Source organism: Mus caroli, unplaced genomic scaffold, assembly GCF_978045245.1.
Source record: "Mus caroli unplaced genomic scaffold, Mus_caroli_1 scaffold_8, whole genome shotgun sequence".
In the NCBI taxonomy this organism is placed as follows: domain Eukaryota; kingdom Metazoa; phylum Chordata; class Mammalia; order Rodentia; family Muridae; genus Mus; species Mus caroli.
Window position 1 is genome coordinate 1,849,255 of NW_028227263.1, and position 69,490 is coordinate 1,918,744.

General features: G+C 51.5%; 2 protein-coding genes and 1 long non-coding RNA gene across 10 annotated transcripts; 2 read left to right on the forward strand and 1 right to left on the reverse strand.

The window, feature by feature from the left end:
- Positions 1-1,060: 1,060 nt before the first annotated feature.
- Slc67a1 (solute carrier family 67 member 1) lies at positions 1,061-26,835 on the reverse strand. 5 transcript variants are annotated; one of them, XM_085841138.1, is made up of 12 exons: positions 25,307-25,393; positions 24,834-25,117; positions 24,219-24,454; positions 21,182-21,279; positions 20,684-20,844; positions 20,050-20,182; positions 9,502-9,614; positions 8,581-8,688; positions 7,493-7,593; positions 3,326-3,427; positions 2,959-3,079; positions 1,061-1,308 (listed from the first exon to the last, which is right to left on the reverse strand). In XM_085841138.1, exons 3-12 carry the CDS (start codon positions 24,324-24,326, stop codon positions 1,121-1,123), a joined length of 1,233 nt encoding a protein of 410 aa, XP_085697264.1. In that variant the 5' UTR covers positions 24,327-24,454; positions 24,834-25,117; positions 25,307-25,393; the 3' UTR covers positions 1,061-1,120. The 5 variants fall into 5 exon arrangements, with proteins under 5 accessions (XP_085697264.1, XP_029335262.2, XP_029335258.2 ...); XM_029479402.2 differs by lacking the exons at positions 24,834-25,117; positions 25,307-25,393 and adding an exon at positions 26,725-26,835; XM_029479398.2 differs by lacking the exon at positions 24,834-25,117 and having other exon boundaries at positions 25,307-25,403.
- LOC115031514 (uncharacterized) lies at positions 25,606-37,566 on the forward strand. Its single transcript, XR_003837155.2, has 3 exons — positions 25,606-26,255; positions 34,264-34,347; positions 35,915-37,566. It is a non-coding gene; the product is annotated as an uncharacterized LOC115031514 (long non-coding RNA).
- A 1,924-nt stretch (positions 37,567-39,490) lies between these two features.
- On the forward strand, positions 39,491-42,216 carry Cdkn1c (cyclin dependent kinase inhibitor 1C). Of its 4 annotated transcripts, none has more exons than XM_029479125.2 (4): positions 39,491-39,702; positions 39,839-40,796; positions 41,305-41,443; positions 41,534-42,216. In XM_029479125.2, the coding sequence occupies exons 2-3, from the start codon at positions 39,848-39,850 to the stop codon at positions 41,436-41,438; spliced, it is 1,083 nt and encodes a 360-aa protein (XP_029334985.1). In that variant the 5' UTR covers positions 39,491-39,702; positions 39,839-39,847; the 3' UTR covers positions 41,439-41,443; positions 41,534-42,216. The 4 variants fall into 4 exon arrangements, with proteins under 4 accessions (XP_029334985.1, XP_029334987.1, XP_021023835.1 ...); XM_029479127.2 differs by having other exon boundaries at positions 39,493-39,702; positions 39,880-40,796; XM_021168176.2 differs by having other exon boundaries at positions 39,496-39,702; positions 39,839-40,760.
- The last annotated feature ends 27,274 nt before the right edge of the window (positions 42,217-69,490 follow it).

The following is a 69,490-nucleotide window of genomic DNA, read 5'->3' on the forward strand; positions in this document are numbered from 1 at the left end:
ACCAGTACCTTAGAAAGGAAGGCTTCATCCTAGCGTTGTTCTTTCTTACAAGGAATTGTCTATTAGAGCAAATGAGGGAGAGGCTTTCTAAGAGCAGAAGTGATAGCAGGTCCCAGGACCCTTCCATTCCATCTAAGGACATCTAAGGACGCCCTCTCCCCCACATCTTTATGTGATCAAATGCCCCCCCCCCCGCTGGTGTGGTTTAAATGAACAGACGCTGTGTCCTGAGGTGATAGGTGGATAGTGGATGGCTCTCACGGTTTAGGGACTGTGGAGTTCTGAGGTTTGAGGATTCTAAGGTCATTGGGGTTTTTGTTGTTGTTTGTTTTTGTTTTTTAGAGACAGCATTTCTCTGTGTAGCCCTGGCTGTCTTGGAACTTACTTTGTAGACCAGGCTGGCCTCAAACTCAGAGACCTATCCACCTACCTTTGCCTCTGGAGTGCTGGGATTAAAGGTGTGCACCACTAAACCCAGCTTGTTTGTTTGTTTATTTTTAATACACTTTATTAATTGTGTGTGCATGTTTTGTTTGTTTGTTTTTGTTTTTGTTTTGTTTTTTTTTTTGTTTTCAAGACAGAAATTCTCTGTGTAGCCCTGGCTATCCAAGGCTCTCTCTTTAGCAGGCTTGATGGGCCAGGCCAGTGTCCCTGGTGCAGCTTTAAAGCTGGGGAAGGTGGTGGTGGGGTTATATGCTTGGTTTTTGACAGCTCCCTCTCAAGCCTCATTTCCCCACCCCCTTCCTCCTCTTCCTTTTAAAGGCAAGGTCTCACTATGTAGCCCTCGCTGACTTGGAACTAGCAAATTAGTATACAGACCAGGCTGACCTTGAACTCGGAGATCTGCCTGCCTCTGCCTCCTGAGTTCTGAGGTTAATGGCTTGCACTAACACAACTGCCCCCAGGCTTTTAAACTGACCTGGATTAATGACCTGGAACTGTGCTCCCTACACAGAGCCTTGGGCCCAGCTGTAGTTCCTCCTCCACAAAGCCCTCTCACTTGGCTCCATCCTTGACTGCCAGGCTTGCTACCCACAGATCTAGGCACAGCCCAAAAAACTTAAGAGGAAGAGGTTCTTAAGTTTATTGCCTGACTGGGCCAAGTCACTGGGCTTTGTGGTCACCGGGCTTTGTCTCCCTTCTGGGACAATGGCTTCTTCCAAAGGACCAATAGGACAAGCAAGTTCACCATGAGCTGCACATGGCCAAAGATGGGGACACCATAGCTACGGTACAGCAGGCCACCTAGGGTGGGTCCTAGAGTTCGGGTCAATGGTTGCACAGATGCAGAGAGGCCCAGCATGGTCCCTGGGAGAAAGGGGAAATAGCAATCAGACCCTGGGCAGGTCTCTGGACAGGCTGCCTACCTTCTGGCTATAGGCCAGCCTTCTGCCCATCCCAACCTGCCCTGCACATTGTTCACAGATGGCTTGAGATACTTTTCAGAGGGCCCGTCCATCCTCCTCACAGCTGCCCCTCGCCTGCAGCACCCTTCCATCCCAACCCCAGATCCTCCTCCTCCCACAAGGTCAGTCAGTTTCTCTGTGTGGATGGGGCTGAGCCTCTTTCCAGCTCTAGCTATTTCCTAAGCAGGGGAGGAGTCTGGGGGAGGGGTCAAAGGTTAGGAATAGGCCACACCCTTCCAGACCTGTTCGTGTAGACCTGATCTGCATAGTCTACACTCTACCCAGGACATCCAGTGTGCTGGCTCTCACATTTTCTCCAAACGGTACTGAGATAGCCAGTGAATCTGGCTAGGGAGGATCCCCTGAGCCATTGTAGGGTTCTAGGGCTGGCATTCTAGTTGGGCATGGTGTCCCTACTGCCTCTCATATGGCCTTTCCTCTTCTTGTCCCTCCACCATCCTCCTATGGATTCAATGGCTCTCAGAGGGCAGGGGCAGGGTTTCGGGCAGGCTAAAGAGATTTGTACATGTCCCAAGCTAAGAGCACCGGTGTTCTCGCCTGAGCGTGTGAGCCCACATCTCCATGCCTCTGGTCAGCTTCTTACTGTGGACATGCCTGCACAGGACCTTGTTAAAGTGACTGTAAGTGGAGGACTTCAGTCACTGACACGGAGGACCCATCTCACCTCGCATCCCCAGATGGGAGTCACAGTCTGCCTCACCCTGCTCCAGAAGGTGACCAAGCTTTGCTGCTCACTGGCCAGGGACTTCCAAGACCAGGCTTTTAAACTTGGCAACAAGACAAGGGCCTGTAAGGCTCCACCCACACCTGAGAGCCTGCTGTGGGGAAACTCAGGCGCAGTCTCTCTCACTGCCCACTCGCCTGCAGACATTAACTGACAGGGCAATTACAGCCTCCTCTGCACCTCCTGTTCCCAGGTAAACCAGGCTGGCTCTTCCCAAGCTAAGGGGTGGTGCCACGGGCATGACGTGGCCTTGGTGGCTTGGCCTGTTCCTTCTGGTCAGGCCCGCCCTCCACTCCCCTGGTCTTAACACCCCCTTCCTCCTTCCGGAGAGATGTCTCTTCCAGCCCTTTGGAGCTGCTGCCCTGGTGGAGTAACTACCATTACCCTAGACGGCCTTGGAGGTCAGGCCCAGAAACATCCCTGGTTGTGTGGATTCGAACCCTCTCTTCAGGAAGCTCTGACCACTGTGTTGTCAAGGACTGGGAAGTCTTCCTGCTGTTCTCCCTGTCTGGCCTCTTCACCACCCCAGCTCCAGCTGTCTTCCTAAGTGGCCCCTGTAGGTCCATTTCTTTGCTCATCTGACCCCTTCCTGGACAAAACCTCTGGACTCTGTTCTTTTTAGTGAAATTCTGGAATGGATCAGAGCCAAGTCAAATGCCTCCTCCAGGAAGCCCTCAACCTGTGCCCCTGCCTGACTCTGGACTTGTCAGAGGAAGGGGGCAGGATCTTTGCCAAGACTTTTTTTCTTGCCACCCCCATCTTATCTGGCCCAGTCTATTGGGAGGAATCTTGGATGTTGGGGCTCACCTGTGTCTGAAGCGGACACAGCCTTGGTCAGCATGCTGTCTGTGACTACGTTGAGAGTACAGAGACTGAATACCAGCCCGGGCATCAGAAAACAGAAATGGAGCACACTGGACATCAGCGCCTGGCAGAGCAAAGGGCAGGGGCCATGCTGAGCAGGTTACAAAGCTAGAAGGCAGCCCACCCTGAGGTCCCACCCACAATGCTCCACCATGGAAGATGTTTGGGCTGGGGAGGAGAGACAGCGCCTGAGGCAGGCCAGGGACATGGGCACACAAGACATGGATGGAGGATGGTCTGAGACCTGCTTCACAAGACAGCTCTGTGTGTGTGTGTGTGTGTGTGTGTGTGTGTGTGTGTGTGCTCTCACCATGCCCAGTCCCACAACAGCAAAGACCAGCACACTGGATCGCAGCAAGGCTTCCTCTGGAAAATGGGTGCTCAGCTTCCCAATGACCAGGCCTTGGATCATCTAGGAAGGGTGGTGTGGGGAGGGAAAGACAGTCTAAACCAGCAGTTCTCAACCTGTGCATTTCAACCCCTTTGAGGGGGGATGTCAAATGACCCTTTTAAAGGCGTCTCCTAAGACCATTGAAAAACACAGATATTTACATTACAGTTTATAACAGTAGCAAAATTACAGCTATGAAGTATCAAGAAAAAATTTTGTTTGTTTGTTTGTTTGTTTGTTTGTTTGAGACAGGGTTTCTCTGTGTAGCCTTGGCTACCCTGGAACACACTCTGTAGACCAGGTTAACCTCGAACTCAGCAACCAGCCTGTCTCTGCTTCCCAAGTGCCATGATTAAAGGCATGTGCCACCACTGACTGGCTAACAATGAAAATAGTTTTATAGTTGGGGGTCACTACAACATAAGGAACTAAATTAAAGGGTCACAAACTTAGGAAGACGAAGAACCACTGGTATAGATAGACCTTGGCCTGTCTTCTGAAAGAGTTCTGGAAGGAGAGACAATATCCAAAAGAGACACATGTGAGCCTCTCTTTGGCAACCAGACCACTGAAGCAACAGACCCCAAGGCATTGGAATTGCCCCAAGAGTCTCACGCTGGGGAGGGAAAGGCTGAAGTCTGGAGCCAGACAGAGGGGAGTTTGTCTCTTAGAGACCCCCCCCCCAGAGCTCTGAGAATGTGTCAGACCACCTTGCAGGAGAGACTGGAGCTGAGATAGTGATGGGTCAGTGCTGGGCAGGACCACACCCTGACCAGGACTCTTAGCTCTGCACTCCTCCTGCCCTCTGTTTAAGCCTGATCCTCATCTCTGGACCCAAAGATAAACAAGAGGGTCATTGAACCTCTTTGTTCCTCTTCCCGCTGTGGTCGCACTGAATGACTCTCCTCTCTCTGCTTTTAACTCTTTAGCCAACCTACTGAGGATAAGCAGCTGAGCCAAAGTTGTTAGGGCTCCAGGACCTTCGTTAGCTCTGACACTGACAATTCTGATAATACCTTCCTTCAAGGGAAGGGGACTTCTGGACTGGTGGCTAGGTGACCCTCACCATATGCATCCCTTGAGAGTCCCTCCACCCCCAGCAGGCACTGAAATGCTGAGCCACGTGGTTCCTAGAAAGCCACAAGATCACAGAGCAAAGGTTCCTCTCAAAAAAGAAAAAAAAAAAAAAAAAAAAAAAAAAGGAAAGAAAAGAGAGCGAGACTCAGGGACACCAGAGACGTGACTCAGCAGGCCAGGTAGCCCTGGTGAGGTTCCCTATCTCCTTTCTCAGATAGGAAGTGTCTGTTTCTATGGGAGAAGGAAGTGTGTGGGCCCAAAGGACAGGATTGAATAAAGTCAGAACAAGGTGCTGTCAGGCTGCTAGGGCCAGTGTGGTTGTCAAGGTTCATGGGGGTTGGACCCAGGCTTCTAGAGCCCAAACCGGTCCAGCTACAACCACTACTTATGCTGGGCAGAACCTGGTTGCTTCTTACAGAACCATCAATGTCTTAGAAAAACAAATCCTCTCTAGACTGGTTTTATGGAAGCATTTAATACTGGCCTCAGCCACTTGGACCTACATCCTGACTAACCGCCCCAGTCTCAACTTCCCCATTAAGTTGAAAATAAGCTTCTAGACGCCGTGCGAACCTCACCGTTATCTCACAAAACAGTGAGTTAGTCAGCCAGTCAAGAAGGGCCACTTTCCCTCAGTCCTCCCAACTGTACCCTCTGGCTTGTCACATGCCCAGTCACCTAACCAAGGCAGTTGCTGCTGCTACCCCTCTACCAAGCAGCTAAAGCCTATAGTCCCTGCTCCTTTACTCAGACTCCCTACTATTCCCAGTAGACCAGCAGGCTACCCTTCCCTGTAAATGTCACCAAAACCTTGTGTGGTCCTCCCAGGGTCTTTGTCCCCATGGAGCTCACATCCCTGACCCTAACCCACCCATCACCCACTCCTCCATTCCTTGCTGTTTCTTCTACCTGTGTTCTTCCCCTTTTTCTCTTTCTTACTCAGGATCTTATTTGCTATCCTAGTAGCACCGCACTGTCCCCACCTCAGCGCCCTCTGAATGGCTAGCATCCTAGAATAGCAGCGGGTGACAATGGGGTATCAGGGGTACCATAGGAGTCTCTCTTGAGGGGTCCTTAAGAGATATGGTCTGCTAGCTGGGCAGTGATGGTGCATGTCTTTAATCCCAGCACTTGGGAGGCAGAGGCAGGTGGATATCTGAATTTGAGGTCAGCATGGTCTACAGAGTGAGTTTCAGGACAGTCAGGTCAGGGCTATACAAAGAGAAACCCAGGCTTAAAAAACAAACAAACAAAACAAAACAAAAAACAAAAAACAAACAAACAAAAAACCAAGGAGGGAGGGGTTTCTGCAAACCTGCTGGTGCCATGATCCTGATCCCATACCTTAGGACTCCCTGTATGCCACTCCCCAGAGTCCCCCATACTCTGGGAACCTGTAGGAGCATATGAAGTAGGCATGATATGGCTTGAATGGCATCTTTCTTCTTCTCAGATAATTTGGTGATATGGTTGGGACATCCCGATGTACTTGGGACATGCCTGGCTCTCAGTCTTACCCTCTTTTCAACGGCACAAGTCTACCCACTCCTTGCTGGTCTTAGGGCCCAGAGCTCTGATACCTGCTCTTCTGCTCCCCCTCCCTCCCCTGCCTTGTGCCAGGTTCCTAAGCCATACTCTTCTTTCGAAACCTCTGCGACAATCCTAGAGTACCACACTAATGTGCCACAGTCTCAGGTGACCATAACCATAGATCCTAGAAGAGTCTGTCCCCAAAGGTCTCCAAGGGCTTGGACTTCAAATGAGTACAGGCTCATGTGGTCTGGCTGCAAGCAAGTGACAAGCAGCTCATTCATTCATTCATTCATTCATTCATTCATTCATTTTTGAGTAAGGGTATTTTGTAGCTCAATCTAGACTAAAAATTGCTATGTAGTAAATAAAGGATGGCTTTGAGCTTCTGATGCTCTCCTGCCTCTGTCTCCTGAGGGTTGGGAATCACAGGCTTGCAGCACCATGCCTGGTTTATGAGGTGCTGGGGATGGAACGCAGGCTTTGCACATGGTAGACAGGCATTCTACCCACTAAGCTATATTCCCAGCAAGCAATCCATCTTGAACGAAGGTCTGCTTAGCCATGGGTCAGTATTGTGGGTTTTGTTTATTTCTTTTTATCTTCAACAGTGTGTCATTTCTTGCTGGTGCAGATTAGAGACTTTTCTTGTCCTTGGTTAGGGGGGTTGGCCAGGGAGTAGGCCAGCTCTGGGCATGGACAGATGCTCAGGGAACAGATGTCCCAGAGGTGTCAGGAATGCCACTAAGCTTCCAGAGTAATCTGGACCCCTTCCTCTGCTAGTCTCAGCATAGCTACTTCTGTGCACCCGCGGTTAGACAGTCAAGCCATACTGGGCCAGGGCCGCACATCACCACTTGTCTCTGCCACCCAGGGTCGGTCAAATGCCAATAGGAACCATAGCTGGCTTTGACTATGTTGGCCTTGGGTTTGGAGCTAGGAGGCCCTGAGGGGATACTCAACCCCCTACTTCAAACTAGCCCAAGGGTACCCCTGAGTCCCCAGCAACCAGAAGCTCCTAGCTCCTAAAAGGATAGCATATTAGATGATTATGCTTTGCTCCTGAGGAAATCCTCGAGGGCCCAGGATCTTCCTAGGACATCCCAACCACCTCATGGGACATGTATTGTAGTTAGTATCACTTGACTAAGAAAGGAAAGGGAGCCTGGAAACTTCCTATGTTACCCAGCTAGGGAGGACAGACGCTGACTCCAGGCAGAATCCCATTATAAGATGTCCATTCTCTATCTTCAGTCCCTCCAAGTCCTGTCCACCGCCCCACATGGAGGCATGCACTGGATCGACATGTTGTAGGATGGAGAGCCAGGAGCTGAGTGTTTTCTCTCTGTGTGTGTGTTTCTCCACAGGTACTTTGTCACTCAAGACAAGACACCCCAGGTGGTTAAGGAGGAAGCCAGGGTGGCCGCTCCCAGAGGCTGATGCTGAGAAACCGAGTCCTCTCTGCTCATGCCCACTTACCATCTGGAGGATCCCGAAGAAGGACATGAGGTAGCCAGACTGTGCAGCCTCCAGCTGGAAGAAGTCCATAGAGATGATGGAAAACATCACCAAGAAGAGTCCTGGGTAGAGGAGCAGACCAGCTGTGATGCCAGGCCCTGGTGCAGCACACACCTCCCTCCTGTGACCTGGCTAGGGAACTTGCCTGACTAGTGAGGACATGTAACATCACCTGGGACTCTATAGAAGGTGACTCCCTAGGGGGCTGCTGGTAAGTAGTCCAGGTGAGCTACAAGGTGCCAGGATGGAGACCCAGGGAGTCATGGGAGCCCTCAGAGGCCCCTGACATGTAAGTATGTATGTTGGGGGTGGGGGGAGGCATGTTTCTCAGGTTCCAGACACTGTAGCTGAAATACACAGCCTGAATGGGTGGACCCGTTCCCAGCTGTCAGGGGGAGCAGCTTCTTGGTGGCCCCTTCCAGCCCTGCCAGGGGTTTCAGTCTGGTGTTTCACAGCCACAGAGCTTCCGGGTCAGGAAGGAGCCGAATTTGTGGGATTTTAGTACCTCTGAGCCGATAAGGAGAATAGACTAGTGGTGGGGGCCCTTGCCTGGATTTTGTGAAGCTCTGGATTCTATTATCAGTACTACAAGCAAAACCTTCAGACTGTGGTGGTCTCTGAACAGTGGTGTCACTATGGCACATTCAAAGCTGGGCAGACTGTATATGGGGTCCTGTGTTCCTTCATCAGATAGTTAGAGCAAGAGTCTCCAGAATCTGGGTGCCTCTCAGACCTATGTGGTACCCCTGGAATCCAGGCCTGAGTGGTGAGGCTTAATGATGATGAGGAGTCTGTGGGCTGTGAGTGAGGCCCTGCGGTAGCAATTCAGAAGGGGACCCAGAGCACAGCAGGGAGGACCCAGACTCCCTTCTCCTCCCTTTGTGCTAGCATATAACTAAAACCTGTTCCCACAGGGTGTGCTGGAAGCCCCCACAGGTGTAACTGGACAATAAGGACTCAGGCAGAACAAAGCATCACCTAGACCTGGGTCCCCAGTCTTGGTCATCTCAGACCGTAGACACGAGTGGGGGTGGGGGAGTGTGACTCACCTGAAGGGAAGCCAGAGATTACCTTGACCAGGAATACAGGCAGCACTCTAGGCAGCAGTAGCAGGCGGGTGATGGCCTTCAGGTCAAATACACTGGCCTTGGTTCCACCTGGCCACCAGGGGATATCAGTCAGAACACTGGTTGTGGGGCTCTGGCTTCCAGCCTTGTCCCTCATGCTTAGAGCTGACTACCCTCTTGGCAGCCTTCTCCCGCAGCCTCTGGAGGGTGGGGCAGTAGGCCACACGCTGGCCAACCAGGTGTTCAGGAGAAGATGCACCTGGCATCAAGTAGTTCTGTGCATTCCTAGATCTTCAGCCTTCTTGATAAGGGCGGTGGCTCCCAGCCCAGTTGGAAGGCAGTAGTAGTCAGAGAGGCACACCTTCACACCCAGGACACTCTCAGCCACGGGCTCCCAGTTATGCCTAGGTGTCCCCTGGGGCCCTACTCTTTCTTCTTGAATTATAACCTCCTGTCCTAAGGAGTCTGCCCAGGTTAGTCTCCATGTTAGTCACTGGGCAGAGGCATAGAGGTGACTGACCCTTCTGAAGAGTTAGTCTGGCCTATATTTGCTTCCTCTGTGCCTTCTCACCCACTGAGCCAGTAACCTCACATGGCTCTGGACACTCAGCACCTCAGACACTAGCAGCCACCCCATCCCGCTGTGTCTCCTGTGTATTCCCTGGCTTTTCTAGACTTGTCTCCCTGCTTAGGACCTTGGCTTGCCTGATTCCCATAACTGTGCTCAGCTTGACTTACCAGGAATCAGCAGCAAGAAGTGCAGAGGAGATCACATTCCCTCTTTGAGTCCCTTGAACCCCATGTCTGTCAGGTCTTCCCTCCATCCCCAGTAGAGGTACCAGGATGCTAGCTTCTTGGGCAAGGTGGTGCCCATTGGCCCAGTTGTGGGCAGGTGGGGCTTACCCTGAGGAGCTGACTGGACACTGGCCTCCTTGGTGGTAGCAGGGACACAGGTAAAGCTGAGGACAGCTCCTAGGAGGGTGACCACAAAAGCCAGGATGGCAGGACACTGGATCCTAAGGACACAGCCAGGGTCATATGGTATGCGGTTGTATGGATACTCTCTGAAGCAACTCCCCACCCCCACCTTGCTCCTTTGGCTCAATTAAGACCTCACCTACTAAGGGTGTTCAGTCCCTGCTACTTGATCCCTTAAAGCACATTTAGCAAATGGCAGATGCCTCAGCATGCAAGCCCCGCAGGCTCTGGGAGGTGGGGGTGGGGTGGGGTGGGGGGTGGAGCAGTATGTGAGTCGGAGAGAATTGCACTGCACTGCTGAGGGAGGTAAAGTGGCCTTGCTCAGGGTGCAGTTGGTTCCTAGATTCCTCAGAGTCAGATAGGCTTGTGGGTATCCCTGAGGAAGGCTTTAGAGAACCAAGACCGGGTGCACTGTCCTCTCCAAGTGAGGACACGCTGGGCACTTGGTAGTCTCTAAGAAATCGCCTTTCTTCCTTCAAAAGACCCTTGTCCATACCTCTAGGAGGCAGGGCATGCCAGGACTGGGGTGGGGGGTGGGTTCTGTGTCTCAGGCCCCTAGTAAATGATTTTGTAGGAAACCCTCCTGCCTGCCAGAGTGCCGCTGTCCCCTTGGTGCCTTGCTAGGAGTCATGGAACAACCCAATACGCCCAGTAGAACCTGCCCCTCTGGGAAACACAGGCACCTGGGAACTGGTTCTTTAGACTTCATAGTCTCCTCTAGCACCCAGCTCAACCTGTCCTCTGAGTGGGGATTTCTCTAGGCTAGCCAAGGACCCTAGCCTGTAACACTCTTTCCTTCTTAGATGCGTGAGCTCCTAAGCACTGCATGGGCCCTTTCCCCCAGCCAGTTCCTAGTTTCAGCACGGTACTCTTTACCAAATGTTTAGACTCTGGACCTCATGAGCAGATAGACCTAGGCTGGACCTTGCACTGAAGGTCTAGCAGGTGAATTTGAGCAGTTGTTCACACAGACTGCCAAAGTACTGCCCCAGACCTCGGCAGCATCCCACACTGGCCCTGCTCAGGCTTCTGAACAGACGTGAGTACAAGTCAGGGCCTTGGAAAAGCTCTTAAGCTACCAAAGAAGACCAGTTCAAGCTGCCTGCACTCCTCCTCAATCAAAGCCAGTAGTGTGTGTACATGGGCACATGCACACACAGACATGTGCTTACCAATACAGAGCATGTCTCTCTCACCCAGAGGCACACCATATTCAAACACACAGGCATACACAGGTAGCTTTGCAATAATTCTGATGTACATCTGTAGGCAGGAGGTAACAAGGAAACTATCAGGGCCATTAACAGAGACCGGATCTCAATAGCTCTCTTTGGTGTGGGGCTGACACATCTCTCTTGGGTGTTTCCCTACCCACCCAGGGCAATTGGACATCTCGTGCTGGTTGTTTTTGTTCCTCAGTGGACCCCTTCCTAGACCTCAGAGTGAGACCTCTTTCTGCCCAAAGGTCTGGCAAGAAGTGATGGCTGATATTTGAAGGAACACCCTTCCCAGTGGCTCACTTCAGAGGCCTTTCTTTTGGCTGCTGGTCTCTAAGCCCCACCAACACTGCATGAGGCCTGGCTAGGTGGGGATAAAACTTTCCTCTCTGCCCCCCCCCCCCGTCCTCTTCCTCCTCCTCCTCCCCCTCTTCCTCCTCCTCCTCTTCTTCCTCTTCCTCTTCTTCTTCCTTCTCCTCCTCTTCCCCCTCCTCCTCCTCTTCCCCCTCCTCCTCCTCTTCCCCCTCCTCCTCCTCCTCCTTTTTTTGTTTTTTTGTTTTTTTGTTTTTGAGACAGGGTTTCTCTGTATAGCCCTGGCTATCCTGGAACTCACTTTGTAGATCAGGCTGGCCTCAAACTCAGAAATCTGCCTGCCTCTGCCTCCCGAGTGCGCCACCACGCCCAGCTTCCTCCTTCTTCTTTTAAAGATTTATTTATTATATTTATATGAGTATAGTGTAGCTGATTTTCAGACATACCGGAACAGAGCATCAGATTCTATTACAGACGGTTATGAGCCACCATGTGGTTGCTGGGAATTGAACTCAGGACTTCTGGAAGAGCAGTCAATGCTCTTAACCGCCGAGCCATCTCTCTGGCCCTAAAACTTGCCTTTTTAATTAGATGCTCTCGAAGCTCTCAGGGGCAGGTGGGCACCCACAATGCTATTTCAGGAAACAAGACCAGCGAGGGTCTGTAATAAGTGCCTTCTCAGATTCTGTCTTCTGAGTGGTGGCCAGCAAACCTAAAGGCCAGTACTTCCCTGGAAATGCAGGTCCTGGGTCTAAGGAGAACCTAAGCCTACAAGTCTCCCAGAGCCTGAATAGACTGCTGCCCATGAAAGCTGGTAGCCACTGTCTCAGGGTTCAGGGCTCCACAAACACAGAACACTGAAAGCACAGGCAAGAAGGAAAGCCAGCACTGGAGGTGGGGCTGTGTGGCTCACTGCTAATGTTCTTGCCTAGAGTATGCAAGGCCCTGAGTTCAATCCCCAGTACTGGGGCCTGGGAAGTGAACCCCAGAGCCAGTGAGGTGGTTCAGAGAGTAAAGGCACCTGGAGTTTAGGCTTCAGACCCCACATGTGAGAATGAGAGAACCTCCTGCGAGTTGTCCTCTGACCTTGACAAGCACACCTTAGTACATGCTCACTCCTGTTCTCTCTCTCTCTCTCTCCCTCTCTGTCACACACACACACACACACACACACACACACACACACACACACACAGAGAGAGAGAGAGAGAGAGAGAGAGAGAGAGAGCGCAAGACAGACAGACAGACAGACAGACAGACAGACAGATAAACAAACACAATGTAATACAAAAATGTCGGGGGCTGGAGAGCTGTCTCAGCAGTTAAGAGTCCAGTCCTTATTGCTTTCTCAGAGGATTTAAGTATAATTTTAAGCACCCAAATCAGGCAGATCACAATTGCCTAAAACTCTAGCTCCAGGGGACAGGACACCGTTCTCTAATTCCTTTGGCTTCACACTCACTCGTGGCATCAATACACAAATAAAAATAAATAATTGTACTCAGGAGATAGAGGCAGGCAGATTTCTGAATTCCAGGGCTACAGCCCTGGCTGGTGTAGTACTTGCTGTGTAGACCCAGCAGGCTTCAGACTTGTAGAGAGCCACCTATTTCTCTCACCTGCTTAAGACACGCACTACCTTGCCTGGATAAAATTACATCTTACATTTTTTTTCCTAAAAAAGAAGTAAAATTGTAGAGTAGTTGAACCCTAGGGTTTTCAAGATTGTGGGGTATTGTGACACTGCTCCGGGGCCTTGAGATCATTGCACCTCAGAATGTAACTCAGCAAGCTTCCCTCATGGTCCCTCCTTTTGACTTGCACAGGTGCAAGGCCACACTGCACAGGATGCTCTTTGTGCTTCATTTTCTACCTCTTCTCTCTCTCTCTCTCTCTCTCTCTCTCTCTCTCTCTCTCTCTCTCTCTCTCTCTCCTTCTTTTTCTTTCTTTTCCATTCCCCTCCCCTCCTCTCTCTTCTCCTCTCCTTTCTTTTCTCTTTTTTAAGACAGGGTTTCTGCGTAGCTCTGGCTGTCCTGGAACTCACACTATAGACTAGGCTGGCCCCTGCCTGCAGAGTGCTAAGATTAAAGACATGCGCTTCTATCCAGCCCCCCTTTTTATGATTAATTTATTTTTATTTCATGCTGTTTTGCCTGTATGCATGTCTGTGCGAGGGTGTTAGATCCCCTGGAACTGGAGTCACAGTTGTGAGCTGCCATGTGGTAGCTGGGAATTTAACCCAGGTCCTCTCTCTCTCTTTCTTTCTTTCTTTCTTTCTTTCTTTCTTTCTTTCTTTCTTTCTTTCTTTCTTTCTTTCTTTCTTTCTTTCTTTCTTTCTTTCTTCCTTCCTTCCTTCCTTCCTCTCTCTCTCTCTCTCTCTCTCTCTCTCTTTCTTTCTTTCTTTCTTTCTTTCTTTCTTTCTTTCTTTCTTTCTTTCTTTCTTTCTTTCTTTCTTTCTTTCTTCTTTCTTTTGAGGCATGGTCTTGCTATGTAGCCCTGGCTGGCCTAAAACTCACAGAGATCTGCCTGCTTTTGCCTCCCAAGTGCTGGAATTAAAGGCATGTACCAGCCGGGCATAGTGGTGAAGAGGCAGAGACAGGTGGATCTCTGTGAGTTTGAGGCTAGCCAAGGCTACATCGAAAACAAACAAACAAACAAAAATAAAAATATAAATATAAAAGCATTTGCCATCATACTTGGCTCATTTTATTTATTCTTCTTTCTAAGTTGAGCCAAGACTTCAAGGACATCAGCTCAGCCTCTCATTGCCCCTGGTTCCCTTCTTTCCATCCCCTGAACAGGTGGAAACTGAATGTGTAGACATATGGATATCTCTGTCAGAGAACTGGAGTCCTCCAATGGAAACTTCCCATCTTTGCCCTGGCCACCCAACTGCATTTCCTCCGTTGCAAATGAAGGTTGGACCAGAGCCCTGTCTATTCCTGGCTTCCTACAGTACCCCTGACTTCCTACGGTACCCCTGACTTTTCCTACGGTACCCCTGGCTACCCACACTGATATGTCAGGCTCTAGGGGCTTCTGGCACTGCGGCCATAGCTCAGCAAACAATAGTCACTGCTCTGTTCTCCAGGGCCTGTCTTAAACGCTGAGGGTGGCCACAGCCCTCTGCCTGGCCTAGACTCTGCCCAACCTGATCTGGGTTCCTGCTGTGTTCTAGAATGGTAATTCCTTCCTCACCACTCTGGACCCCTGCCCAATGTCTTCGAGGCTCTGAGAGGGGACTGTAGAGCCAAGGTCCTTGGTGCCAGGAGCTAGCATGCAGGTGTGACTCAAGGCCTTCAGCTACACATTTTCTCTTTCGTAACTCAGAGGAGAGTGTGCATATGGTGTCTTTCATAAGAAGTGGGGCAGGGGACTCCAGAGCACCATTGAACACCCAGCCTGGGGCTCAGTGAGAAACTCACCTGCATCACCTGCCCTGTATGTGCCAAGCACTCAAGCCCTGTGGCTAAGATATATCTGAAAACAAAAATCCTCCAGGTGGGACGCTCTTATAACCCCCCAAACAAGTTTCCAATCACCTTACCCTAGTGCTTTCTAGCCTGAGGCTCCCTCCCAGATCCTTTTCCCACCTCTCCATTGTGACATAGGACTCCAACCAAATGACCTTGCCTGGAGCCTTTGAAGACTTGAGGGGTGAGGGGCCTTTGAAGACTCCAGGGGTAGGAATAACTCCCCTCCTCCCTGGTTTTGAAAGGCCTATGCTCTAAGGCCTCAGGGACCAGATAAGGTTTTGCAACCAAAGTGTGGTATGTACTGGCTATGCGCAGGGGTCACAACACCATTTGGTATCCAGGAGGGTTTGCAGGTGGCCACTGTTATCTTGGGCAACCTGACCCTCAGGGTCTGTGGGCTTAGATATTTTGCAGCCCTACCAGACCTGGTGGCGTCTGCTCAAATTCCTGCTCTTTGTGGGTGACTTAGAGCCCAGACTCTTAGGCTACAGGCCCAGATGGGCCAATGATAGGCTAGATGGCCTTACTGGGACAGGTGAAGAAAGTCTCCTTTTGCTGTGGCCCTGGGTCACTTCCCCTTGGGTTTGCATGATTCGTCAGCAGCTGTCTTCTATGTGCCTTCTTGTCTGAACCCCTGGGGATCTGCAAGCTTGGGTCTGGAGAGGGTACAGTTGAGGTTAGTTACCACCTCAGTTTTGCTTCAAGCAGTGATTTTCAACCTGTGGGCTTCGACCCCTTTGGGGGGGGGCGTCAAACAACCTATTCAGATATTTGCATTATGAATCATAACAGTAATAGTTTCAAAAGCTTCAAAACTTACAGTTATGAAGTAGCAACAAAACAAAGTTATGGTTGGGGGGGGTCACCACAATGTAAGGAACTATATTTAAAGGGTCACGGCATTAGGAAAGTCGGTGCCACTGGCTTACAGGGACCGCTCACAGGTGGTCATTGTTTGCCAGTCATTGTTGTCCCAGATCTTGGTCATTGACTTCACCTCCATAGCCCTCAGGATTGAATTTAGATATCTCATATTGTCTCTTAGGGTCTTCTCCTGATACCCATCAGTAAACCTGATGGCTCCACCTTCAAAAGAATGAAATCTGACTCTCTTGGGCAGCCCTCACCCCCAACCCCCAGGCCTGATCCCCCTGAATCACCTAAGGCATATCTGCTTCCAAATGGCTAGTACCCCAAGTAGCAGGGATTTTACAAAAATGGCCATTGGGGACTACAGGACTCCATAGGTCTTGTGCTCCATACTGATGGTGGCTCCTGAGACAATATGAAGGGTATCTTCACCACACCCAAACACCTCTTCGGACCTTGCTCCCATCTTCCTGGATCTGGCTACTTTTAACCCTTGGATCTTTTCAAATAACCTGGACATTTTGTTTACAGGACTCTGCCTCCATTACCAGGCACCCAGCTCCTCTCTGGCCCTGTACCTGGTCATCCCTCTGGAATCCCCCCATCCCTCTATGAGGGTGCTCCCCCACACCCACCCTAGAGCACATTCTTAATACTTAAACTGGACCCTAAGGGCCAATGGCTCACGACCCTCTCTAAGTCCAACCACAGGCTGTGAGATGTTGGGGTTCAGGGTGATAAGTCACAGGGCCACCCCCAACATGCTGATGTGTGGGTAAGTGGCTCTGAGCTCAGGACCCTCTTTGGGCAGCTCAGCCTCCTGGTCCTCAGCAGTAGGCTGTCTCAAACCAGTTACACCAGTGCCGAGTCTACTTCCTCCTCCTCCTCCCTGCTGCCCCAGGCTTCAGAGATGGGCATGGTTGGGATCTTCCAAGGGGACAGGCTCCCAGAAGTGGGCAGAGAGACAGGGGACAGGGAGACCCCTACGTGGGCTTGATTACCATCAAGGAAGGGGAGAGTAAGGTCTAGGTGTCTTTTGCCTGAGGTAAAGTCAGGTGTCAGGTACAGAGCTTAGGGTGTGGAGTGTGGGGTGGAAGGTAGAAGGGTAGGATAAGGAAGTCCGGGTCTTAGGACTGCCTACCCGGCCTCTATGGGAATGAGAAATGACTGCAAATGGGTTAAATATCTAGGCCTCCATGCCTTCACAAACACAAGAGGGACCATCACACAGCTGTGTGAATCCCAGAGGGCTGCTTGGCTATGGGTGTGAGTCACCTCTGAATGGGAGAGACAGATTCCCCAGCCATAAGCCACAAGAGAGATCTTTCCATGGACCTCCCGCAGCTTTGAACAGCTTGAGGTCTGATCATGAGGGTTCAGTCTTACATGTGACAACTTGAAGTCCCCCATTGTCACTGTGTACTGCCCCCAGGTCTGGGCACTGGACTGCCTCCTTTCTTAGATCTCAGTTCCCCAACTCATCAAATTAGATGCTGAGGTCCATCGCTTTCTATAGAAACGTCTTGATTTATAGAGGGATCTTGGGATAAAAAGAGCCAGTGCGGCTGATAGACTATTCTGGGTGGGGCGGCAGAGAAGAGCATCTTGGGAGCAGCTGAGAGGGAGGAGGGAGCGAGTGGTGTCCTCTGAGTCAGTGCTGGGATGTAGGAAATGCACCTGAGGACAAAGGGTGTGTAAGGGGCTGGACAGACAGGCAGACTGCTGGACAGGCAGACTGCTAGTGGAAAGTGTGTGGCTGACAGTGCCTGTGTCCCATCAGGGCTGCTCGGTGCCTGAGGGTGAGGTCACCCCTGCAGTACCCACACCACAGGTAAGAAAACATGTGGAGGTAAGGGAATGCATCCCTGCCTCTGGCAGCAAGAGCATGGCCCCATGAACGTTGCCTACCCCTGGGTGCCTACATCTTCCCTGCACAACCATAGTCTGCTTTTTCTGACCCCTCTGTTCTTTCCTCCTTTCCTGTGGCCCACCTATGAACCCCAACACAGAGGCCATGGGGACAAATCCTTGTCCCCTTCGGGGTCTGAGCTGATTTGCTATTGCAGCTTAGGTCCCTGTTTTCTGCAAGGCACACAGCCCTCAGCTCCCCTGCCTCCTAAACTTGAAAGGCCAGGAGCATCCAGGGCACCCCTGGGGACACAGTGTTCACTGTCCACCACTGGAAGGGGTGCTCCACAGTCCTTTGGTGCTCCACAGTCCCCATGGGACTTCCAGCTGCTCAGACCCCACTGGGCAAGCCCAGTTTGGATTGCATAATTAGTGCTGAGACTTGAGTTTGCATTTCCCTCCCACCCATGGGCAGAAACAGGCCAGAATCTGTTCTTTGTCCCGGACCCCATGACCGTCTCTGGTTCAGTCACTGTTCTTACTCAGGCGTCCCCATTCCCACCCCACCCCCACCTCCCTGTGTGTGTTCTTCCCTGCCCCCTCCATGGCTTGACTCCTCCCCTTCCTCAGCCCCTGCGGCCACTGGGCCACCTCAGTTCCCTGCACGATGAGGTCTGTACACACTCACTGACTTGCTTCACTCCTTTCTCGAGTCTCCACTGAAAATTCACCCGGTTAGAAATCCAGGTGATTACCTATCCCCCTCTCCCACACCCCAATCCTGAGTCCTTTCTTTCTGTATTTCACGTAGTTCAACTTTATAACATCCATGGGAAATGTACTATCTTTTCTATCAACCCATTAAATAAAACAAAACTTCATTAAAAAAAAAAACTGTAAAAGAGCTGGATGCCTTTAATCCCAGCACTTGGGAGGCAGATAAATTTCTGTGAGGTTGAAGTCAGCCTGGTCTACATAGCAAGTTCCAGGCTAGCCAGGGCTCTCCATAGTAAGACCCTGTTTTTTTTTTTTTTTTAATAGAAAAGATAAAGAAAAGAGTAGAGAAGCTGCTTGGCCCAAACCCAAATCCCCCCAGGGCCATTGCTTCTTGAAATCAAAATATGTGCTCAAGTTCAGGAATTCTGCTCAAAATTGCATTGTGCTTATCAACTACACTGCTTTAAACCAGCCAATAATGTATGAACACTGAGTTCGATGTAAAAACACCAGATGGAGGAGCTCTGAGCACTCACAGTGAGGCACAGGACCCCTTTGCATTAGGAGGAAAACCCTAGGAAGGTCCGCAGTGGTGGGTAATTTACCTGCTCGGCTGGGTGTGACTATGACCCCTTCCACAGAAGTGAAACCTTTTTTTTTTTTTAATAGTATAGAATAGAGTTTATTCAGGGTATGGGGAGGGGAGCTGAGAGGGTAGTAGAGACAGAGAATGGCAGCAGAGAGAAAGAGAGAGAGAGAGTATAGAGAAGTAGAAGCCGGCGATGAGCACGTGGAGAGAGAGGGGGGAGGGGAATGGAGAGAGATGGGGAAGGGACCAGAGGACAGAGCGGGAGCAAGAAGAGCAAGAGCAGAAATGAAACAAATCTTTTGCCTCCTGGCCATTTTCTTAGGACCCTAGACCTATTTCTAAGTACCTATTCTAGAGACTTGGACTGTCTTATTTTCTATTGTGCCCCAGAATCTTAAACCCCAGGGGGCACTTATTAGATGTTCAATTGACACCACTGAGCAGAGAAGCTCAGGCCCCCACTCACATGCTAAGAGGACATTCAGAGCCATGTCAATGTGCCCTGCCACGTGTCCCTGGAGACCTTCTTGCCAAGCTGTGTCTGTCCCCACTGCAGGGACAGACAGACAGGAGAGTCCACCACAGATCATTCCTGGAACCATGCTGTAAGAGGGTCACGGAGTCAGCCCATGCCTGGATGTCTGAGCTCAGCCATGACCCAGATACCTCTACTGTAATTGGGGTAGGTCCAAGGAAATTTGGGGAGCCTAGGTTACAGGCCCTTAGGAGGCCTTGGCTTGGGGAGTAAGTCAAAACTCTGAGAACCTACGACTGGCATTGTTTATCCAAGGTAAGAAAGCCTTGTTGTGACAGAAGTGTCCCTCTAAAAGCACAAAAATTTAGGCTCTAGGAAAGCTCTCTCCAGGAGCACACACCCCTGCCAGATGAGGCACCTGTCCCAGAACCACAGCTGATGTGATTTTGGGGTGATTGACAGGCAGGTGAGGGCTGATTCTTAATGTCTGACTCAGAGTGGTGCAGGAGGTTTGGGGCAAGGAGCGAGGGAGCGTGCTAAGTTCGGGGAGGCTTTTCTAGAGCCTCTCAGCTACTTAAAGATATCTGGGCCTGTCCCCTGCAGTGGGACAACCCACACAGACCATCCTAGAATCATGTATTGGGGCATCTTCCCAGGGGGAAAAAGAGCTGAGTTCCCAGGACAGGGCCAGGTGAAGCACTCTACACATAGCTAGCTGGGGCTCTACTGGGGAGCTTTCCCCGACGCGGCATTTCTGGGCTCACGGCTGTCACTGTAGCGCCCCCTGGTGTCACTCCCTCTTGGCGACGCCACCCCAAAGCCCCCATCCACCCTGCATGCTGGCTGGTCCCCCAAATGTTTGTTGTTTAGGTGGGGAAACCAAGTCTCAAGACGGGTGGTTGCTGCTGGGCCGATTGTCCAAACTGGAGCCACCTGTCCAATGACTTCCCATCTTGCTAGGTCACTTACCCGTATGCGGTGTTAAGGGTCCCGCCAAGCAGGGAGCCGAAGATAATTCCAATGCCAAAACAGAGGCCCAGCCGGCCCAGTGCTGCAGGCCGCTCTGTGGGCGCTGTCAGATCAGTGATGACCATCTGGGCGGCTGTGGGTGGGAGTGGGGCTGAGCTGGACACGACTCCTCACCGTGGAGAGCCCACCCAGGGGTCCAGCCCACGCTCCCAAGCTCCTTCAACTTGGCCACGCCCCACAGCCCCTCCACCCAGACACCGTATACCTCCATTCAGGCCACATTTCTACAAACCTCTCTACTCTTTTTTTTTTTTTTTTTTTTTTTTGGTTTTTCGAGACAGGGTTTCTCTCTGTAGCCCTGGCTGTACTGGAATTCACTCTGTAGACCAGGCTGGCCTCGAACTCAGAAATCCGCCTGCCTCTGCATCCCAAGTGCTGGGATTAAAGGCATGTGCCACCACTGCCCAGCACACCTCTCCACTCTTAATCTGGCTTGCTCCAGACCATACACCACCTCTCCATCCAGAGACCACCACTCGTATCCTATTCACCAGCTACCTGCCCCCTACCAGAAGCCACATCCTGGTGTCTTCCCTCTACCGGCTTAGAGCTAGGCCTGCCCAGCAGTCCCTACCTGGAAGTGTGTGCATGAAGGCAGAGGGTATGCGTGAGGCGAAGAGCAGGAAGACACCAGGCAGGGCTGGGCTACAGGAGGCCACCAGGAGCAGGTACAGAGCAGAGGCCGCCAGGAAGGAGAGTGAGAGTGCTGCTCTTGCCCCGCACTGGTCTGCGAACCTGAGGCCACAGGGCAGGTCAGTTCCCAGCAGGGAGGGGCCCCTACCCTCACTCCCCACCCAGGCCTGCTGGTAGGCTGAGATGCTGGTGAAGGACCACCCAGGGAGTATGTGGTCATGTGTGTGGGCTTCCACCAAGGCTGTAGGCCCATCAGTTGGAGTGGAGAGGTCCCACAAATGTGGCACCAAGGATGCTTGGAAGTCCACCAGGGGCTGGACCTCTCCTGCATTGAACAGGGGCATTGAACAGGGATGCTAAGGACTTGTTAGGACGTAGACTTTTAGGGGTGGTAATGGCTCTTGTGGGCTGAGGGACCTGCATCCCTCACATACTATACCTGCCGAACACAGGCCCACCCAACAGCTGAAGCACCCCAAAGGTTGTCTGTAGGTAGCCAAAGGAGACAGAATCTAGGCCCAGTGTCCGAGACAGATACTGAAAGACAAAGAGGGTCTGGAGTTAGGTCTCCTTAGACAGGCAGGGGTGGGAGGAGCAGTGGGTAGTGTCATGGGAGAGGAGGCCTTCCCTGGGGACTCTGCTCCTCTTCCCTAGCCAAAGACTTTTCTGGCTTACCCCCTGTGCAGGACATACTTCAAGTGGGCCACAGAGCAATGTCCATCCTTAATATTTTGTCTTCAAAGCTTTATAGCATTGTCCCCTGGCCAGCAAGCGACTGCCCCCAAACCCCTTAATAACTTCTGAGATGTGGCCCATTGCCCAGCAAGACAGTCTGCTCTGTGAATTCCTTAGGACTCAACCCCTCATGTGTGTGTATGCGTGTGACTATCTGATAGGAGAAGTGAGGTGACAGAGCCTCTATAGAGGACCTAAGCAGTCCTGGAACCCCAGGATTTTATCCCCACCTCAGCTGCATTTCAGAAGCCCGAGGTACTGTCTCCCTCCAAACCTGTGCCTCCTCCCACCATCTTGGCCCACTGTCTTTTACCTTAGTCTTCAGCCTCATGCCAAGGATAACGCTCCTTCAGTCCCCCTCTCTTCTCTTGAGGCCTTCCTGGTAGGCCTCCTTTCCAACAAGGTCATTAAAAAAAGACTCTTCCTTAGTGCCTCCCTGTTCAGCCCTCCTTAGTGCCGCCTGTGTCTGCTCCAGCTGTGCTCTCTCTCACCTTGCCTGAAGCGGCTGCTTTCCTCATTCCTCTCTCCTCACGCGGTCCAGCTCAGGGCAACTCCAGCAGGCCCCTCTCATTGGCACCTGACTCAGGTGGCTTGCTTCTTTCTCTGTGACCCTGTGCCTAGACTGCCCTGGGTCTCCTACTTAGGCTGTTACTGAGAGAGCCCCAGGCCTCTTCCCACTGCCAGCATGCCTCCTTTGCTTTGCACCGTGTCTGAAATCATCTCCAGGAAAGCAAGCGAGTGTAGCAATCACCGAGCACCTGTCCTCCTTAGTCCTGATTGGCTCCTTGACCACTGTTTCCTTTATTTATTTTTTTCTTTCATTTTATTTTATGTGTATGACTGTTTGGCTGGCATATAGTCTGTGTGCCACATACATGTAGTTCCCACAGAGGGTATTATATCCCCAGGACTGTGGTTCCAAGTGATTGTGGGACATCATGTGGGTGCTGGGAATCAAACCCCCATCCTTTGTAAAAGCAACCAGTGCTCTTAGCTCCCGAATGTTTCTTCACCGCTGGTAGCATCTTTGTCCTCCTGGGATTGGGTCCAAAGTCCTAGTGTCATCTCTGAATTCCTTTCTCTCACCCTCACATGCCATAGATCTGCCACCTCGCCTCTCCACGGCTTTCCCTAACCACTCTGGGATCTCTTCAGCATCTGACAGGTGTGGTCCTGGGACCTCAATGCCTCCTCTGTAGCTGCAGACTCAGCACTACCCCAGGGCCTTTGCACTGGCAATACTTTTGTCTGCCTCCAGTCCTCCACTCTTATGTGGCCTTCTCAACCAAAATTTCCTGACCCCCTCAAATCTGCCATGTACCCTCAGACCCCCAGTACCCTCACCCTTTTTCATTCCCAACCGTTTCTTCCTGCACTGCACAGTGTAACCATTAAGCCATCACCACTCAAACCCCACCAGCCATCAGCTCTGAGGGCCAGCTGTAGGTCCTTTGTGCCCCCGCTGCGTCACAGTCCAGTGTCCGCTTACAGGACTTAATGAGGATAGGCTGGCCAACCGGGGCCTTCTCTGGGAGCCACTCTAGGTCCTGGTACCAACCCTCCTTTTATGAGAAGCAAGGTAAGGCTCCTACCCAGGCTCCCACATTTCAGGTAGGAGGCTTGCACTGGGGACCCTTGCTATATATGTGAGTGAGCAGAGCTGGACATAGGTGGGATGATGAAGGGTGGGGTCCTGAACTGGAAGTGTCTGCCACTCCCAGAATGGTGACAAAGGCCAGGGTTACCTCTAACCCATATCCCCAGTTGCCTGCAAGGTCGGCTCTGCTCCTCTGGGCTCCAGGGAGCAGGGAGTGGAGGACCAGAGAGCCAGGATTTAGATTATCCCTTTTGGTCTTAGCTGACCTTTTTCTCTGTTTCCTGAACCTTGGACTTTTGGGTATAATAATATGAGCAGAGTTTGGTTTCAATCCAAATTCCTGTGTGCCTGGGCATCTCACTTCTGCCTAGTCTGGCCTGCTGACCATACTGAGGGCCAGGTACATATGCTGAGTGGGGGTCCAAGCCTAGCCCCCAGAACCAACCTCAACCCAATACTCCAGCCAGCTTGGGCTTTGAGAATCTCTGAGGGATCACTTAAAGGTGGTCTGTGGACCTAGGTTAGATGGGAAAAGGAGATGGACAGTCATCCTCTGATTTCTAAGCTCTCTTAGATGCTGCCACCTTGTGGGCCAACCCCATAAAGGTTTGTTGAGTGACTAAAAGATAATGAAAAGTAGGAATGAACCAAAGGGTGTGGGTGGGTGTGGCTCTGTAGTCAACAGTGACTATTCTGCCCCACCCTTCCCTGATCCAGGTACGGCTCAGCAAGGCTCTTGTGGGATCAAGTCCTGGTCCTCATATTTTGGTGGGTGAGAGAGAAACCAATGGAATGGGTGATATGGAATAAGCTATCTAGGGTGGACATGAGAACACAGAGGGGATGCCCAGCAGGACAAAGGGACAGACAGACATGATGCCAGAAAGAACTGGGACTGCATTCATCTCTTTGGGACAAGAGCTGAGCAGGTGTCAGGCAGATGTACTCTGAAAGAACAGGATGGGAGGTAGCAAATGAGGAGGGTACTTTCTCAAGAAGAGCAGAAGTAGTGGTGATGGGTGATCAATGGCCCCAGTTCCTAGGATCCTTAACATATCCAGTATCAAACCCCTCCTCACTCCCTGCCATTGCCCAGCAGGAAGGCAGTGTGGGGCTTCTGGTGAGGGGTATGGGTGTTACTCACTGGTAGGATGGAGAACTGCATGAAGAGACACGTTAGCTCCAGGGCTGCCAGCACATAGGTGAGTATGATGATCCCCTGTCGGGGCAGAGCAGCCATGCTGCCAGACATCCCAGGCAGACGGTATCCAGAGTCCTGGAGGGACCTGAACCAGAGCAGGGCAAGCCTTGCCACGGGCAAGGGGCAAAAGTCCTGTTGATTCTGGCCGGGTGCTGACTCACCAGGGTGGAAGGGGTGGCCTGTGCAAGGAGAGGGAGGAGACAGTGGCTGACTGTGGAGCTCACCGGCTTCTCCAGCTACCTCGACCTTCAAGAGTGGGTCAGCTGCCCTCCCCACCAGCGGGCATCGGACCCTGCAGGGGTGCACCTCCACCTGAAAGGGACATCCAGCCCAGCCCTGGTGTCTTCCTCGAGAACACCCCATGCCTTATTTCTAGAGGAAATGCAGGCAGGTGTGGTGTCTGGCTATTGCTTTTGGTGGCTACAGGGATGATGTAAAGTCATTACGCAGGGGCTCTCTTGGCCCCACCTTCCTTCTTCAGGGACCTGTCTCCAGCTCTGGAGTCTGGAGCTGCAGTGGAGTAGAGACTGCAGGGACAAAGAGCTCAGTTCTTCAGACCTCATTCTTGCAGAGCAGCTCAGCTTCACAGTAGTGTTTTCCCCCCTCCTAACTTCCTCCACGGGTGGGAACCAGACTTTGCGGCCAGTATGAGCCCCTTTGGAAGTTTTGCCTTGGGCTGGAGAGATGACTCAGCGGTTAAGAGCAGTGACTGTTCTTCCAAAGGTCCTGAGTTCAAATCCCAGCAACCACATGGTGGCTCACAACCACCTGTAACAAGTTCTGACGCTCTCTTCTGGAGTGTCTGAAGACAGCTACTGTGTACTCACATACAATAAATAAATCTAAAATATTGAGAGAGAGAGAGAGAGAGAGAGAGAGAGAGAGAGAGAGAGAGAGAAAGAGAAAGAGAAAGTTATGCCTGGTTCCTCCGTTAGGGCCCCACTGCCTTCGCCCGACATCCCATCAATGGCCCCGAGCTGCACCCAGGAAGGAATCTTGGGTTCTGGAAGTTCATAGGTGAGCTTGGGTACCTGCTTTCGCCGGGAGAGAGTGGGTTGTATTTCGGGTGGATGAGCCCTCCCAGGTGTTTCTTGATACAGGCCCTTCCTCAGTGACCCTGAAAGGTCCCACCCCACAATAGCTTGGGTCCTCCCACTTCACCAGGGCTAGTTCTCCTGGCCTGGAGCTCGCTCCACCCACCCTGGGATCTGGACTAGCCCGCAACACAGTCTCTGAGCATTCATTGGCCAATCTAGACACGCCTCCTGAGGCTCTACCCCCCCCCCCCCCCGCGGGGCTTGTTAAGCTTCAGCCCTGCCCTGGACTCTGGTTCCAAGGAAGTTGGAATTCTGACCACTCAAGCACCACAGGGCGTTCATTTTGGGTTGGAGAGTGAAGACAAGGAGAAGAAGGAGGAGGAAGAGGAGAGGGTATGGCTTTGGGATCCAGGAGAAGAAGGGAAAGCAGAAACCAGGAGAGACACAGTGATACTACACTTGTGTGTGGGCAGTTCTTGGGCTCCGAATCTCTCTCCACTGACCAAAAGGCTTCTGGAAGCTATAGAAATGCCCCCGTCCCCGTGTGCCCTGTTCTCACATTTCTGGAGGGTCAACACTCCGGCCCTGATGACACAGTAGAGGGAACCCTAGGAACACACTCTTCTGATTTAGTTTGGCCCAGACCAGTACTATCCATATTCATTCATCTTCAGACAGATTGATCACTACTAGGAAACCAGACGCTCTTTTACAGGCCCACCCCACCTCTCTACCTTGCAGCGGAGTAGGGTCAAGCCACAGGCCACAACATGAAATCAGATCTCCTTTGCTGCATGCACACCCCAGCTCAGCAGATGAGAAAAGGAGGAACTGGGACAGGGTACCCAGGGATGCCCAGTGAGAACATGTCTCAAACTGGGCAGTCAGAGGCATGGCTGTTGGCGTTCTAACCAATGGATCAGGCCCAAGGCTCTGTCCCCAGGTATGTGCAGTATGCTTGGGGTAGATTCCACCTTGAAAGTTGGGATGGGAGATGTGTTGCAAGTGTGGATGCAAGTGTTCTCAGTTCCTCTGCCAAGAGGCTGTAGGAACCCATCCCAGCTCCCGGAGGGTTGGAGGAGACCCAGTTAGTCAGGGATTCCACGAGGGATGAGAGGAAGGCTGATTATGGAAAGGAGAGGACTCCGAGGCCAGGAATCTCAGGACTCCTGGGGAAAGACCAGAGTCCAGGTCCTTCTGAAGTCCATGGGGGTAGAAGTGAGGGATAGTTCCTGTCAGGTCAGCTCCCTGATGGGGTTAATTCTTACCTAGTGTGCAGGTGACATCTTTATTGATGCCAGGGTTTTGGGGGCAGAGCTTGGGGGTTGAGTAAGACTGCCTCAGGAGAGTTTGGGGAAGGCCAAAGGTCCTCCAGCGTTCATAATAAACAGCAATGGGAGCAGGCTACTTACCCACAAGCAGAGCTTGCAGTTGTTGGGGAACCGGCAGGCCAGGCCTAATGATTCTAGCTTTTGTGCTTGTTCTGAACAGGCTCCAGAGGGGTGGGGCACTTCCTGGTTGTGAGGGAGTGTGGTAAAATTGCCCTTCTGGCTAGAGAGGAACAGGGAACCCTAGAACCTGGAATCACCTCCTGAAGAGGAAGTAGCTTTCTCTAGGGATCAATATCACTCACATGGGGCCACTGTTCTGCCAAGGAGACCAACCCAGGCTGCTGTAGGAAGGGCTGATTCTTATCTGGAGCCTGGTTGGGAGGCAGCTTCTCAGTGGGGTCCTAAGGAGAAGCACAATGTATCAGGTGTAGGAAGGGTAAGGCAGGCAGTAAGAACAGTGTGGCAGGGCTTAGGGGTGAGCTCAGGCAACTGAGAACACCTGATGGGGCTTAGACTTACTTAGGGGGTCCTGCGGGGTTAAGGGCAAAAATAGAGGGGTGTGAGCATGGCCACAGGTGCAGAGAAAGTGACTACTGTGTGCTGGGGTTCAGGATAGCCTGGAGCTTCCCCGAGAAGAGAGATGCTGCCTATATGATTTCCTGGGCCTAAGATGTGCCTATGAAGCAGGAGGAACCTCCTTCATCCATAACCATTGAGTACCTACTGTGTGCAGGTGACCTATTTAATGGATATCATTTGTTTATTTTTGCCAATTTCATACATGTATACAATGTATCTTGTTTGTATGCACACTTAACTTTCTCTTCCCTTTTCCCCTCTAATAACCTCCAATATATCTCTTTCTTCTTTCATTCTCTCTCTCTGTCTCTGTCTCTCTCTATTTCTCCTCTCTCTTTCACTTTAGAGTTCTGTGAATGCCACTTGATAGACTGTTGACTGACGCTATTGCCTTGATCTTGCTGAGGTAACCATGGCTACAGTGAGTTCCTTCCCATCCTCTGGCTCTTACAGTCTTTCTGTCCCCTGAACTTTGGAGGTCAGGTTGATACAGACACCCCATTTAGGGCTGAGCTGTCCACAGTCACTTATTCAGCACTGAGTTAGGAGTTTCTTCATCAACTGTTGCTCACTGCAGAGAGAAGCTTCTCTGGCTAAGACTAAGAACAGCCTATGTCTACAAACGAACATTTAGAAGGGAGTTTGATGACATTCACTTAGCAAGACAACAGGAGTAGATTCCCTAGAGCCTATGACCCCCCCCCCCCCCAACGCCATTTTTTGACTGAGTTTACAGTACCAGGGATGAATTTCCTGCTGTAGAGCAGGACTTGGTCCAACCCAAGAGTGATTGGCTACCCCTAGAGCATTTGCACTGAGACTGCACATCTTGCTTGGTGGGTTGGTGTTGTAGCATGCAGGGTTGGCTGCTGGGTAAGACCATGGATGGCTTTTCTCTCCCTGTGGCCTGCTAAGCACCATCCAGCACTGTGAAAGCCAGCCAGCAGGCAGGAGGCTTTCAGGCTAGTTCCGGCTGGTTTCTCTGATGTCCTGGAATCAAAATGCATTGAGCAATGAATGGGTCTATGCCCTTTGTGGGTGTATATCCATGTATGTTGGTGCCTGTAAAGGTCAGAGGTCAGTATCAGGTATTATTGATTCCTCAGCAGCTGTCCAGTCTCACTGGGACCGCAGGGATTGTCAGTCTCTGCCCACCCCCACAGCACTTGAATATCAAACTGCTACTGGAAAATCACTCTCCTGATTGAACTGTTTTCCCAACACTATGCATCTTTTAAAAAAAGATATTATTATTATTATCATTATTTTTATCATTATTTTGGTTTCTCGAGACAGGGTTTCTCTGTGTAACCCCGGCTGTCTTGGAATTCACTCTGTAGACCAGGGGGGCCTTGAACTCAGAAATCTGCCTGCCTCTGCCTCCCAAGTGCTGGGATTAAAGGCCTGTGCCATCACTGCCCGGCAACACACAGACACTTTAAACAAGCTAATAAAAGATGCACAGTTTTAGGACTGGAGAGATGGCTCAGTGGTTAAGAGCACTGACTGCTCTTCCAGAGGTCCTGTATATTAGTGTATATTAGTTACTTCTCTATTGCTACGATAAAACGCCATGAACAAGACAACTTAGGGAAAAAAAGAGGCTATTTGGGTTTATGTTTCCAGAGAGATAACTGTCCGCCGCAGAGCTGAGGCATGGGAGCTGGGGCTGGAAGCTGAGAGTGCATGGTCTGAACTGTGAGTAGGAAGCCAAGAGCGTGAACCTGAAACGATGTGAGTTCTCTCCAGCTCTCCCCCTGTGACACACTTCTCCAGGAAGTCCACGTCTCCTAAGCTTTCCTGAAACAGTGTTACCAACTGGGAACCAACTACTCGAATGCCCAAGCCTATAGGCATACATCTCATTTAAATCACCACTCTTTGACCTCCATAGGCTTTGTGGCCATATCATAATGCAAACTTAATCCAGTCCAGCTTCAAAGGCCCCCACAGTCTCTCAGTCTCAACAGTGTTCAGGAGTCCAAAGTGTCTTCTGAGACTCAAGGCAATGTCTTAACTGTAACGCCTTGCAAAATGAAAAAAAAAAAAGCAAATGACATACTTCCAACATACAATGACACAGAATATATATTACCACTCCAAAGGGCTGTATGGGGACACAGCAAGGAAATTGTGTGAGTCTTGGACCAAGTAAGATCGAAACCCACCAAAGCCAACTCTAAAACCTATGACTCCAGTGTGTCATGTCCACTTCTCTAGACTTTGCTTCTTGCAATCTACTTTTTTCTCTTGGGTTGGTTCCACTTCCTGCATGCAGCTCTCCCTGACAGATATACTATGGCTCTGGCCTTTTGGGGCCTCTTGGCGCCTCAGTGCTGCCAGGCAGGGCCTTTCCTGTCATACATTGCCTGGGGTTGGTGGCTCTCTGAAACCGTGGAGAAGGATTTCATGATTCCTCCTCTTCTGTGACTTTAAAGCCCGAGCCACATGGCCAGTACCTCAAAGCTCGGCTACCAGCCTGTGGTAGGTCCCTGATCCTGTGCAACGTGTTGGCAGCAGCTTTGCTTACACTTGTTTTCCAGGAACAGAGAATGCCTTATGCTTCTCTTTTTCAGATTGGAAGCTTAGCTTTATTCCAGTGTATATGAGGCCTCTCCTGACAGTGTTCATCTGCAGCCTTTGAGAACCTCAGCCCTTCTTTCAGCACCCGCCTTGCCTGTAGTGTCAATCTGGCCAGTGTCCTTCCCTTTCCAAACCACCTTTCATATTTCTTTCTGCCCGCTTGTTATTTTTTCATTGTAGGTCTGCATGAGAGTAATTACTAATAAACACTCAATAGCATCAATATTAGGCTGTCTTGAGGTCTCCTCTGTCAATAGAATTAGCCTATTATTTTTGAACCTAGCCTCAGGCAGGCTCTGAAGACAAGGACAGAAAGCAAATTCATTCCTGTAGTCAAAATATCACAGGAACCATCTTTATCTCAGTTGCTAGTTATCGTTCCCTTCTGAAATCTGTCAAGCTGCCACAGTCCCCATTTCTCATGGAAGTAATGTTTTCCAGGATGCTAAGATACACAATTCATTTGAGAAGTCTGGAATCACCTCTGTGTCTTTGGGAATAACAGGATTTTGATTGGGGGTGGGCACAGAGAAGGGGGCAGGAATCAAGGTAGTTGTAACAGCTCAGACTGTTGAGGTCTCAGCCTGTCTTAGGTTCCTTCTTTGCCAAAGAGGGTGAAGCTTCAGACCTTAGCCAGCAGGTGGCGCACAGGTCTACAGCTCTCTGTCTCCTGCTCTCAGAAAGCTGCAGCTTCTCAGGCTGCCTCGTTTGGCGTTGGCGCCAGGAAACAGCCTGGGGACTGACTTGAGGAATCAAAGCATGGGATCCAGACGAGGCGTATGGGTTCCCATCATCCACTAAGCCCCATTGTAGGCCTAATCCTGGGGAGTTTATATGGTCTGGCTGACACTGATAATGGAGACTGACTACAGCTTCCCCAGAAGTCTATAAAAGTGTCTACTGAGCATCAGAGTGATAGTGCAGTCTGCCGAGCCTGGTCCCATGTTTCCAAGCCAGACCAGATGACCAGACATCAGGGTAGGAGCTGGCAAAGCTCATAATTGGCTTGTTGATACTGGGCTTTACTGGGATGGAGGGCCCTCCTGTCTCTTATCTCTGGAAGCGACACAGACCACTGTGGTATCTCAGCTGGACTCCTAATCAGACCAGAGAGCAGTGTCAGGGAGCTCTGGATGCTGACCACTGCATCTGGATTCTGACCCTCTCCATCCCAAGTGTTCCCAAACTTTGGTCTCCATGTGGCAATAATTTCATTTAATCTTTGGGAGAGTCAAGGGGGCAGAGATCTGCCCTTGCACCCCAGTGAAGAGGGACAGGGTTTATTTTTTGTTTGTATTTTAAAAAATATTTATTTTATTATTTTAAGTCAGGGGTGCATGTGTGTGAGTGTGTGTATGTTTGTGTGTGCATGTATGTGTGAGAGTGCCTCTAGAGGCCAGGGTCATTGACTGTTGGGTTCTAGGCAGGTATGAGCTGCATGATGTGGGTACTGGAAACCAAACTCAGGACCTCTGGAAGAGCAGTGTGTGCCCTTAACCACTGAGCCATCTCTCCAGCCCTGGTATTTTATTTTATTTTATTTTATTTTATTTTATTTTATTTTATTTTATTTTTTTGAGTCAGGGACTCACTCTGTAGCCTAGTCAAGGTAATCCTCCTGTCTCTGCCTCCTGAGTGCTGAGATTACTGGAATGAAGAGTAGTTTCCAGGGCTTCGTTCCCTTTCCACCCTCTTCCTCTCTCTTTTGAAACTGGGTCCCACTGTGAGGTTCTGGCTGGCCTTGAACTCACAGAGACCTGCCTGATGCCTCTGAAGCGCTGGGATTAAAGGTGTATATCACACTTGGTTAGCTGGGTGGGTTTCTGAGACCCCTGCTGCCCCTGGTCTAGGTCCTCAGATACAACTCTTCAATCTAGGGAATGATCACTGAGGACAGGAGTCTTCCTTTTCCCCCTGGTTCTGGAACAAAAATTTCAAACCAGGGCAGCCTATCATAGCCTAGCCATGGGTTCTACCCTGGATTCTGCTTGTCACAGTCATATATGGCACCTCTGAGTGGGTCTATCCTTTGTCCAGCTGCCTGCAGATCCCTTCAGTCTTATCAGTGTGGCACAGAGTAACACCTTGAAATCCCTTCTGTCTCCAGTCTTGCTGGGCCTTTACTGGGGATCCTTTTCACCCTGCCCACCTGCTTGGAACACCCCCGCCCAGGGCTCCCCTTCTAGGCATGCTTACTCTAAAACAGGTGCTCCTTCTCCGTGCCCTGATTTAACACGCAGGGAAGAACATTGGCTTGAGACAATCGGGCACAAGCCCAAACCCTCCATGTCCTCTTCAGTGCCCTGGGCACTAAGGCTGACATCCAGGAGCAGCTAAGGCTCAGCATTGGCTTGCTGGGAATTGGGCGTGTTGTTGACTCCAATTTTAGCACTCTGGAAGCTAAGATAGAGTTGTAAGTTGGAGACCAGCCTCAGCTTTACAGAAGATCCTGCCTAAACAAAATCCCACTCAAAATAAAAGTCTGGAGTAACACAAGGAGGTGGCAGAGCAAGTTGGGGCTCAGCATAGGGACTGCTATGATCAAGTTTAGATAAAGCTCTTGTCCTCTCTAGCCTCAGTTTTCCCATCTAGGATGTCGGGGTGAGCCCTGCTCTCTGCCTCCTCAATTCTCTCAACGATTAAATACAATTATTGGCCCATAGAGACCATAGCTTGGGAACACTTGGGACAGAGAGGGTGAAATTCTAGAGGCCGTGGTTCAGTGTCCAGTAGGGGATACAGCACCGAGTGTCTGCATGTGTGTGCAGAGACTGAAGGAATTGCACTGCTGACTTGTTGGGGGAGGGGCTGTGTTGTCAGAGCTGGTAATTAGGCTGCGGATTAGGGGACCCCACGTGACTATTGGTGCAAGTGCTTTTGTTGTGGTCTGAGTCTCCCTTAGCGCCACCCCAACCCCCACCCCTGGGATCAAAGGAAATGTACAGTTTTCTTTGCAGCCCAGTGGGAGGGGGTCACCTGGAAGGGTCTGCGCCTTCCTCTCCACGTTGTTAGGGGCGACCAAGGGAAAGAGGTAGTGAGGCACCCTGGAGGGGAGGCTTGTTTTGACAGTTCACATGCCTCTTTCTCAGTCCTCAAGCCCTTACAGGAGCCTCACAAATGAAAAAGCAGAGGCACAGAGAGGGCCATATGCTTACCCAAGGGCAGCCAGTAATGAATGCAGCTCTACCCAAGCCTTCACCTGTGCTTGTCCCCCCACCCGTGGTAGGGTACTTCTGACAGCCTTCAGGGATGGAACCTCAGGCCTTCACTGCCTGGCTCTAGTGGCCTCTTCAGAACCTACCCTCTCATTCTCCCATTCTCTGCCACAGCTAGCTGAAAAGGCTGGGGTGCTCAAAGACCTGGGGTTCTGCCCACAGCCTCCTTCCTATGAAGAGCCATTGATTGTGGGGCCCCTGTGTCCTGAGGGCTGTAACCCTTCTCTGCTGTGCCTAGAATCTTAAGGCATGCCTATATCCACACACATGGTCACCTAGGTAGGCCCAAGAGAGGAGTGCCAGGGGACAGGGGGACAGACCTAGCCAGCTCTAAGGCCTGGAGGTTTTGTGCCGCAAACTCAGGGGAGGGAAACAAGTTAGAAGCACTGGAGGCAGGCTAGGTTGGTGTGTGTGTTTGTGTGTGCATGTGCGTGTGTGTGTGTGTATGTGTAGTGAGAGAGCAGGTGGGGCTAGAAAGGAGGGTTGAGGATGGGAAGGAAGGATGGGGATGGGGATGGGGAAGGCTTGGAATGGTGGACAGACCCATTTTCTTTGCCCTCTCCCTCTCTCTCCCTCCCTCCAAGGTCTCACTATATAGACCAGGCTGGGTTTGAACACACAAACATGTGTCTATCTGCTTCCCAAGTGCTGAATTTAATGGCTTGTGCCACCACACAGCACACCTTCAGCTCTTTGCCTCTGTAACTGGCCTTCTTTTCCTTTGTCCTACTACTTACCAGCCTCTGAGGAGAAGACAGGCTCACCAGCTAATGGCGAGTTTGGTTAAGGTGTGAGTCATAGCTCTGGTTCCCCAAGTACCAAGGCTTTTAACAATTCTAACTGGCTCCATTGGGAAAAAGCATCGTCTTGAGGGCATGCAGCCTCAGAACAGCAAGACCCCTGTCAAGCCGCCTTCAGGTGTGAGCCACAGCTGTGTGGGTGGGCAGCACCAGCTTTCTACAAGCCGGGTTGGGGTCTGGTGGGTGACGCACTCCTACTGTAATGTGGTCTCTGACCACCAGGGGGCAGAATGACTCCAGCCTTGGTCTTGAGGCGCGGGCGGCCTCTCTGCTGTAGCTTGTGGTAGCCACTCTGGCCTCAGCCTTGAGCAGCCCAGATAGGGAAGGACCCCTTACCCCACCCAGCACGGGGTCCTGGGGAGACACTGTGAAGATGGAGCTGTTCCAGGCGCTATCGTTCCAACTTCCAGCCTGGTAACTGCTCTCTTTAAAACACAACGCAGGGAGGTCTGGCTTGAAGCGGGTAGTAAGAGCTGTGTGAAGGAAGAAAGAGGAAGCGCCCCTTGCCCTGACCATTCAGGACCCAGGTGAGCATATTCTTTCAAACTCCATTTATGGCGGGATCCTGAGCAGTCACTCCACCTCTCTGGCCTTACTTCCTTCGCAGGGATGTTTCAGGACTAAGGAGTTCAACTGCCATTCTAGAAGTCTCGTGGTCTAGGGACACAGCTCAGTTGTTACAGTGCTTGCTTAGCTTACACGTCGTCCCCAGCACTACATAAACCAGGCTCGTGATGTGTATCTGAAACCCAGCACATAGGAGATGGAGGCAGAGGGATCAGAACTAAGAGGCCATCCTTGGCGACTTATTGAGTTTGAAGCCAGCCTGGTCTGTCCACTAGAAGACTGTCTCAAAATAAAGTTTTGACAACTCCCTTTACTTCTGAGGCCCTCTCTCTCTCTCTCTCTCTCTCTCTCTCTCTCTCTCTCTCTCTCTCTCGTGTGTGTGTGTGTGTGTGTGTGTGTGTGTGTGCGCGCGCGCGCGTGCGTGCAGGGTGAAGACCCTCCTTTCTGTGGGCTCTTACTATCCTCTAGTCTCTTCAGCAGGTCCTGGGCTCCCCTGACACTGTAGCTATTGGAAGCTAGGCCAAAGGTAGGTAGCTTGGAGGGACCTAGAGATCCTGGGTGCACCTCGTGGGCAGGAGGTTCTGATTGTGAGTCCTGCTAGCGCCAACAAGAAAGGGGAATGGGGGAAGGGAATCCAGGAGTACAAGATCTACGTTTTTATTTCCTTGGTGAAGTAGGCCGATGGACCTGGGGAGCAGGCGTTGAACACGGTCTGTGGAAAGAGGGAAGGGGCTGGCCCAGTGTTTGAATTCGGTTCGCACCAGCCCTTTAGACTCCCTCATGCCCGAGACGGCCATCAGGATCCTGGGGTGCCCAGTGGTCTTGGACTTCTAGAACACTGGGTCCTGGGCTCAGTCAAGTCAAGCAACTGGGCGCGGGCTCCCCGCCTCCAAACCGCGGCGGCGGCGGCGAGGCGGCCGCCGCACGTGTCTGGGGGCGGCTCCTGCCTGCGGCTGTTCCTTGTTCGTAGTCTCCCTCTGCAGGGCCTGCCCTGCCCCTCCCACCCATTCCTGGGGAGTGAGGACCCCCAGCCCGGACCCCGAGTACAAGGCAGGCCCTGTAATCGGAGCCTGGGCCGCATGTGGCCGCGTCACCGGAGAGAGGCCGGCACCTGCGGAGGACGTGTCTGGCAGCGGCCCCAAGAACAGCCCGTCCTGGGGGCGGGGCGAGCCGAGCGCGGGAACTGGTGCGGGAGGGCGTTCGCCCTGCGCCCGCCTGGGGCCCCGCCAAGTGCGCGCAGGGAGCTGCTTACTGCTGGGGCGGCGGGGTTCTTCTGTAACCGCACACACCCCTCGGAGCCTTCAGCCCAACCAACAGGGCAGGAGTTGGAGACTTGGGGGACTGCGGGGGGATGGGGGGCGGGGAGGGACATTCCAGGGGCTCCAGCCATCGCAAACAGAGTCAAACTCCATCCAGGGCTTGGTCCAAGTGTTAGTTAAGAGACCAGTGACTCTGACTGCTAAGTGATCTCAGGCAGGGTGCTGAATCTCTCTGAGCCTTTGTCTTTGCCCTGTTCTCTCTCTCCAGGGTGTTGGATTAAAGCAGGATCAAATCAGATGTTGGTCAGAGCCCGCAGTAGGCACAAGATGGTGACACTTTTGGATTTCTTGAAGGTGCATCATAATCAGGAAGGCAGCTGGACCCTTGTCGCCCACATGAAGAGACCCCAGAAGGGCTGTGGGAGGACTGTTCTCTGTCCATGACCCTCCAGCAGGCTCCAGAGGCAAGAAAGTGTGTCACCCAGCCCTTCGGCCTTCTCCCTCTAGTCCTGACCCTGGGCCTGCATTCTCCACCTTCCTTGATGGATGGGTGACATGTGGCTCAGGGTTTCATGGAAAATTCTTCAAGGCCTTAATTTATCTGATATGACAGTTCAGGGTCTTAGAATCCGAGAAGGCAGCTTTAAGAGCCAGAGGGGAGACAAGTCTCAACTCTACACTTGGTTACTCCGGGAAGGCCCCAGAACCTGGGGCTCTGGGTCAGGGGTGGGGATGACCAGGAGAGCCATCCACGCAGGCAAGAAAAGGAGGCATGAGGCAGCCAAGAAACTGGTGATGTTCAAGTAGGCCACCAGGGGGCAGCATGAAGCCAAGGACAGGCCTCCTGGACTCTGCTCTGGCTAGGGGCTGGAAGACCCTGAGCACCCGGCTTCCTTGGGGGTGCTCGGAGTCCCCGTAGCTGACCAGCCATGCAGGTTGTTGTGAGTGCGATCCCGGGACGTTCCAGGAAACTGAACTGACTTAGCTGCTCCAGACTCCTCTAAGAATTAAAAGGCAGGAGGGCTGGGGCCAGTAGGCTTCCTGTGTTACAATTCACTAATCAAATCTCGGAGTTGGTTGGAAGAGCTGGAGGGTGTAGGTTAAGCTGGCCTTAATCACCTAGGAGCCACAGCAAGGTTTTAATATAGGCAGCCCATTTCCTCCTCGAAACAGACTGCTGAAGTGTCCACCTGCCTACTGTTGTGTTCTAGCTTCAGTCAGTAGCCGCACCATGGAGTCATCGGCTAACTTTTAGCGATTTAGAAAGCAAAATTTATTTATCTATCTATTCATTCATTTGTTTATTTTCGGTCCTGGGGATGGAACTCAGAGCCAGCGTTCATACTTGAGAAGTATCTCAAGTGCCATACCACTGAGTCACCTCCAGCTTTCAAATTTTATCTCGTAGTCCAATCACTGGCAGCGTGGCTGTGCCCGAGTCTTGCCACAGCCCTCATTCTGTTCCTCATTCGGCCAGTCAGGTAGGCACACAGAAAAACAGCTCCTATGGCTGTAACGTAATTGGGTGCACACAGAAATATCGCCAACACTTGGTGGCAGAAATGGTCTTTGGATGTGTGGTCTTTCTGGGAGCTCTGCTCCCAGAGCAAGAGGTGAAGTACTCATTCTGCCCAAGGGTATGGGTGAAGATTTCAGGAGAGACTCATTTGCTAACCAGGTCCAAGGTCGAGGTCCCACCGCTTATACCCCTTCACACCACACAAGAAAGAAGTCAGGAAACTTTCGTCTCATGAGCCAGGGCACCAGACCAGCACTCCATCCCCCAACTCTCTGTAGCAACACAGTTAAAAAAAAAAAAAAGTTCTTGTTTCCTTTGGATGTATTTTTAATGTCAAAAATAGAAGACGATACTTGTAGCCAGACAAATGTTTACTTACCTACAGGTCCCTTGGGTTGGAGGGCTAGATGGGGAACTTAACCCTGCTCCTGGAAGCAGTGTGCCTACCAGGTCTGTTGATGCTAGCTAGCATTGATGGAATTTCACCGTTACAGACTTGTGGAGGGCTCACTTTCACCTGTGTGGAGACGGACAAACAATCAGATGAAATGGGAATATGAAAGGAGAAAGCAAGTGATGCAAGCATCCTGGGGTAGGGATGCCCAGTGAGGCAGCCTAGAGCACAGATGATCTATCTGGCTGTCTAGACTGCTTCTCCCAACAAATAGGGCCCAGTAGCTCCACACCACAGGGAGCATGTTCAGTCCTCTCAGCAGCTTTGGCCTGGGTTGTGGGCAGGGTGGACCTTTTCTAGCCTTGACAGCTGCAGCCTGGACATTTGGACTGTTGGGGAGACCCTGGAGGCCAGGTGGTCACGAATAAGTGTGGAGTATGGTCCTGTGCCCAGGGTCTCTGGAGAGGCCCATGTGGCTTTGACACAGGGACAGAACAAAGCCCTGCCTCCTTCCGGCCCTGGGCTAGTGGATTTTAGCTTTTAGTGTGTGAGGGGCTCATGGGGCCCCTTGAAAGCCCTCATTAGTTTTATTTTACTCAAGAAAATTACTGTGACATACCAATGCCCTGAGAGATTTGTAATATGGTGTACCGAGAAAAAGAAATCCTTACAGGTCACAGGCTCTGGTCTCTCCACCAGAGCAGCTTCCAAACCCTGTCTCTCACCTGTTCCAGGACAGTCTGGCCCCTGGCTTCAGGGTTTGACTTGACTCCCGAGTTGGTCCAACTTACCTAACCCTGTAAATAGGATTCTGTCTCAAAATTCTCACAGGCATCTCTGCTGGGAGCTGAGAGCTTGGGGCTCTGCAGGGCCTTTCAAGTATGTCCGGAAGTCCTGGTTCCCCAGGGCGGGGGGAGGGGGCCAGCTCCTGGCACATGCCTGAGTCACCTTCTCGACTCCCTGCCCTAAATAATGAACTCCTTTTGGCGGCGGCAGCGGCGGCAGCAGGGGCGGGGGGGGGGGGCTCTGTCAGGCCATGTCGGGTGTGTTTGTGTGAGTATTCAGGGCCCCACCAAGAGGCACTGCTGTGGAGGAGGGGTGGGTCATTCTCTCTTTTCTAGCATAACTACTTCCAGCCAACTAAGGTAGGCAAAACTGGGGGTCGAATATGGCCTGACCCAAACCTAAGGTCCTAGGCATCTATCAGTGTCGTGATGTAGGTACAGGCTAGGATGGGCCCAACTTGTGTCTCATCTCCCGGGTAGGTGGGCCTATTATAGACCAGGCTACAGATCTTTTAGATCTCCACAGTATTGTTCCTCGGGAAAAGAATAGATGTGACCCTGTCTCTAACTCCGTGATAGAGGGTCTTAGGGCCAGCAGGTGTGCAGATGCCTTGAAGGCAGATACTTAGGCCTGGGTGTAGAGGGTGGTTCCAGCCACGGTACTGCCAGGACCAGGACCCAGCTGGTAGTGGTAGGTTAAAGCCCTAATCAATTGGCGCAGTCCTAGGGCTAGCGCGGGCCGCGGGGACCGAGGGACCTGCACCGACGTCGGCATCGCCGAGGGGCTGTGCCCAGCTCCATGGTCCGAGGGGGCGCGCGCGTCGCGGCTGCGCGAGCCCCCGCCTGCAGACAAAGGAGCCCGCGGGGGGCGGGGGGGGGGATGGGGCGAGGGGGAGGGGCGTCGCGGTGTCACGTTACCGCCCGCAGAGCTCTTTAACTCGAGCCCCGCCCCTTGTCCCGCGCAGCCCGCTCGCCGTGCGGCCGCCAATCAGCGCCCGCCTGTCACCCGCCCCGCCCGGCCCCGGGGGTGTGTGCGCGCAGCCAATGAGCGTGGCGCGGGGGCAGGGCCTCTGTGGGCGGGGCGGGCTGCACCCTCCAATCGCCGCGGTGTTGTTGAAACTGAAAATACTACATTATGCTAATCGTGAGGAGGCCCGCGCGCGCGGGGGTGGGGCCAGCGCGTATAAAGGGGCGCAGCGGGCTGGGCGTTCCACAGGCCGAGTGCGCTGTGCTCGAGGGGTGCCGGCTAGGCCCGACTGAGAGCAAGCGAACAGGCAGGCAAGCTCCGAGGGGGCGCGGCCCAAGCTGGACAGGACAAGCGATCCAGACGCAGGAGCCGTCCATCACCAATCAGCCAGGTAGCCGCTGCGTCCTTAGGCAGAGGCGGACGCGGGCTGTGCAAGGGGTCTCACCCACGCCCAGCCTCCGCCCTCCTCCTCTCCCCTCTTCCTTCTCCTCCCGTTCCCTTCTTTCTCGCTGCCCGCGTTTGCACAGCCTTCGACCATGGGCATGTCCGACGTGTACCTCCGCAGCAGAACAGCGATGGAACGCTTGGCCTCCAGCGACACCTTCCCAGTGATAGCGCGTAGCAGCGCCTGCCGCAGCCTCTTCGGGCCTGTAGACCACGAGGAGCTGGGCCGCGAGCTGCGGATGCGCCTGGCGGAGCTGAACGCTGAGGACCAGAACCGCTGGGACTTCAACTTCCAGCAGGATGTGCCTCTTCGAGGCCCTGGTCGTCTGCAGTGGATGGAGGTGGACAGCGAGTCTGTGCCCGCCTTCTACCGCGAGACGGTGCAGGTGGGGCGCTGTCGCCTGCAGCTGGGGCCCCGGCCACCCCCGGTGGCCGTGGCTGTCATCCCGCGTTCTGGGCCGCCGGCTGGCGAGGCCCCCGACGGCCTAGAGGAGGCGCCTGAGCAGCCGCCCAGCGCCCCAGCCTCGGCCGTGGTCGCGGAGCCAACCCCACCCGCGACCCCGGCCCCGGCTTCAGATCTGACCTCAGACCCGATTCCGGAGGTGACCCTGGTCGCGACCTCCGACCCGACTCCGGACCCGATCCCGGACGCGAACCCGGACGTGGCGACTCAGGACGGCGAGGAACAGGTCCCTGAGCAGGTCTCTGAGCAGGGCGAGGAGTCGGGTGCTGAGCCGGGTGATGAGCTGGGAACTGAGCCGGTCTCTGAGCAGGGCGAGGAGCAGGGCGCAGAGCCGGTCGAGGAGAAGGACGAGGAGCCGGAGGAGGAGCAGGGCGCGGAGCCGGTCGAGGAGCAGGGTGCGGAGCTGGTCGAGGAGCAGAATGGGGAGCCGGTCGAGGAGCAGGACGAGAATCAAGAGCAGCGCGGCCAGGAGCTGAAGGACCAGCCTCTCTCGGGGATTCCAGGACGTCCTGCAGCCGGGACTGCTGCGGCCAATGCGAACGGTGCGATCAAGAAGCTGTCGGGGCCTCTCATCTCCGGTGAGCCCCGCACGGCCCCGCCCCGGCCCGGCCTCGCTTTGTCCGGCCGGCCGGGCTCTCCCTCGCCCTCGGGGGCCTCGCCCGGTCCCCGCCTCCTCCCGTGGCATTAAAGGGCCCGCGGCGCTTAGGGCGCGGTTGCGCCCGCACCCCTTTCCTACTGGTAGGGGTGCAGCTGAGGCTCCCGAGCGTGCAGTGGGAGGGCGAGCCTGGCCGCGACCCACTCGGATCGCGGTCTTTGGCTCGGGCCGCGGGAGCCCCTTAGGGAGCCGTGTGTGCGGCATGGAGGGGGTTAAGTGCGGCGGCAGCCCCGGGGGGCTTGGCCGCGGGACAAGGGGAAATGCTTACACAGCACATTGCGCGGCGACGTAAACAAAGCTGACCCGCCGCGGACCTCGGCGCGGGCGGGGATGGCGCCCCCACCCCGGCCCCGCGCCCTGCGCACTCCGCGGGTCTCCTCGCGGGTCTCTGGGCCGGCCCCGCCCTGACCGACGCGCGTTGTCGCCCGCAGACTTCTTCGCCAAGCGCAAGAGAACTGCGCAGGAGAACAAGGCGTCGAACGAAGTCCCTCCAGGGTGTCCCTCTCCAAACGTGGCTCCTGGGGTGGGCGCGGTGGAGCAGACCCCGCGCAAACGTCTGCGATGAGTTAGGTGAGTCTGGCATCCCCCACGGGGGTCGCGGAGGGGCCGCCCCCGGGGGGTTCCCGCTATGCCTGCTCACCTGAGTCCCTCTTCCCACAGTTTAGAGGCTAACTGCCAGAGAGAACTTGCTGGGCATCTGGGCAGCGGACGGTGGAAGAACTCTGGGCTTCGGCTGGGACCTTTCGTTCATGTAGCAGGAACCGGAGATGGCTGCGCAGAGCAGCCCACGGTTTTGTGGAAATCTGAAAACTGTGCAATGTATTGAGAACACTCTGTACCATGTGCAAGGAGTACGCTGGTCCCAAGGTGTAAAGCTTTAAATCATTTATGTAAAATGTTTAATCTCTACTCGCTCTCAGTGCAAAACAAAAAGAGAAACTAGAAAATGTAGAACGAAGGAAAAAGATGAGAAAAAGGAAAAAGCATGTATATTTGTACAAAAAGTTAAAAAATTATGCTAATTTAATATTTGTATTTATCCATGCGTGGATCCCTCTGCCGTGCAACTGCTGGGTTATTGATTATTACCAAAGGCACTAGAAACCACCAGCTTCAGATTACCCACAAATGTAAATCTACTTTTATATTAGACTCTAGGGGAATGGTTGTTGAGTAAAAGCCCCCACACATTCATCTTCAGTTAGCTTACAGTGTCCCCCACTTCATTAGATTGCTCTTAAACTTGGTGACCAGACAGTCGAAATGGTTCCTATACTGCCCATACCAACTGCCCAGGGCTCCTCGTCCGCCAGGTTCTAAATAAAGAGGCCCAACAAAAATCACATTTGTAGTCTTCTTGTTCTTTTACACTTTTGTAGCTCAGCGCCAAGGCAAATGAATATGGTGGGTGTCAAAAGGGGAGTCAGCCAAACATTGCCACCACTTGACAGAGTTGTTGGCTGCTTACAAGAAAGGGGAACAACTTTCACAGGACCTACTGACCTGCTTCTCAGGAGTTTGAGAAACAAGTGCCTGTCCCTAACAGACCCTCATGTTTTTGTCCAGCCAGACCCTGATGGGCACTTGCAGGGCTTAGAACAATGTAAACTCCCATGTACACACAGAAGTTCTCCATGCGATCACAGTGGGGCACTGAAGGTTCCAGGGCCCCTAGGTCTATACACCAGAGCTTTCCCAAAAGTGGGCAGCGTGATAGCTTAGTAGGGAGTGGGGAGGGGGTGATGAAATATTCTAGGGAAGAACACAGGGTGGGGTGGACTGGGGATGGGTCCTGATCTAGTTTGTGTGCGAGAATTCAAAGCTGTGGCTCCTACATCGCCATGCCCTGTCTCCTGCCAGTCCACTGGATCCAAAGAGACCCCTTTTAGTTAAAAAAGGGAAGGGTTCTTTATACCTGGCCTATAAAGTGATGGCTTTCAAAGGAGAAGGTGATATAAACCAGACTGGCCCACGAAGCCCTTGCAAAGTTCTGTGGGCCAATAGAGAAGAACCCATGGACATTATCAGGCTGTACAAGGCTGGACCAAAATTTTACAGATGTGTGGGTGTGTATGATTAACTTAGCCTTCCCTGAATACCTTAGAGGCCCAGTGTGGTCAGACTTTGAGAAATGCCCCCATCCCATTAAGAGGGCATACTTCAAGGAGGGCAGCAGCCCTCAGCTTGCCCAGGAATTAGAACCCAGCAAGGAAAGCTACTTACTGTATGTGCCCATGGGGGTGGGGGGAACTCCCAGCATTCACCTGTGTGCTAGGGCAGCCCTTTCTTTGATGTCTTGAGGGTGGCCATGGTACTTGAGGTGCTGGACAGCAGAGGTTTGGGTTAGGTCCCAACTATTAGGAGCATGCTGGGCCAGAAACCTGGCAGGTAGTCGTTGGGTCTCAAGGACTACAGTGAGCTATGTGGCACACACACAGCAGAGAGGCCTCTGTGTGAAGGTCGGCCAGGCCTCTGTTCTTTGCCACGATTCTCACAAACGATTCTCACAAACACTCGACCTAGGACCCACCTATAACCCCCACATTCTGTGTTGCTTTGGGGGTTCCTCAGAAGCATCCAGGGCTGTGTGAGAACACAGAGGCCATTTCATGGGTGTGGCAGGGTCTGCAGCAGATATTCAAGATACCTGATGGAGGAAGCAACATCACACATGTGAGTCTGAGCCCGTGTGGTCCTAGCCAGGCCTGCTTGACCTTGGGAACAAGTTTCTCTGTTTGAGCTGGGAAATATTTGGTGTCCTATGGCTATTGCCTTAGACATGCAGGATGTTGGGTGGTACTGCCCTGTCCTGTGCCCAAGACAGGGGGGTAGTTGGTAGGCCTATGGAACTAACCATCCGAGTGGTAAAGACACATGATGGTGGGTAGGAGGTCATACTGGGAAAGGTCTAGATGGGGGTGATCCAGGATCCCTCAACAGAACAGCCTGGACCATGAAGGAGGAAAGGGAAGAAGGGTGACTATGCAGGAGCAGAGGAAGAGGAGGAAGGGAGGCCATGAGGGGCCGTCAGGCTCTCAGGGGCTGCCTGGGGCCTTGCTGGGACTTAGACTACCATCATATGGGTTATGCTATTGAGGGTGAGTGTGCATTTTGGGATGTGACTGCTGGGCCACCTTTGTCCCTTGACCTCTAGGGTCTGATTGGCAGGGTTTTGTGTAAGGCAGTGGTGAACGAAGGCAAAGGGCTCCCTTGCAGGCAGAGAGCAGGAAAGCCAGCAGGAAGGTGGGGCACAGCAGGAAGTTGCTGTGCTACAGAGGCTAGGTGGCTAAAATGCCAAAGGATGCCAGCGAACACAGAAGACTAAACCTGCAGTTCCAGGCTTCCCAAGACCCTCTGTGTTGGAAGCAAATATCAACCCAGTGAACCACAGTACACAAAGACCAGTGTTGAACACAGCCAAGGAACACCCAAGTTTTGCTTAAACCAGGGTGCAGTGATTCCTGGCCCCTTGCACATGCTGGCTGAACAAGATCAATGGGACTGGTAGAGGGACTATGCATGACCGAGGCTCTGAGGCTCTGGGGTATTCCTGGAGCTAGAGTAGAGGCAAGGGGTTTGGGATTGCTGTGAGATGTATTTAGCTGGAAGGCCTGAAGTTTCTAGAGTGGATGTGAGGAATGGGGGTGGGAGCAGGTTGCCAGAGTGCAGGGAGGGGATGGGCCAAGCTTCCTGCTTTGAGATCTAAGTTGCAATTCAGGCCCCTCAGCATGCTGATTTTCCTTCTCCTCAAGACAGGCCTCGAGAACCTCAGAACAGGTTCATTATCTCAACAGTCCTCTGGTGAGGTGTGAGCACCCATGTTACAGATGTAGGGACTGAGGCTTAGAGAGGCAAGCTAGCTTGCCCAGTACCACTGCTGGCACAGGAGAGAACGGACCGGTGCATAGTCTGGCTGCTCTCCAGGGTCAACACCACAGATCTGGGCTTCTGCTGTTTTGTTTTTGACACATTGTCATTAGTGAAAGTTCACAATTTACATTCAGGCTCACATTTGGTGGGTTGTCCCGTCTACAGGCTTAGACAATGAGTGATGCCCTGTGTTTACCGTATGATCAAAGAGTGGAATCCATCTGCCCTCTGCCTGTACCCCCAGCAACCCTGATCTTTTTGGCCCCCATAGTCTTGTCTTTCAGAATGACTGTGTGCACCCTTTTTAGACTAGCTGCGTCCATTCAAGGCTTCCCCATGGCGTTTTTGTGGCTTCCCTTTCTTTTTAGCACACAATTATTGTGGCTGTAGGGTGCTCTACACTATTTGTCCCACCTCCTCTGAAGGGTATCATGGCTGCTTTCAGTTTAGGCAAGTTTGAGTCAAGTCCCTGTAAACATCTGTATACATCCCATCTTTCAGTTCATCTGGGCAAATACCAAGGAGCTCAGTTGATGTGACCCATGGAAGGAGCCTGTTTAGTTTTGAGACAAAGCACCATGCTATCTCCCAGAGAGCCTACAGTGTTCTGATCCCAACAACGAGGGAGTTCCTTTTGGGGACCAGTTTTCAGGGCTTCTTCTCTTTGCATCATGTCGACCACCAGTTCAGATGAACCAGAGAACAGAAATCGGCTGGCAAGCAAGCAGAGGTACCTGATGCCAAGGCTGATGGCCTGGGTTTGATCCCTGATACCCAGGTGGTGAAAAGTGAAAACCAGTTCCCACAAGTTGTACTATGTGTACCCCATGTGTATACACACACACACACACAGACAGACACACATACACACACATACATAGACACATACACACATACACACACACAGACACACATACACACATACACACAGACACACATACACACACATACACACAGACACACACAGACACACACAGACACACACACAAACACACACACACAGACAGACACACATACACACATACACACACATACACACATAGACACACACAGACACACATACACACACACAGACACACACAGACACACATACACACACACACACATAGACACACATATAGACACACATACACACACAGACACACATACACACACAGACACAACATACACACACACAGACACACATACACACACAGACACACACACAGACAGACACACATACACACACATCCACACACATCCACACACATACACATACACACACACAAACACACACAAATACACACACCCAAACACACACACATACACACCCACATCCACACAGACACACACAAGCACACACACACGCACTGTAATAAAAATAAGAAAAGAAAGAAAATCTGTACTGGGGATGTGATTTAGCAGTCTAAGAGCTTTTGAGACTGTCCTAGGCCAAACAAGATGCTCTAAAACAAAAACCTCCAGTTAAAAAAAACCTCTTGAATTAGTCTATAGTACAAAAAGAAAATGGAAAGTCAAACCTAGAATCAGATGTGTATGGTTCATGTCTAGTGCCCAAGAACTCCAGGTCAGTCTGAGTTGCTAGTGGGGACCCTATCTCAAAAGGAAAATAATTTTAAATTTAAGGATAGAAACCTTCTTCCAGCTTGCACATGACCAAGACAGCATAATTAAAAAGAACTGAGAACTGAGACATGACCAAGACAGCATAATTAAAAAGAACCGGGCCGGGCGTGGTGGCGCACGCCTTTAATCCCAGCACTTGGGAGGCAGAGGCAGGCGGATTTCTGAGTTCGAGACCAGCCTGGTCTACACAGTGAGTTCCAGGACAGCCAGGGGTACACAGAGAAACCCTGTCTCGAAAAACCAAAAAAATAAAAAATAAAAAAAAAATAAAAAGAACCGAGAACTGAGACTTTATCTCTGTTCATTGGCTTCTTTGACCTGGCCTAAAATGAAGAATCAGAGCTGTGCTTAGTCCTCTAACTGGCTCTGAGGTCACTTGCAGTATTACCAGGATATCTGCTGCCCTTCCTTGCAGGACAGTCTGCCTCTCCTGCACTCTATCAGACCTTCACATGTGACTCTTGCTGCCTAGCAAAATATGACTGTTCTATGTTGCTTCGAAAATCTTCTGCCATTTTGTCTTGGCCTTGGGACTGTCAACATCTGAGACTCGCTGCTCCTTCCCAGAAGACAGAGCAGAGAGTTCATCCATAACCCACTAGTCTGGCTATCGTAGAGAGTGAGAAATGCTCCTTGCTTTCTGTCATCCATTGAGGGGCTCGTTATGCGGCACAGTGAAAACCAAGTTAACAGATACACTTCCCAGATCACCATCTACAAGAAGGACAACAGAAACCTGGTGGTACTGTCTTGGCATTCTGGGGGCTTGGTGCTATGTTTTGTACAGTGTTGGAATGTTTTCATCCCAAGGGCTCATGGGATGAAAGCTCTGTCCCCCGGATTTTGGTCTGAAGAGGTAGAGGAGATAGCTGGAGGTCCTTAGTAAACTGGAAGTAGACCCTGGGAAAGGATAATGGGATCCTTCATCATTCTCTGGTTTCCCACCTTGGGATGTGTTTTCTTCCTCTCCCAGGTGCCTACCATGAAGCTCTCAACAGAAACCAGCAGGTCCTGGTATTGTATTGTCTCCTAAAACCTATGACACTCTGAGCTAAGCAAATCTTTTCATTTGATAAGGTATCCAGTTTCATATAATATGTTATAGTAACAGGATATGAACTAATACAAGTGGAAATATGTTCAGAAATGATTCACAGACTCTTGAGAGTCAGAGACAGTTCCTACCAATACCAAATCCAGCTGTGGAGATACTGACTATCTTGGGATGTGCAATGTAGATTAGCCTGGGAATACAAAGGGGAAGTGGCCTCACTCAGCCAGCCTTATGGACTTGGGAAGAAACGCTTTGATCTTTACTGCCCTTAGAAGCTCTGGAAATGATCTTTCTCCTTCGTCCACATGGCTTCAGCACCATCTCAGTTCCCATGCTGTCCAGCTCTCGCCATGGCTACATCTGCCGCACACAACACTACCAGCATGGAGTCAGGTGTGGATCACAACTGTTGTCTTCTCTTTCACAGCTAACAATTATCCCAAGTCTTTTGTTAAGTCAAGAACTGGTCTATGCTGTGTGGTTATGAGTTGGGAGTCTGGGGAGAGCTGGGGGAATAGTGTGGCAGTGCTTTATGGGGCAGAATTGAGATCAACCTCCAACACAGCTCATCGCCTGCCTCATCCAGGAAGAAACTGCCAGCAGCACCCCCCACCCCCTGCACTTAGTCTTGTCCTTGGGCCTGTGGATGCCAGAGGCCATGAGCTAGTAGTTTGTGTGTGTGAGTGTTTGTGTGTCCGTGTCCCAGGCAGAAGCAGAGCAACCTCTTAACCCAGCCCTGAAAGTGGTATCTCATTACCTCTGTTGCATGTGATTCTCAGCACAGAGACTTCCAGACTCAAGAAACAGGAGGCAAAAGCCGGGCCCTGGTGGCACATGCCTTTAATCCCAGCACTCAGGAGGCAAAGGCAGGCGGATTTCTGAGTTCAAGGCCAGCCTGGTCTACAAAGTGAGTTCCAGGACAGCCAGGGCTATATACAGAGAAACCCTGTCTCGAAAACCAAACCAAACCAAACCAAACCAAACCAAACCAAACCAAACCAAACCAAACCAAACCAAACAAACAAACAAAAAGAAACAGGAGGCAGAGTTTGCTTCTCAGGGGCGAGAGGGACAAAGAATCTACAGCCATCCTGGCAGCTCTTAGTGTGGAGTTGACTTCAGGGCATAAGGTAGTTGTCATCTGATTTTCAAACACAAGCATTTTTTCCCCTTTGAGCAAAATACTAAGCAGTAAAAGAAAAAAATCAAAAACTTCTTAATGAGTTCAGTGCACTTCCAGGAAGGAAGACAGTAGAGGTAATGGGAGGTGGATACACACATACATACACACACACATACACATACACACACACATACACACACACACACACACACAAGCATAAAATTTCAAAACAAATTAAGGTCAGGAATGGTTTCATGGTTAATGTGTTTGTCATATAAACACAGACAGTAGGACTTCAGATCCTCAGAGCCCAGGTAAACACCAGGTGAGTATGTTGGCCTGCCAGTAGTTCCAGAACTACAGACGACAGAGACAGGTGATCTCTGGAGTCCAGCCACATCACTGAGCTCTGGGTTCAACTAAGAGACTCTGCCTCTTTGCTTCAGTGAATAAGATGGAGAGAAACTGAAGACTCAATGTTAACCCCAGGTCCATTGAGCACACATGCACACACATGTACATCCACACATTTGAACACACATGCATACCACATACAAGTGAACACTCATGTACATTATACATATGTGTAATTCATGCATATACATGTGCACATACATGTATGCACTCTATACATGAAAAAAAAAGGGGGGCCAAAGCCGTAAGAGTCACCAATGAGTAGAGAACTCATGTAATATGTTAAATACGCACAGCTTTTAATGGACTGTAACCAGGATTCATAAAGAAATAAAAAAAAAAAGATTAAAATAAATTCTTGGGTCTGGAGATGCCACTCAGTCCGTTGAGCACTTGCCTGGCATACAGGAAGTCCTAGATTCCATCCCCAGCATCACATCAATCCGGTGTGATGATGCATGCCTGGGACCCCAGCTCTCAGAGGTGGAGACAGGACAACCAAAGTTGAAAGTCATTTTTGTTACACAGCAAGTTGAAGGGCAGCCTGGCTATACAAAATCCTGTGTCCAAAAAAGAAAAAAATTGTTTAAAATTCCCAAATGGCTTTCTGTTTGCCACATCAGGAAAATGTGCACGTAGGCAGGAACCAAATAACTGCCGGCACAGGTTGGCAAGGACACTGAATTCAGGAGCCAGTGAGACAGAACCACTAAAATACTTAGCCAAGGCACTCACTGGCAACCTTCTGACTTTGTTTCTGTGTTGTGTGTATGTGTGTGTACATGATACACATGAGTATATGCATGTACCTTATCACACAATGCTTGTATGTATTTGCACACACACCTATTTTCTGTTTTAAAATCTGCTTTTACATTTATTTATTTTATTATATTTAATTTTTGTATGTATGTTTGCATGTGCTCACATATGTGGAAGTCAGAGAACAACTTGTGAGAGTTGGCTCTATCTTTCCACCATGTGGGTCTGGAAAATTGGATTCATGTCTTCATGGTTAGTGACACGAAGTCTTTATCCAGTGAACTTTGACTCTCTTGGGCCCTACATTTATGAGTAGACATGTGTGTGTGTGTGTGTGTGTGTGTGTGTGTGTGTGTGTGTGTAGGAGCATGTGTATTGTGTGTATGTCTGGAGATCAGAGGACAACTTGGGGAGTCAGTTCTCTCCTTCCTTGGTGTGGGTCCCAGGGATAGAACTCAGGTTGTAAAGTTTGGCATCATCACCATCTAGGCCTTAATGTTTCTTTTTCGGTAACTTTGTATCTGATCTTGAATTTTCTCAGCACCTTGTAATAGTATTGCTTACACTTCCTGAAAGCTTCTTAGGGGAGTTTGAAAACAGGGCCAGCGATTCTAGTCTAACACAAAATAACAGCAAGCTCCCCTCCGCTTTTCAAAGATGGTTACATTTTACTCATCTTAAACTTCTGTTTCCGATTTTTTTTTTTTTTTCTGTAGTGAGGTGAGTAGATCCCTGCTTCCTGCACATGCTCACTGCATTTATGCACCACTGGCTTTGTCCAGCAAGCAAGTCTTCTTCTCTGTTTTCAGGGGCCTTCATCAGCATTGCCCAATCCAAGAGCCTTCATCAGTGGTGCCCATCTCACACTGTTCTCTGTAAGGCCCTTACCAAGTCTTAGGAGATGCTGGGTAATTTTGTACTCAATACTACTGTGTATCCACTCTCTTACTTCCTTGTTGGGTGGCTCCATGCTGGAGGAAGGCATCCATGTATGCTTGCCCTGGGACCCTGACTTTTCCTATGTTGCTACTGAGCTTTGGAGTCATTGATCCATCTTTGGTGATCAATAGGAATTAAGAAGGGGATTAGCTCATGGGGATGCTAATGGTTGAAGGAGCCTACCTAGCAAGCTGAGGGTCTCATCAACTGAGAGACAGACTGGGTTCCTCAGCTGCCATGAGCTACCCTTTAGGACCATAATGGTTTGTATGCAGTTAGAACTCATCTTTTCTTACCTAAGCATGGTGGAATAGGTCAAGAGGTGGAGGAAGGAGAATCAGAAATTCAAGGTCATTCTCTAGTACATAGTGAGTTCAAAGCCAGGCTGAGCTACATAAGACCCAGCCTCAACACAAACAAACAAACAAACAAAAACAAACATATGTATGTAAAATTTGGAAAAATATAAGTTTTTATTCTTTCCCTTGAAACCACCTACTTATATTCCCAGGGGGCTGCCCCAGGCGCACATTTGCAGTCGTAGGGACCATGGGCTGGGGCTTGGATTGAGATGGTTGGCTCATGGCTGCATGCTCAGAGAAAGTTAAGCTCCTTGGTCAGTATCCATGTAAACAGGGATTGTAGCTGTCCAACTCACATTGACTGTGGTGGGTCCAGCCTAGCTCCAGGCAGCAGGAGGCTGTAGCTATGCTGGGCTCTTCCTGTTCTGTGTTTCCTCTCCTTGCCACAGTCTGACTCCTCTTGCTTCCCTATGGGTCTGGCTTCTCCGTCATAAAAAAGGCAGACGAGTTTGTTTCCCTCTGTGGGTCTGTTTCCCCTTTTTGATGAGGAGTATAGAAGCAGAGTACGGTGTCAGTGTCCTCAGGGTATATTAAACTTACTCTGGTCTTCACATAGACAGACTAGATACTTCTATCTGTAAAGAGTCCAAGGCTCCCATAATGATAATTCCATTCCCACCCATGTCTGGTATGAGGCCTAGGAGACATTTCATGGTCTTTGCATGTTAAAGGGGAGTCCCAGCCCTGTTCCTTAATCTCTGTGGGGAGGGGGCTGGGATTTCATGTTGATGGTATCATGGAGGTTTATCCTTTGGCCTTAACATTTAACCTTCAGTCTTGAACAAAAATCCAAGGTTTGGATGACAAGTCCTTAAAGATGTAGTGAATGCAGACCTGAGAGGACAGGGTGAAGATGTTTGATACTCGGGGCTGGGCTGGGAGGTGCCTGTGTCTAGGAGGCCTGTGTGATAGTCTTATTGAGCATTAAGGCTTGGGAGAGTGGATTCTATCATGAAGTCTTAGACACCTTCATTTCCCTTGCACTAGCTACCATCTTGGAAGTAGAAAGCAGCCTACAGGTGCTAACCTACAGGTGCCTTGTCCTGGACATGCAAGCTATTTGAATGTCAGAAATACTTTCAGCTTTTCATATGCATCACAGTGTCAAGTGTTTTGTCATAGTGCACAGGGTAGCTGAGGAAATAGCTTAATGGTAGAGCATTCACCTAGCATGTGCAAGGCCCTAGGTTCAAACCCCATTATCACCTACAAAGAAAACAGTCATAGTTCATAGGGATGGGATGCCCAACAACAGGCAGTGCCCAGTTCTTGGTCCCTGTTGAGAGGTCTATATCCTCTGTTTTCCTGTTGACAGCTGAACCTTTTCTTTTGTTTGTTCATGGTACCCTAAAGGGTCAGGGAATTTGGGCTTTGCCTTTTTTACATTCTTGGGTTACATCACACAGTTCAGGATCTGCCCTTAGATGTTCACAATGATTTTGATGGTGCTCTGCTTCAACCCAGAGCCCAGTTCATAGATGAGGAGGGAGGAGGGGTGAAGAGAAGAGCGCGGGGGGTGGGGGAAGAGAAGAGAAGCTGAGACAGAGCTCAGTGGTAGAACACTTACTTAGCATGTGCGAAGTCCCTGGGCTCTGTCTCCAGCATCAAAAGACAGAAGACAGGAGGAGGAAGAGGAGGAAGAGGAGGAAGAGGAGGAAGAGGAGGAGGAGGAGGAGGGAATAAGAGTTCTGTGAATATAGGCACTTGTTGCCAAGCCTGACCACCTGACTACCCTGAGGCCCCACATGGTAAAAGGAGAGAACTGATTCCTTCAATTTGTCTTCTGGGCTTCTACACATGCAGGCCTTAGTGTGCACCCCACACATAAAATAGAAATATAATATAAAGCTAAAAGGAAGAAAAGAAGGAAACGGGGAAGAAAGAGAGAGGAGGGAAGAGTTGGATTTGTCTCCCTGCCCTCAGTTGCTTAGTTCAGGGGTTCCTTGCACTTTTATAGCTGTGTTTGAGGGTTGGTGGAGCCAGGCTTGAGTAGGTATTTCCCTGATCCTGCCCTTGTAGACCCACTACCCTGCCAGCTCTACCCCTCAAAGGCTTTGAACACCAACTAAGCTGGGCTCTTGTGATGCTGAGGATGTCAGGCCCGCCCACCCCATCAGTCTGTGTAAAGTGGTGGAATGGGCAGAAAGGGACCTCTGAAGGGGGAAAAACATTGGAAAAATGAAAAATGGAGATGGTGAGAGACCTCAGGGGAGGCACAGGGGCTTGTAGTGAGCAGGCTGCTTTTGCTGTGAATAGGACCATCCCTCCCAGGGAACCACTGGAAGAAAAGAGGGGAAGGCAGCTAGCCATTGCACACAGAGGACTGGGCCCTTTTAAACTGGCTGCTGGGTGGGGTGTCAAGGAAACCAGCCACACAGCCACGACAGGCAGCCACAGCAAGTGTCCCAAGTTGGAGTCACTGGAGGTTAGAAATGCCCAAGCAGGAAATGAGATGCAACTTATAAAAGACATCAAAGGAAATGGAACAAATTCTTCTAATATGTGAGGGAGGGAAAGGTGGGGGAGGAATTCTGGCCTTTTAATAGGACATGGGGGAAGGACAGAGATGACACCAGAATGTCAGAAATTGTCACACCTTCGATCCTAGACACCTGTGTGTGACACATACCTGTGTGTTACACATACACCCTGTCCCACCAAGAGACCTGCTGTGGCCCTGCTCCACTATGCCAACTCTTCTAGCCTCCAGGATGTGGCCTGTGTGGCTGTCCAGTGGGATGCATGTAGGCAGCCAGCTTAGGGCTGGTGCTGGCAAGGACCTGGGGACTGAACACATGCCTTTTCCTGGAAGAAAGTCCTGGTAGGTGTGTGCCAATGCCTGAAGAGTCCAACGGGAGTGAGGCTGCCAAGTCCTGCTCTCATTGAACAGAGATCGAGTGTCCAACAGAAAGGGTGCTTCAGTTGAGTCTCAGCCTCCCTCTACTCAAATTTGGCCCCTCTTGCCCCTTGTGTCATGTATTGTTAGCAATTTAAATGTGGCTCTTGTAGGCACACATGGTGGCTAATGCCTGTCATCTCAGTACTTGAGAAGCTAAGGTAAGAAGATTGTCAAGAGTTGGAGGCTATCCTGGGCTATATAACGAGCTCCCGATCAACCTGGAATACAGTGAAATCCAGTTTTATAGGGGAGGGGGTGGTTCATGCTGATGAACTCAGTATTCAGGAGGCTGAGGCAGGGAGGATATCCACGAATTCTCGGCCAGCCTGGGCTATAGAGTAAGACCCTGCTTCAAAAAGGCAAAATCAACTCAAACCTAAACCAACAAAACAATAAATGGGCTCTTTATCCCCACTCCTGCCCTTCCTGTGGCTGTCCTGGAGAAAAGCCTCTTCCATGAACCTGGGGGACCCCATGGAAAGCCTTAGAATGCAAGGGCCCTTCCAGGTGGCATTTGCCACTTCCTGTCCACCTCAGCCATTGTGTCCCTTTCCAACAGGGAGGCAGATATATTGGCAGTCCAAACTTAAAGTTTTCCCCAGCCCAATCAAAGTCCTCAGCCATCCCAAGTGTGCTCTGTGGTGTGTGCTTTGGAAAAGACTAGCCCCTCCCCCCCCCCTCCCCGAGCAGGGTCTCTGGAGAGGACCACAGCCCTGGACTTGCTTTCCTTACTGTGAGGGGAAGTTGGTGCTGTTTGCATAGGAAAACTTCCCAGAGGCGTTGAACTCATTCTGAGCCTGCTCCACTTCCCCACTCAACGGACACAGGGAAGTTGGTTGGAAGTGGACCCAGATCAGCAGGCAAGGCTTCAGCCAGTTCCCGCCTGAACAAGTAGTTAGAACTAATACCAATGGCGTTGGGCCCTAGCTTAGCAAAACGAGGAGCGCAGCAAGGATTGTTTTTCCCAAATCCTGGGGGAAACAAGGAGACCCACACTTTTACAAGCTCCCAACACTGTGAGTGTTAGAATCTGTAACAACCGGGGTTCAAAAACGCAAGAATTCGTTTCTGAAGCTGCCTAGTTACACCCCGATTCTGGTGGGTCAGAAGTCTCCCGGCCGGGTGCATGCCCTGCAGGAGGGACGGCTGCAGCCGGAGGCCACCCCAGGACAGAGGGAGGCAGAGTAGGCCTCAGGGACTCAGTTGGGGGTGCAGGCAGCTGCGCCCAGGCAGAAGGGCAGACGCGCGCCACGGTGGCCCGGATCGCTCTGCCGGGACCGACGACCGAGCCTCCCCCTCCCGGCCAAGGCAGGACTCGGCCCGCCGGTCCTCGGGGAGGGGCGGGAAGGCAGCTGGACCCGGCGGCGATTTATGGGCCTTTCAGGCGAGCAGGTGCCTCCTCGGGCCGCTCATTGTCTCACGGGCTTCACAATGGGGCTGCGGCAGCCGTAGAGCCTCCCCCGCCGTGCTTCGAGGCCTGCACGGGCACCACGCCGGACCGGGGCGGCGCAGGAGTCCGGGATCCGTTCATCCATCTTTCCATCATTGCAGCCATCCATCCGTCTTTCCATCCACGAATCCATCAGTCCTTCTTCCATCCGTCTACACATCCATCCATGCCCCGCACTCCACACACACCCCCATCCCATGCACCCATGCACGCATGCAACCCCGCACAGCGACCCTGCACTTCCAGCGTCCCAGTCTGCGTTCTGCCTGGCAAGGCTGGACAACGGGGACCCTGCGCCCCGACGGTACGCCCGCGGCTGCGGCGCCCGCTCCTCCTGCGCCGTCGGGCACCCGGGTCTCCGCCGGGCTGGCACGGCCAGCGCCGCCGCGTCCGGGTCGAACACACAGGGGCCCATTCTTCTGGGCTCCGCGCAACCATATGTCAAATCCGCGTCGACGCAGCAGCCCCCCGCTCATTCAGGCGCAGAACGTCCCGCAACAGCGAACAATCGCAACTCTGTTCGTGTCTATTATGGATGCGAACCGGGCGAGAAAAAAAAATCATTTAACGCCAAGAGATAGCCAGCTAATTACCAACCATATGTGAGCCCGGATTCAAAGCCACGCGGAGTTCATTCTGAGTCCCGGCGACTTTATTAGGTATAGAAGACAGATGTCCCTACAGCCCACGCATCACAGAAAACCGTGTCAGGGAGTTTTTGAAACGAGGGGAGAGATCTTTAAACATTAAAGGCCCAGCCTGCTGATGGACTGGGCCAGGGTCCTCTGGGACCAGGGCCCTGGGAGTAGGATTTGGCCACCAGCTGTGCCAAAGTCTTGCCTGGCTGGCCCAGGGGAGGGCCCCTCCTTCCCCTTCTCTGTAGACTCAGGTGATCCGGAGGCCCCTTAAGACTTATGGTATCTATCAGGACTTTGGGGCTATCCTCTCGGGAGCTTAGAGTTCCTTTCTCTTTCTTCGAAGGGGGTTTTTAGTAGGGAGCTGTGTCGGTAGGGTCTGGTTAAACTACCTAGCCTGGGCCTGCTTAAGCCGGCACACAATAAGTTTTTGCTTGGAGTGGAAGAAATGAGTGGCTTGGTGAATGAATGAATGAGCCCGAATGTGGCAGCCTACTCAACTACGAACACCCCTGGAAATGGGGGTGGCAGAGTGGATACAATAGCAAGGAAAACACCAATGATTCCTTTCCCGAGAAAATAGTCTCTGGCAGCAAGACTGCTATGATGGAAAAGCATAAGTGAGCAAGTGAGCTGAGAGAGTGGAGAGAGGAGAGAAGAGAGAGGGGAGACAGAGACAGAAAGAGACAGACAGAGAGGCAGAGAAAGACAGACTCACACACAGAGAGACATACAGAGAAACAGAGAGATCTTCCTGTTTTCCATGCAATGTAATTACGTCCCAGCTTTCCCCCCTTGTTATTCTTTTAAGCCAAATGTCTGAATAAAAGGATTATGCCCCCCCCACCTGCGGCTGACTGTGCCCCTGTGAACAGGCGGGGGCCTAGATTAACTGCGGCCCCTGCCTTCTGAATTTTTTTCTATGAAAATAAGTGAGGTCAGCTGCCACTCAATTGTCACAGAATATATATTTGAGAATTTAAATATTTGAATCAAAGGAAAAGACGGGGGCTTTACATCTATGACCAACCCGACCAGCATGCTCCCCGAATCCCCGTACAAAGGAAACAGTTCACTCCAAATGAATTGTCTCCTCCAGGAAGATTCTGCAGAAGAGGCCGCCAGCTCTCTCCCTTTTGTTTCTGGTGCTTTTGTTTTGTGTTGTATTTTTCTTTCTTCTTTTTCTTCTACCCCTCCTCATCCAATACAGGTGGATGTTTTCTGAAACCTGGGGACTGACTTTGGGCCAGAGGACATGAAGAAGCATGCAAAACCTCCCAGAACAGTTCACATCAGAGATCACTCTGACATAAAGCAAAATTGAACATGTGTGGGTGAAGAAGCTGATAGAAGGAAGGGCCACTGGGACATAAGCAGCTGATCCGCTGACTCCAGTTAGGGAGGACTGGCTCGTGCTCACAGCCTAGGCAAGGCTTGGTCCTTCAGCGGTTCCCCTGGATCTTCAAGGCAATAAATCTCTCTAGTCCTCAGGCCAGACTCTGTTAACATTTAGTGATCAAGAGACACAGAGACTGCACATGTACTGACTGTCTCCATCTGTGAGGATGGCATGGTGGGGGACACTGTCATGATCCCCCACATAACATGTGCTAGTGTGAGACTTGTAAAGGACATTGGCTAGAGCTACCTTAACAAAATTGCAAAAAAAAGGTCTCTAGGCTAGGGTCAGGTAGCAGCTGCTCTGGTCCAACGTCTAGAGGCCAAGGCTGTTGTCTCCGAGCAGGAATCTCCTTTGTGGGCTGATGGGATAGAGGCTGGGTTTTCACAGGAAACACCACAGCCAGGGGCTTCAGCAGTTCACGTCCCCTGTCCCATGTCCGGAGGTTGGGAGTCAGAGAGGAAGAGTGAGAGGCTAAGGAGCTAGTCCCTCCCAAGGCCTCTGTCCTTAGCTTACAGACTGCATCTTCTTGTGTCCTTACGTGATTTTTTTTTTCTGGGCAGCTATGCCCTGGCCCTCCTCCCTGTCACAGATCCCAGTCAGAGTGACTTAGGGTCACCACAAGAGATCCTGGTGTTTCCCCTACACCTCCCTTCTCCAGAGGGTGGGTTTAGATGCAGGCTTCGTGTGGGTCTCCATCCTCCCATCCTCATTGAGAATGGAGGCACCTTGGAAGCTGGTCCTTACCCAGAGGTGAAGGAGGAAGAGCTGGGAGACAAAGCAGGCTGACTCTTCACTGGCATCCCTATATGCCATCCTGCCAGTCCTGTGCTTTCCCAGGTCCAATCCTTCCTTTAGACCCTTGTACTTGCCTTAAGCTCCTTTTCTTTCCTCCCTCTCCCTCTCTCTCACCCTTTTTCCTTCTCAAATATATCCTTTTAACTAGAAGACCTTCTAAAATCCAAAGAAGAGCCTAGCATGGGAAGAGAAGTCAGATACCCTCCGCAGTCCAACAGGATAGCTGGGCTGGCCTTCATACTTTCTGTTCTTTTATCAGTCACATTGCTGCTGTGTGACCCAGGTGGGGAGGTTGACCTCTCTGAACCTTGACCATATTGCTTTGTGGCAAGCCAAATGCTGACCTGCCTCTTCAGCACAGTGAGAAGGAGCTAATGAAAATGGCTGAACAAACACTCCAGGCATTTAAAAAATGTCACGTAATTGCAAAATAATAACAATAACAACAATATACTTTGGAATTTTGCTGGAACTGAGAGCAAGCCCGAGTGGAATTTGGCATTAAGTGGTCTGCTCTGGCCTCTGTTCAATAGGGTCTAGTTACTTGGGCACCCCAGGAAGGCATTCTGAGGAAGATTTCTTGTAAAGTGGTCCTGCCACTGGACTTCCCCATGTGCTGGGGCCCAGGCACCCCCATCGGCCAGGGGCCTGGGGCCTGGGTCAGTTTGAAGCATTGTTGCTGCAAATCCAGCTGGCAAGGCAGTAATGTTTCTTACATATATTTTAAAATAAAAATGCATCTTTCTGATTGTAAAACTATGTGCCTGCTGCAGGGGTGTGTGTGGGGTCGAGGGGGATAGTGTGGGGGAGGGAAACAAATACAAAGAGGTGCTATTTCCCTCGGTGGGGTCTTGCCTGATGTCTGGGGACTTGTACTCTCTTGTATGGAGAAGAACTATATTCACATTTGAGGTAAAAGTCATGTATTTAGTTAAGCATTAGAATATATGTATGTGCACATACAGAGATGGCTCATTGATTTTTTGATAGAGTCACATACGAACAGACCTGCTGTAAGTTGAAAAGAACATAAGCCCAAAATGCAGTGACAAGTTCTAGAATCCAAAGGCGATCCCGGCCCACTTTGGCTTGCCCCACCTACTCAGCTGCTGCTCACACTCTCCTTAGCTTGCAAGCCAGCGAAACCATCTAACAAAGACCCCTTGTTTGCTTTCTTGTGATAGGGTCTTATATAGCACAGGCTGGTCTCAAATTTGCTATGTATCTAAGGCTGGCCAAACTCCTTGATCCTCCTGCCTTCTTCACCTTCTGAAGGTGGGGGTTCCAGGAGTGCATTGCCCTTAAGAAACCTCCTCTTTTTTAAAATAAGAAAGTGTGGAACCCCTCATGCAATGTCTTGAGTATATACAGAAAATAAAAATGGAGTATTTGTACAGATTCAAAGTTTAAAGTTTGGTTTCTACTGAAGGGCTGTGACATTTGCAGGTTCCCCAGGGAAGTCATGCTGTGTGGGAGAACTGTGAGACCTTCTTTTGTCTTTTGTGAGGCAGGGTTTGAGGAAGGCCAGGTTTCCTGGAGCTCTTGATTCTCTTACTTCTCCCTCTCAAAATGTTGGGCTCTTTGTTCTCTTTGAGGGTAGCTCTTGGTATGTTGTGAAAACTGAACTGGAACTCACTATGTAGGCCAGGACAGTCTCTAGCTTAAGGTCCTCTTGCCTCAGCCTCCTAAATGCTGGGATTCCAGGTGTATATCCCTGCAGCCTCTGCAACAGTTCAAATTGGAAGTCTTTAACCATAATGAGATGTTTAAGAGGCCCAGAATATGAGTGTTAGAAACAGAACGTTCGAAATGTGGCTCAATAAAGCACCTAACTGGTGGCCTACTAGAATCTAAGATTCAGCAGAACTGCTGGGATGCATTTGCTGCCCTGGGGCCTGTGGAGACAGGCAGCTGTGTGGAGCGCATTGGTTACATAGTCTAGCCGATCAGTGAGCTCCAAATTCTGTGTGAGGTCTTTGCCTCTAAAGGTCAGGTGGGTCTTAGGTGCAAAGGTTGATGCAGAGGCTAGTCCTAACACCCCAGTTACTTACACCTGGGGAGCAGGGAGGAGCCAGGATGGGGGAAGGTGGCAGAGTGATACTGCTGCAGACACACAGGGAGCCACTGCAGCTGACTCTGTCATCTTGGCATGCAAGATGTTCTACTGATGCAACTGAAAGTCCTGCAATGCCAGCCACTCCCCATGATGTGTCATGAGGAATACCATAGCAGCAGTACTACATTGGTGCTGTACATCTGAGTGGCCTTAAACCGAAGATGTGGTAGCAATGATCTTTCAAATGAACAATGTCCATAATGGTTGCTAGGAGTATTGGATTGTCCCTATTCTAGGCACTAAAGTCTCCTGTCTTCTCAAGTCACCACAGACAGCAAGTCCTCCAGAGGAGACCAAGTGGAAGTCAGGGGACACACCCTCCTAGGAATGGGAAGCAGAGACTTGCTTTGGAGGCTGCAATGAGGTCCCTCTACTCTTACAGGTCTTCTTTCCCCTCGAAGCCAAGCCGGTTGACCAGATAGCCACCTCCAATCTAGGCTCGGCATTCTTCCTCAGTCAAAGCACCTGCTCACTGGTCTGTGTCCTCCTCAGTTTTTTTCCTTCTCTGGTTTCCACTAGCTCCCTTCATCTCATGAGTCTGTGTTGGTAGCTTCAAATCCTCTGTGGTAGCTAGCAACACTGTTGTGTGATAAAGCAGCAGCAACAACAACAGCCCAAACAACCAAAAAAAATTTTTTATTTTTATTCTTAATACTTGAAAACTCTTAGGAGGGCAGTGCTCTAGTTCTGAATTTTTCCTCATTTTTTTTTCTTTTAAGTAAATATATTTAAAAGGCAAGGTGGAGTGTGATAGAGGAAGGCACCTGACAACAATCTCTGTCCTCAGTAGGCATTTATATACACTCCTAATGTATGCACACATAAATGAATGAATGAATAAATAAATAAATAAAATTGGAAATGCCTACCATCCAGAAGGGTGTTAGAAAAAGGTCACCTTCCAGGTGGCAGGCTTAGAAGCTTCTGTGGAGAAGTGACAATATGACAGGGAAGAGAACATTTCCCAGAAGCTCTGCCTTTCCATATGTATTGCAGCTACAAGTGTCCATCAAGGCCCAGGCCAGGCTGTCTATCCAAGACTCACTGCAGACTCTTTAGGCAGGCATGGGGTCTGGCATTACTGAGTAGGCCCCCAGAAGAAAGATGGCACCTCTGGCTGTTGAAGGGACTGCAAGGGCTGGAAAGAAGGTCAAAGGAGGTCTGTGAATTCTACACTAACAGGAAACAACTTCCATTTTTAGCATTGAAAACTTCCATGATGTCTCTTGGCTGTGCATTTTCTATGAGCTATCTCCTACCCACATGGTGTTACGGTTGGCAGGAGCTTTCAGGGTTAACACTGAGGGTCAGCAGAGTCCTTGGGGACAGGATACTCCTCCAGGCAGGAGCCAAGGGAGGTAGGTATGACAAAGAATGAGGTCCCTGACCACAGGCCAGGATGTTCAAAGGATAGCAGGGAGGAGGTGCAGGAGGAGAGGAGTCTAACAGCTAGGTGTGTGAAGGCAGGATGGGATTTAGCCATCCCAGGCTGCAGTAAGGAAAGACTGGAAGACAGGAGCTGCAGCCTGGCCCCAGACCAGGAGAGAAGGTCTTGCAAGACAAACTGAATTCTGGGTGCAATTGGACCAGACCTCCCATGTCAACTGACTTCAGACTGGGCCAGTGCAATAATTAGGATCCACTTTCTCTTGAACAGATGACAGAAACATGCCCACTAAAGGATTAATGTCATGTCCAGAGAAAGGGAGTGGAGTTGTCTGACCCATGGAAGATCATGGTTGTATGGTGTTCTGAGGCTGGTTTGACATCGTGCTAGCAAATGGTCACACCACAAGGGGACTTGGCAGTCACTTTCAGTTACCCACCTATCCATCCACACATCTATTTACCCATCTATTCATCCATCTATCCATCCACCTATCCATCCATCCATTCAACCCATTTATTTCACTCAATACTAATCTATTCTTTTATGCATTCGCCCATATATTCATCTACCATCTACCTAAACATCAACCCACTCATCCATCTGGCTAGCCATTATCCACCCACCTACTCACGCACCATCCATCTCTGTACCCACCTATCGATCCATAAGTGCATTCTGTTCAGGCAACTTAGCCCAGTCCTGCTGTCGCTCACCATGGTAAGGCTACAGGAGGTGAGGCTGACACCCCATCTCTTCTACCCACATAGTGTTTGCCCAACCAGCCTGGAAAATAGTTTGGGCGTGGGGGAGGCGGAGGCAAATTTCTGCTTAATTGCAAGGTGGGGCCCTGGGGGCTCCAGGTATGGGAGACCCACATCTGCAACCGCGGCAGTCAGGCCTGGGCGGAAGGGCGCAGGCCGAGGGCCTGCCCGGCAGGGGGTCCCGTGTCCCCACCGCCCGCCTCCCCCACCGCCCCGCGCGCAGTCTGTTTGGAGAAGAAAGCGGGCCAATTTGTTTTCATTCAGAGTCACTTAAGATCCCATTTTGGAGAAATGAAAAGAGAAAAGCCCGCTTCCCGCGCCCGGCCCGCTGGGTGCTCGCCCGTGCCCGGCGGCGCGCTGGGGGGGGGGGCAGCGTCCCTCCTCCACTCTCATTCCCTCCCCTCCCCCACCAGCCCCTCCCCACTTTCTCTCCCCTTCATTCCCCCACCCTTCTCCTTTCCCTCCCCCTCCCCCAGTCCCCTCCCCCACTCCCGAAGTCCCGCAGCCCCTTAGCCCCGCGTCCTGGCCTGGCCGCGCTCATCTACATGGCCGGCACACTCGCGGCCCATCTGCGGAGGCGCAATTAAACGCGGGGGGCGGGGGGCGCCCGAAATTAGCATTTCCGCGGCCATCTGGCGCGAGGAGCGGGCGCGGCCGGACAAAGGGCGCCGGGCGAGGGGAGAGGCGAGTGTGCCGCGGCATTGACCTGCAAATGAGGCTTTGTCTGCGCATTAAAGCTCGCCGGACCCCCGACCCCGGCCTGCGCCCCCACCGTGGCCCCCGGCGGCCCAGGCCGGACCCGGCACCCCGAGGCCCGTGACCCCGGTGTGGCGCTTGCACCCGACGTTGCACCGCGGCCTCCAGCATAGGCCAGGCCGGCCCTTCAGCCCAGCAGGGCCTTGCGAGTTCCTCAGGTGGCAGATGCCCCAATACCTGCAGAAGCCCTACAGGGGTTGGTCTGGGACTTGAGGTGCTGGGAACACCCAGGATAGCCACCTACACAGATCAATCAGTCTCTGAGCCCAAGTAGCCATAAGGGCCAGAGGCTTCTGCCTTCAGCACCAAGGAGGTCCAGAGTGCTGGAGTTGCCAGGTGATCTGGGAAGCCTCAGAGTGCAGACCAGGACTGCAAGGACCCCGTCTGTGTCAGTGACTCGTGTCTCTTATAGGCCTTTACGAGGTCCCGGACTTTCTACAGTGTGGTTCAGACACTGGAGATCCTTAAGTGGGGTTTCCACAGCATATCCCATGACTTGCACTGTGTGAGGAGGGAACAGTGTGAGGCTGCATGTGGGCCTCAGTTTCCCAAGGTGGACAAATGGGAGTGCTGTGGGTGCTAATTCTGGGTGAGGACTATGTGTGGCTCAGTTTAGAGGTGGTGAGGATTTTCAAGCAGGGGGCCAACCGGAGGAAAAGGGTTCATGCCCATCCTGGGGTGAGCAGAGAAGGCATGAGACCTTGGATTCCATCCTGGGATGCTGGTGAGAGGCAGGTAGGGCCTGAGTGATCACTAAGAACCAGCTCCGATGCAGAATTGGTAGGCAGTGTTGGAAGGACAAACCTAGACCAGATGGAAGATTTCACTGGCATTACTCAGAATTGCCTATTAACTTGTCTCCTCAGAGATTAGACAAGGGTGTTCAGAGAGGTGAGGGTATATGGGCATGTGGCAGTTCCTGGCACAGCCTGGCATTGAACCATAGGTATGCCAAGGGGTTGTGGTTCTCTTGTCAGTGATGTGCCTCAGTGTCTGGGACCATCCCTATCTGTGGGCCTATAAATGTTCAGAAGTGCAAAGAAAATCCACTGTGGGGATGGGGAGATAATGGCTTAGTTTGCATGAAGATGTGAGTTCTATCTCTTGAATTCCTGTTGGGTGGGGGTGGGAGAAGCTAGGATAGTGGCCCATATTTGTAATCTTGGCATTGCAGAGATGGGGGGGGGGGAGCAGGTGGCATCCTGAGGCTTGCTGGGTGTGAGGTGGAGAAGAGACGCTGGGCCTGGAGCCATGGAACTTCCACCCAGGCCTTTCAGTCTGTGTGCACAGGCTGGAGAAGCCCTGCCCCCTGAGGAGCTAGGAGAGCAGCCTGGGATTGGGGAGTGGGGAGAGTGGCACCTGACACTAAGGTGGATGAAGGGATGAATAGCTTCAGGCCTGGTCAACATGGGTGAGATGGCCAGGACAGGCCCAGTAAGCAGGTCCTGGCAGCGGCGGGGGACCTGCCTTGTGGGGCATCCCCAGGCATCCTGTGACAGCAAGGTTTAAGACTCCCCTGTTTGTGGGGATTGATATCTATAGAGAACTCAAGAAGCTAACCGTGAAAGCAGAAGCGACTCAATGGAACAGACTAGTAGAATGAGCGAGCGCTCAGTGCTTAAGGGAAGAGGAACGAATGGCTAATAACACAGGAAGCATTGCTTGCTTTCACCAGTCACCAGGGAAGTGCAAATAAAAGGCATGCTCAAGGGTTGGGGAGATGACTCCATTTGCATAAAGATATGAGTTCAATCCCCAGAACCCATTTTTTAAAAAAAGCTAGCCCAGGTTTGTAATCCCACACTGGACAGGTGAAGACAGGGCCCAGCCATCCTAGCCTGATCTGCTAGCTTTAGGCCAATGAAAGACAGGGTGGACAGGCACATGAAGAGTGACATCTTGGGGTGTCCTGCATGTGGGCATACTCCAGCTACATTGGGATTCCATCTGATCCTGGTCTGGTCTGAATGGCAGCCATCAAGAACAATAACAAACACTGGCCAGGCTGTAGAAAAGAGTTCCCTTGTACACTACACTGCTGGCGGGGAACGAAACTAGTCCAGCCACTCTGGAAATCAGTATGAAGGTTTGTCAAAAAACTAACAACGGGTTTTCCATATGACCCAGCTATACACTCCTGGTTATTTACCCAAAGGCCTCTAAGTCAACATATCACCAAGATACCTGCACGTTGCCGCTCATCACGGCATTATGCATAATGGCTGAGGTATGGGGGCAGCCTAGGTATGTGAGAAAAGGTGCCTGAGTACAGAGAAGGTGGTTTATATATACAATGGGACTTTTTTTCCCCCTAGTTGCAGAAAAGAATGAAGTGAGGTGGTTTGAAAGAAAATGGATTCAACAGGAGCCAATCACATCAAGTGAGCTGTCAGTCTCAGAAAGACAAATGTGGCAAGTGTCCTTTGTGGGTCCTAGACTTCAGAGATGACATAAAGTCATGTATGCACTGATGGTAGGAAAACAGAAGCAGAAACTCTGGGAAACAATGGGAGGGAGGCCATAAGGGAGGATGGCGGAGAATGGGGGGAGGGGAGTAACAAAGTAAATCATAGACTAGGCTGGACATGGCCTTGCAGTAGAACGATTAATAAATAAAGATGACGATGATAAAGAGCTGGGGAAATAGCTCAGTCATTAAGTCTTTGTCTTGAGAGCATGAAGACCTGTCTTCAGTCCCTAGCCTAGCCTACTTGATAGGCTCCAGGCCCATGTGAGACCCTGTCTGAAAAAGAAAAAAACATAGTGGACAGACCAAGGAATGGCATTCAAGGTTGACATCCGGCTTCCACACACATACACACATACTGTGCATCCAGAACATATGTGTGCACTTACATCTGAATAATGACACACAAAATAACAATAACGAACTGGATGCTTGCTGGGTGTGGAGTTTGTGTAACAAGGATCCTGGGTGTATTTGGTGTCTGGGGCCCTGGGGTGTGAGCACACAGGGGCTCCTATATGGGAATGGTATAGGGGGCTTTGCTCTGTGTAGTAGAGCTATGGTCCTGGCAGTAGGGCTGGTAGAGAACAGGGAGAGCCAGTTCCTATTTGCCCATACTAGGCACCTCCTACTCTGACCAGCCAGGTCTCAGGCCCCCAGAAAACAGTCTGGTGTGCTCAAGGATTTGAGTGACCACAGCCCCTTGGTAGTTGTCTTCAGGAGTTCTTGCATCCAGTTTGAGCTGGCTTCCTGCATGTCAGCATTCCTTAATCTCCAAGGGTTCTCCTTGTCAACTATCCCTGTCATCTGTTCCGAGGATACTACTTTATCTATAGAGGACGATATCTGCTGAAAGCCAGGGAGTCTGGAGCCACATTGGAAGGCTTTGTGTTCACTTCTGTAGGATGGTCAGGAGTTTGGCAAATAGAGAAGGAAGGAAGGGGCAATTTGGTCTGAGGTGGTGGCATTGGGCAAGTCAGGACTGCAGTAGGTAGAAAACAGGGTGTCAGGCCTTGATTGGGCTCTTCCCAGGGTTTCAAGTCCCTCCTTCCTACCTTTTACCCACAGGGTTCTCTTTTCAGATATCTAGAGTGGACAGGTATGGCTGCAGGATGATCAGCCTCACAGAAGAGCTGAGTGGAGAGGCAGCCAGCCCAGTTTTCCCAATCCTCAGGAGAGACACTCTAGGAGCCTGGGACTTGGGGGTGGGGTGGAATCTAGCTAGAGGGGCAGCCCAGCAGGTAATAGAGAAAGGGCACCTTTTCAGCATCCAGGCCTGCCTCAACTGGTGAGCAGTGCCTCAGGGGCTTCAGTCTGTGTTTATCTCCTGTTCTTTTAGCCTCCCGCTTCCTGCCCAACTGGTAAGTGGCCTTTGGGCTAGGTCTCCTCCATTCATCTGCTCACTTAGGGAGGATGGTGAATTGAACACTGGGTAGAGTTAGCTCTTTTCAGCTCTGTTCCAGAGGAACTAGGCCTGTGGATAAGGGCCCAGCCTTAGTTCCAGATCATAACACAAGGCAGGGGCAGGGCAGGGAAGTCCCTAATCCTGCTCTGGGCTGCCCTGTCTGTGAAGTTCTGGAGGTAGCTGCCTTCTTTACCGATGCTCCCTGTTGTCCTGGGTCTCAGGGTGGGATACATCCTACTCCTCTCTGCTCCTGGTGTGGGTCCCCAGGATTTCCTTAGGGTTTTGGTGGTACTGGTCCTATGTGCGGAAGCAGTTGCCGCGTTGGCAGGCTGGCTCCTCTGAGGGCTGAATGGGCATTCTGTCCCGCCACCTTCGGCTGTCATCTGCTGCTGGGATTCAGTTTCCTAGAGCAGGAATGACTGCAGGTGGATTCTGGAGGCCTCGGGACTTTACGGCTCATAAGGCTGGCTCCCTGGGGAACAGGGCCCAGAATGCTGCAAGAAAGCAATCTGCTGGTGGTGACCTGAGGCCTCTCTGCTCCTGGCAGCAAGAGGGACTACTCAGGGCAAGGGTGCCAGGCCTTGGCAGGGCTCTCTGGAAGCCGGGCCAGCTGGGTGCTGCATAACTGAAGCCCTTGCATGCATTTAGGACACACAGGACTGGTAGAGTGCTTTGAGGACAGTTCCCAGGCTGGTGGCTGAGGGGAGGTTAGAGGGATTTGTATCTAGGGATAAGGGGGTGGGATTGGCTTCTGTTGCCCTTCTGCAGCTGCAGCTCTAGAGGATTGCCCTCTCTGTGCACTTTGAGAGAGCTATTCGTGGTCTGGGTGGTGTATGGGAGGGAGGCATGGCTTCCTCCAGTCTCTTGAACTCTGTGCTAATTGAGCCAAGCAGATTAACCAAAGCAACTCCCGTTTTGATTTCAGATATGTATACACACCCCTGCAGAGTCAGCTGACTTTAAGGCTGAGCAGGGGGCAGAGCCCCTGAGGTGAGGGGTGTTGTGTGGGTTGGCAAACTGTCTTGCTATTTGGAGCTGACTTCAGGTATCAGAGGTAGCCTTCCAGCTTTCAGAGCTTCGAGGGACACTGTGTGGAGGTAGTCTCCTGTGTCCTGTAGCCTGGAGGCTATCAGCATATGAAAGCCACCTGCTTCACCAGTCAGCCCCTGATCTCCATTCAGGCAAAGGGCAGAGATTCCTGGATGGGCTACAGGGACCCAGGGAGTTCTTCCAGGTATTCAGTTTACATCCTGTTCTTAAAATGGCCTTGCTCCACCTATTGAATGGAGAGTGACCACAACAGCATCCAGTGAGAGGCTGGGAATGGGGGAATCTGTGGCAAATGCTTTATAAGCTCAAAGCCCTTGACCATAAGGGCTCCCCTTCTCACTTCCTGGGCTGCACCTTCTCCCCCCGCCCCCCCCACACACTCAAGGGTGTAGCCACTGTTTTGGGTGGTTTGGGTTGAGTCACTCAATTATTTCACTCTCCTATCCAACTCTCCTAAGTGGCTCCACAGGATCTGGCCAGGCCAGATGGGACAATGGGCCTTCTGAGCCTTCTTCTTCCTATATACTTGGTAGATCTTTCTTGTCCCTGAAAACAGCGAAAAGACCTGCATGGTCCAGAGGCTGTGACAAGCCCCCCTCCCCAGGCAAAGCTCACAGGTGCCTCACTTTCTTTTCCTGTAAGTCCATAAACACTGGTTCTCAGCTATTGAAGGTTTGGAAGGTGGTATCAGCTTCCTGAATAGAGCAGGCCATGCAGGTTTGTCTAGGCCATATGGTGATGAGCTGGAGGGCTGGAGAAGAATAGGCCTAGCCTTGGGCACCACAGCACAGGATCCTAGGAGCCTCACTGCTGAGCCAGCCTGGTTTGGAGCAGACCCAGGTCGACTAACTGTCCTTGTTCTGTACACCCGAACAAGTCTTCAGACAGGACCCATAATGACTGGGCACTGCCCTATCAAGGAAGCCCCTGCCGAGGAGCCTCCGACATCCCCAGGACAGGCTTGGCTCCTGAGAGATGAGTAAGGCTGGAGTCTCTCTCCTTTGTCCTCTCCTGGGCCCCACAGTACTCTCATGCCTTGGAGAACCCTCCCTAGTGTGAACTTGCTCCCAAGCCTGGCTGATCACTTCTAACTTCGAGTCTTCTCAGTCATGCCTCCTCAGAGCTATATTATGGGATGTGGGTTCTCCATGTTCCTCTGTACCAGGCCCCACTGGCAGATCCTCTGACCCTTAGGGTGCCTGGGCTGTGACACAAGATGTCTTAGCATAGACATGGGTGCCATACTTACCTGGAAGTCTGAACTGCCACTGGATGAGGCTCAATCTGGCTATTTCACCAGAAAGCGCTCTATCTCACATGCTTCTACCTGCCCCTTCCTCT

Excerpts from the sequence above, each read along its gene's own strand:
- Cdkn1c (XM_029479125.2), top strand. The coding sequence starts at position 39,848 with ATGGGCATGTCCGACGTGTACCTCCGCAGCAGAACAGCGATGGAACGC. Across the intron at positions 40,797-41,304 it reads GTCGGGGCCTCTCATCTCCG|ACTTCTTCGCCAAGCGCAAG; the intron begins GTGAGCCCCGCA and ends TGTCGCCCGCAG.
- Slc67a1 (XM_029479402.2), bottom strand. The coding sequence starts at position 24,326 with ATGTCTGGCAGCATGGCTGCTCTGCCCCGACAGGGGATCATCATACTC. Across the intron at positions 9,615-20,049 it reads ACCCTTAACACCGCATACGG|GATCCAGTGTCCTGCCATCC; the intron begins GTAAGTGACCTA and ends CTGTGTCCTTAG. Across the intron at positions 3,428-7,492 it reads TCTTCGGGATCCTCCAGATG|ATGATCCAAGGCCTGGTCAT; the intron begins GTAAGTGGGCAT and ends CACCCTTCCTAG.